The sequence below is a fragment of the Somniosus microcephalus genome, chromosome 8, assembly GCF_052327205.1.
Source record: "Somniosus microcephalus isolate GS21.2 chromosome 8, FLI_Smic_1.0, whole genome shotgun sequence".
In the NCBI taxonomy this organism is placed as follows: domain Eukaryota; kingdom Metazoa; phylum Chordata; class Chondrichthyes; order Squaliformes; family Somniosidae; genus Somniosus; species Somniosus microcephalus.
The window spans coordinates 35,348,342-35,420,430 of NC_140994.1; the positions used below are offsets into that span (position 1 = coordinate 35,348,342).

At 42.7% G+C, this 72,089-nt stretch overlaps 1 protein-coding gene across 10 annotated transcripts; it reads right to left on the bottom strand.

Moving 5' to 3' along the window:
• Window positions 1–2,947: 2,947 nt before the first annotated feature.
• Window positions 2,948–39,109, bottom strand: tial1 (TIA1 cytotoxic granule-associated RNA binding protein-like 1). Of its 10 annotated transcripts, none has more exons than XM_085994530.1 (14): window positions 38,966–39,109; window positions 37,248–37,344; window positions 31,417–31,536; window positions 31,015–31,164; window positions 29,057–29,111; window positions 27,929–28,006; window positions 25,168–25,255; window positions 17,868–17,943; window positions 11,150–11,258; window positions 7,593–7,688; window positions 7,398–7,482; window positions 5,260–5,383; window positions 5,026–5,168; window positions 2,948–4,697 (listed from the first exon to the last, which is right to left on the bottom strand). In XM_085994530.1, exons 1-14 carry the CDS (start codon window positions 38,992–38,994, stop codon window positions 4,577–4,579), a joined length of 1,371 nt encoding a protein of 456 aa, XP_085850656.1. In that variant the 5' UTR covers window positions 38,995–39,109; the 3' UTR covers window positions 2,948–4,576. The 10 variants fall into 10 exon arrangements, with proteins under 10 accessions (XP_085850656.1, XP_085850655.1, XP_085850660.1 ...); XM_085994529.1 differs by lacking the exon at window positions 38,966–39,109 and adding an exon at window positions 38,746–38,764; XM_085994534.1 differs by lacking the exon at window positions 31,417–31,536.
• Between the last annotated feature and the right edge of the window lie 32,980 nt (window positions 39,110–72,089).

Below are 72,089 nucleotides of genomic sequence, written 5' to 3' on the forward strand. Positions count from 1 at the left end.
TGTTGATGTACAAAGGGACCTGGGTGTCCTTGTACACCAGTCACTGAAAGCAAACATGCAGGTGCAGCAGTTAGGAAGGGAAATGGATGTTGGCCTTCATTGCAAGAGGATTTGAGTACAGGAGCAAGGATGTCTTACTAGTTATACAGGGCCTTGGTGAGACCACACCTGGAATACTGTGTGCAGTTTTGATCTCCTTACCTAAGAAAGGATATACTTGCCATAGAGGGAGTGCAGCGAAGGTTCACCAGACTGATTCCTGGGATGGCAGGACTGTTGTATGAGATTGGGTCGACTAGGCCTGTATTCACTAGTTTAGAAGAATGAGAGGGGATCTCATTGAAACGTATAAAATTCTGACAGGGCTAGACTGACTGGATGCAGGGAGGATGTTTCCCCTGGCTGGGGGGGTCTAGAACGAGGGGCCACAATCTCAGGATACAGGTAGGTCATTTAGGACTGAGATGAGGAGAAATTTCTTCACTCAGAGGGTGGTGAACCTGTGGCATTCTCTACCACAGAAGGCCAAGTCACTGAATATATTTAAGGATAGATTTCTAGACGCAAAAGGCATCAAGGGGTATGGGGAAGAGAGTGGGAATATGGTATTGAGGTAGAGGATCAGCTATGATTATATTGAGTGGTGGGGCAGGCTCGAATGGCCTACTCCTGCTCCTATTTTTGTTTCTATTTCCAGTATTTTGTTTTTGTGTTGCCCCAGGTTTTGCTTGTCCTTTTACTGGCTGCTCCTCACTCGGCACCGCTCCTACTCACTATGTTGCCCCTTCTCCCTGCTGTCGGAAATGCTGAGCCCCACACCCACTCCATTCACCAGTCTCCCTCCTTTCCCCCCAACCCAACCTCAAGCTCCCATCCCTCTCTTCCCCCATGCACAAGCCCAGAGAGGGGATCCAAGCCCAGGCTGCAACAGTTCATTGTATTTTTGGGGAGCCAGGAGGAGCATTCCTGCTCTGTCTGGTTCCATAGAAATGTAACTTTAAAAAAAGTTTTCTGGCCATTTCTTGAACGGCCTCCAGGAGTCTCTAAGGATAGTTGGTTAGGTCATTCAAGGCCTGGCACTAAGTGGAGGCACAAGCTTTGCAAATTTCAATTGTGGTCATACCGTTATTTTTTTAAATTCATTCGTGGGATGTGGGTGTTGCTCACAAGCTCAGTATTTATTGCTCATTTCTAATTGCCCTTACATATACAAAAGCACCAAACACCCATTTGAGGCTGGTGCTGGGACACCAAAAAGAGTCACTAGCTTCCAAATTGGCAGCTGGCATTTGTCCAGGGGTATCAAGCATTAGAAATTGGAATCCAAGATTTGGTCCCATGTTTTAGACCCCAAAAAAAAATGGGCAAACCAATTCTGAATTTCTCCAGTCTTTCAACTTCATTAGTAGCAGTTTGACCTTTATGAAACATGCATATCACCAGTTTTGCTCTTCCTTTACAATTGTTATGTGCAATACTTTAATTGTTCCGATTACTTCCATGTTTTGTCCAATGCATTCTGCATTTCTGGGCAGTCTCCTCCGAATCCACTGCCCTGTCTAGTTTATCACTAGACGGTTTTGCATTGGAATTTCTGAATTTACATTAATGTAAATTAGAAATCAGTAGGCTTGGCCACTGACATTTATTTATGTATTTGCCGTATGAGTGGAACAAATTTATCTGCCTGCAAATGGGCAAGGAAAATACTGATCAGTTTGTGGAAAATTCAAACTTTTGCTTTACTGGCTCGAGGGAGATCGCTTGCATTTTTCTAAATTCTATGGGTAGATATGCACCTCACTTTCACACCCAGGCACTACTGCATAGCATAACCTCAACACACCCTAAGCAATGCTATAAAAGATTTGCCAATATACTGGCCTTGAAGGGTACAGTGAAGATTCAATAGAATGATACCTGGGGTTAAATTATGAGGACATGTTGAATAAACTTGGCTTGCATTCCTTGAGTTTAGACGGTTGAATGGCGATTTAATCAAATTGTTTAAAATGATAAAGGGGTTCGACAGGGTACAGAGGAACTATTTCCTCCAGTGGGGGAAATGTTGAAGGGGGGTACAATCTTAAATTAGAGCTACGCCATTCAGAAGTGAAATCAAGAAGCACTTTTTCCACAAATGGTAGAAGAAATCTGGAACTCCCTCCCAAAAGGCTGTGAACATTGGATCAACTAATTTTCTAAGACTGAGATAGATAAATCTTTGTTGCGCAAGGGTATCAAAAGGATATGGCTCAACAGGGGAACGGAGGTACAGATCAACCATGATCTAATTGAATGGCGGAACAGGCTCGCAAGGCTGAATGGCCTACCTCTGTTCCTATAACTTTTTTTGCATGTTTAATTTTATAACCAATATGGATTGCTTCATGCAACAAACTTAACAATGGCAAATACAAAAAGATATCATGGAGTAAGTTCTGTAGTCCATATTAAGATACCATTCCCTGATGTCTTTTACCTTCATGAGCACCAAAATGTTAAAACATTTCACAATGCACAAGATACTGGCTAGCACAACTAAAATACAACAGCATCAAGTACTCCCAGGTCAGCAATTACATGAATCAGGTGCAGCGCAAGGTTGCCTCTGCTCGAAGTATGCTGTAACCCCAGAACAGCAGCACCTGCAAGAGGAACAATTGTTTCCCACTCTTGACACCACATAGCCCTGTGTCCTCTAAAATGAAAGAATTTAGTGCCAATGGGTTGCATTTTTTTTTTAATATAAATGGTGAGATTTGTTCCAAGGTAATACTTTGAATTGCAAGCTGAAAAAAACTGAAAACCCTTACAATACCTGTAGTTTCCAATGACTAACAAGTTCTTATTCTACATTGATTAAAGCAGGTTAGTTTTCAATCAGTAAAACAGCTCAATTTAGAGCTTTTAATAGGCAATACAAATCTAACAAACTGAAACCATATAAAGTTTGTTTTTAAAATCATTTTATTTTTTTTAGATACAGAACAAAGAAATAATCCAGACACGACTAATGTCAATTTGCTTTCGGCATGTCTTCATAATCCACCCATTCCACACCCAACACTCAAATGAGCTAGCATTTAATTTTTTTTTTTTTACAAATGTGAATCGCACTAACATGCAAACCACTCAAAAATATCTTTAAAATGAAGTATCATAAATGGTACAGATTTTTGCACTGCACCTTCAATTAACAAATGGCACATATTACTGTTAAAATTAAACAGTTGGTTCTGACATGATTGTTGTATTTTACATTTTTAATTTTAGACTTAAACACTCCATTTGTAGATGGCCTGAAGAAATTATGCAACTATTCAACCTTGCATTAATTTTATATGGTTCAATAAACCTGCATGGTATTAACTAAGCACAGCAACAGAATAGATAGAAAAGCAAAAAATAGAGCACTGAAACTATTCTTAATGACACTACACCCAAAGCAGCTTGAAGAAATAAAATTTAAGGCTTCAGTTTGAAATTTACTTTGTATAATTTTACATACCACGTAACTGCAGTAGGAAAGATATATTAACATACTCTTGTGAAACACAGCCATACATTGCACATTCTGGGCAACCTGCTACTTCAGTACTGTACAATTGAATAGCTTTTTTTATTCTTTCAACAACTTCTAACTGACACAAAGTAGTAAGTGTGATACCTTTACACTAGAGCATGCTTTAAAAATCATATTGGTGTATTAAATGTTATCTATAGATATTTACACTTGTAACCTTCACCCTAATCCCCTTTGTCCAGGTGTATGCATGTATGTAGAGCACACCTCTAATATAGCCAAAACAGTGCAAGGGACTCCAGCAGTCCAAATATAGCCAGTGTTCCCTCTCATAGTTTCCTGATTTTAGAGTGTAGTGCAACCTACTTTTAATTTTAAAAACCTGTTGCCTTCCTCGGGCTTCTTGTTCAATGCGTAGGATGGTGAAGCAAAGAAACAATTTAAAACCGATGTACAGTGTTAAATTTGATGCATCTCAATCTGTGCCAGTGCGCTGGCATTTCAAGATGGCCACGAATTAGAACTTCCCTGAAAACAGCAGCCAGTTGGTCCGTAGCAATGTGAAATTCAGTTGTCTGATGTTTATTGAACATTTAGCCTGGCTTTATGATACAAGGCTTTAAAAATCCCTTTACAACAGAGTATCTATGAAATTAATATCGTGGAATGCTCAACTAAAAAAAAAAGATTGTCAAAAGTCTGGTTGACATTTTCCCACTAACACTGCATTTATTTTTAAATTCAGACACAATAGCACTTCATTTTCAAAATAAATTCATCATTCTCGATTACTTTGCTCTTCAAAAACAAATTAACAGATTATATGCTTCCCCCCTCCCCAACCCCATCCCAGACCAAAAAAAAAAGAGCAGAACTGGGAAACATTTCACATCCTCCACCATGAGCTCAGCTGTGATAGAATTTTTAAAATATTCAGCTTTAAAATAAATAGTCTATATTTTGTTCATGGTGTCAGTGAACATTTTGATGTTTTGTCATTAGAAAAATCTGGGCTCCTCTTATTTGTAGGTAAACAGAATGAGTCCCTGCTCATTGCGTCTGGTAACCTGCCATCCCAAAGCCAGCTTGGTTAGGTATAACAGCTGTACCCTGCCCTTGGGCTGGCTGAGCACCAAATCCACCTACCCAGGCAGCTGCAGACTGAGGTTGACTGCAAAGAAATCAAAACAAGAATATCACAATAATGATTTTAACTTCAAACTTATTACCGATTATTGCACATTAAATAGATAACATGACTTTAAAGTTACAAAACATACATTTCCCAATAATCATTCAACAAGTACACAAATTACAGATTGATTTAATATTACAGCTAGAATAGTTCAGAGATGATTGGGACAGGTGCAAGGGGCACATTTACCAAACCCCATTCTCCAGTCTAGTCATAGGGGAGTACATTTTTGCAGGTCCAGTTTCTCCACAGAAAGTTGACATTTTACTTGAGTTCAAACTGCTTTATCCAGTAAATTACTTACTCTACTCCAAATCCTTGCTGATTCCACGCTTGGCCATACATTCCATAAGAGGGCACCTGCCAGCCATTGGCTACATACTGACCATACTGTTGAGCATTGCCATACCACTGGCCCCACTGACCCCAGGGCTGAGCAAATTCCATCTGAATAAAGAGGAATTAATAAAATTACTACAAATTTGCTGCTCCTGATGTTCAGTGGTAAAACCAAGAGTTATTCAGTACATCAAGTTACCTGCTGATACTTGTTGGTGGAATCAGTAGTTTCTTTACCCCAATAGCACTTCACAATATGGCCTTCAATGGTGGTTCCATTGACCGACACTATAGCATGAGCAGCACTATCATGTGTTGCAAACCTACAAAAATTACAAGAATGTTAGCTACTGTAATTTAACATTATTGTACAAGTAAATGTAATGCTCACCACATGTGGTCCTGGGGCTCTGGCAATCCAGAAGCCCAGACAAGTCTGTCCCATTTATGCTTAAGTTTCTTATTTGCTGGCATGAAGAGTGAACGTTAGAAAAAGGCCATTTTAGCACAGTTGCCTGAATGGTGAATAAATTCTAATGATGAACAAGCCAAGATATTAATACCAGCAAGTTGAATTGAGGTGTAAATAAAATCTGAATATTCATCTAAACTTTAGACGTGGCTGCCTCAAGGTCCCATGGCACACAAGGACAAAAAGCTTGCACACCGACTATACACCAAACAATGTACACATAAGCACAAGGCTGTTCTTGCCATCTAAATGTTCTCTCTTCTCTAGAAGGTGCTGGATTGTGCTGCAGTAACAGCACTCCAATATCTCAAGCAAGTAGGCATTCTTCATGCGTGAGCCTAAAGAGCATTGTGACAGGAATTTCAACAGTGATTACATCATTCTCAATTGATATGCACAACCCTAGTGACTCCTGCTGGAAGGTATGCAGTCTGGAATAGTTAGTGACCCCTGCTCTAAAGTATCTAGTCTGGAACAGGAATCCTGGTCATTTCTTTTTAGCCCAGGGATACAAGTTAACTGTAGTTTTCTTTAGTGCAGCCCTATCTATGATCAGAACAGAGAGCAAAGAAATGAAACTGTGACCTTCGCCCCCTCTTCTAGATTTCCACAGCACCAAGCATCAATCCTGGGAAAGTAAACATGTAGGTGACCAGCTCAAAATCCTCCATGGCTATAAAATCAGCCAATAGGACCATTAATATATTGGCAACTCACCATAATAATCACAACTGAGATCATCATATGGACAACAGAAGGTACAAGTTCACCATTTCCAACTGACTGGGATATTTACTTTCTAATGATACACCGTGCTTTATAGAGGTCCAACATACTGTGCCCATATCATCCATTGTAAAGAATGTTTCAGCAAGTAGCTCAAGACCTAAACAAAATGGAACAACTTGCATACTGCCACTAATCCAATTCTAAGCTATTCAAACCGAAATGGTAATTGTTAGTCAGATCAGCACAAACTATGTTAAAATGAATTGACAGTATCTACAGTAAGGTGAATATTTATACTGGAGGCACGGTTGGGACTAGTAGACAAAGATTACAAAAGTAATCAGTAAAAATGTTAACTGGAGGGGTCATAAGAACATAAGAAATAGGAGCAGGAGTAGGCCAATTGGCCCCTCGAGCCTGCTCCGCCATTCAATAAGATCATGGCTGATCTGATCCTAACCGCCAATCCACTATGACAGGACTATCTCCTGAATCTAACAGCATTAGACACACGAAAACAGGAGCAGGATCAGGCTACACGGCCCCTGGGCCCGCTCCGCTACCCACAGGGCCATGACCTATCCGAACCTAGACTCATGTCCAAATTCCTGCCCGCCCCCCGTAACCCTTAATTCCCTTTTCTACTAGGAAACTGTCTATTTCTGTTTTAAATTTATGTAATGATGTAGCTTCGACAGCTTTTTGGGGCAGCATATTCCATGGACCTACCACCCTCTGAGTGAAGTAGTTCCTCCTCATCTCAGTTTTGAAAGAGCAGCCCCTTATTCTAAGACTATGCCCCCTAGTTCTAGTGTCACCCATCATCGGGAACATCTTCCCTGCATCCACCCGATCCAACCCCTTCATAATCTTATATGTTTCAATAAGATTGCCTCTCATTCTTCTGAACTCCAATGAGTAGAGTCCCAATCTACTCAACCTCTCCTCACATGTCCATCCCCTCAGGTCAGCTTTTTATAGTGTAAGACCATGATTCATAGTATTGCAGCTTACATGCAAAAACCAATGAAGTCACAGATTAACCTTAGAGTTTAACTTCAAATATTAAGAATGGCTTTACATTTCAAATAGCTATATTTCAGGTAAAACAAAAAAAAAGGTAGTGTTACAAGTACCTGACAAAGGAGTACCCCTTTTCTGGGAAAACTCTGATTTCCATGATTTGCCCAAATGGTGAGAAAGTCTGACGCATAAGCTGTTCTATAAGAGTTGAAGGATTATAAATGTGCAGGAATGTTACAATATACAAATATTTTGTTTATATAAATGTTGATCCATTTGTCACACATTTAAATCAATGTTGCCCATACCTGTTAGCCCAGATGCTATACCGCCACAGTAGACAGTACAATTTGTGGAACTAGACTGATTGACTACTTCTTCAAATCTTAGATGTTTAGAACTGCCTATATAAAGAAAAAAAGTCAGTCAGTCTCTTCAACCCTGTAAACAGATGCATACACATTGTGACTGGCTATTTCAAGAGTTTGTCAGAAAGAGCTGGGAGAAGAGATTCCATCACCCTAGTTGTATGTAAGTTACTAATGGTGCTGTATAGCACTATTACCATAGGAATAATTTAATCTATATATAAAGGAATCGATCTGTCTGTGTCCTTGGGTGTGCGTCTGTCTGGCTATGCGCTCGAAAGTTATATGGCGTACCTACGCGCGCTTTACCTCCGAAGAAAGCTTACGCTTCCGGGACGCTCGTAAGCGTATTTACTTTTCGGTCGGACGAAAATTGTTCGCGCCTTATGCAAAAAACCTTCAAAATTAAACTCATTATCTGCTACTTAGCATTGATTGACTGAAGTCAAGGTTCGACCAATCCTGTGCCGTCACGATTGACCAATCCTACAGTACGGTCCCCTGATGGTTGGCCAAATCGGTGTGTGTGTGTGCGGGACTAATAGTTTTCATCTCAGGGATCTGGCAGTCATTGTTTCACTGCCATTACTTCAGCTTCCAGCTCAAACTACTTTGATCATCCAGCTTTGAAAAAGTTAGTATCTCTTAAAAATAACATAAGATTTACCAAAAACGTTTTATAAGTACTTGCACCTTTCAAGGTATTAAAAAAGGTAGAAATGTTGCCCGGCAGCAGATTCACACAGGGAGAGAGAGAGAGAGAGAGACAGGGCCTGAAAGCCCTTTGATCATCCAGCTTTGAAAAAGTTAGTTGCTCTTTTAAAAATAACATAAGATTTACCAAAAACCTTTTATAAGTACGTTCACTTTCACCTTTCAAGGTATTAAAAAAGGTAGAAATGTTGCCCAGCAGCAGATTCACAAAGGGACACAGACAGGGCCCTAAAGCCTGGGACTCGATTTAAAATGTTGCCCGGCAGCAGATTCACAGAGGGACAGAGACAGGGCCTGAAAGCCTGGTACTCGATTTAAACCGCCCGGCCCAAAACAGCCCTGGCAAAGCCGGGCTCCCCCCAGCTAGTATCAAATAAATGAGTAATAGTCAAAGTGGCTCGTGCATGATATTTTGCATCTTCCAAATTGATGAGATGTAATGAGAATCCTACACAGTTTGCAAGAACACTGAAAATAAATGCAATAACTATTAGCCCTGAGCAATACTAACTCAGTACAGCAGAGTAAAAGAAAGTTTCAGGTAATAGAATTTACATAAGATTTGGCCCAACCAGTCCATGTTGAGGTTTATCGGCTACATAAGCAGCAGTTCTACTCACATATGCCCACTCTGTGCCATATCCCCTTTCCTACAACCACATATCTAACCTATTCTTTGACTACAGCCGCACAACCCGTGTAAAAAACATTTCTCCTGCTCTCCATCTTAAATCCCTTACATTTAATCTTTTATCCATGTTGCCTTTCATTGGAAAGTTTGTTTCTATCTACTCCATCCTTCATTATTTTAAAACACCAATCAAATCCACCCCTCAATTCCCTCTGTTCGAATGAACACAGCCCCAAATCCCTCCCCCCCCCCACCAAATCTTTCTTTGCATTTCCTGATAACAGACAGCATCCTGGTGAATCAGTGCTGTACCCGCTTACAAAAAAAAAATATACGGATGCTTAAAATCAGAAATAAACACAGAAAATGCTGGGAATATGCAGGTCAGGCAGCATCCGTGGAGACAGAGTTAATTGCTTCAGGTCGTTGACCTTTCGGCAGAACTGGGGAAACTGACAAAAGGTCATCGACCTGAAACATTAGCTCGACGTCTCTCTCCACAGATGCTGCCTGACCTGCTGAGCAATTCCAGCATTTTCTGTTCCCTTTCTTGTTACCTCAACATCCTTCCTTAATGTGCAGCCAAAATTGCTAACAGTACTCCAACTGTAGTCTCAAGGTTTGATATAGATTCGCCATTACATCGACTTTATATTTTATCCCTCTTGCCATAAAACCCAATATTCCATTAGCTTTTTAGTAATGGATTTACCAACCTGCAGGAGAACAGAAAGCTACATTTAATGCCTGGTGAACTGTAACCCCAAATCCCTGCTTTTCTAGTGTCCCCCACCCCCAAGTATTTTTTTTAATATTTTTTTTAAAAACTAAAAATGTACCATCTCAGAATTCCACCTGCCAATTTCTTTTGCTCATGCCACCATTTTATCAATATGCTTTGGTTCTTAGTCTTCAAATTTGGACACCACTTCCTCTAGCCCTATATCCAAATCATTGATGTACACTGAACAGAAACAATTCCAGAACTGAACCCTGTGGGGCAGCACTACCCACTTCCAGCCACCCCAAGAAATTGCCTATAAAGCCTAGTTTTTAAATCCAATTTGGTAACCCCCCCCCCCCCCCCCCCAAATTCTCTTGTGTGGTACCATGTCAAAGGCTTTCCACATATACCACCTCCTCAAAAGAATGCAATCATGTTTGTCAAGCAAGATCGGAAATCTGCATAGGCCATTGCTAATTATTTTCTCTTCTAGATATTTAGTCATTTCACCTTTAAAGATTTAAAAATGCTCCTTAGCACTAACTGGGCTGTAATGACCGAGCTTAACCGTATCGCTATGAAAATGGGTATTAAATTAGCCATTCTCCAGTCTTCTGGCACACATTCACTCTACAGAACTCAAATATAATTTCTGGGGCATTTGCTATTTCAAAGAATATGATCCACTTACAGAAACGGAGGTCATTTTTGTGAGAAAAGTGTTGCAAATTGTTAATAAACCCCTTTCATTAATGTTGAGTACCTCTGCAAAAAAATTAAATGGCCACGAATTTATTTCAAAAAGGTTAAATTTTTTTGCGCTATTTGTTTGTCTTTCAAAGTCATTAATCCAAGTTAGTAAAACTACAGGCTCCAGTTCTTCAGTACCTAGTTCTTAATCACATTACGGGTAAACACAAATTCTCATCAATTCAGTAATTATAGAAACCCAGAAGCTGTTTAATGTCAAAGACAGTAAATCGGGCACCTTCTAGCTTAAAAACTATATACAGGAAACTCTTTGGTATCGGGCACAGACGGGACCGGGATGGTGCTGGATGACGGAGAGGGTTATCTACCGAGGCTATTTTTAAACAGAGTCAGACTCCTGTTATTGAGGTGTTCGGACTTCCGACAGCACCAAGAAGCCGAGTAGTGGCAGTTTGGAGAACTACCCCCACTAACTAACTCAGCCACCGCGAGAGACTCGGACTCTGCAACATTTCCGGTTATTGAGGTGTTGTTTTCGGAGTATGAATTTTGCCGGTTAGAGAATTCCGGATATTTAGGTGCCGTTTAAACGAGAGTTTCCTGTATAGTCATAACGGCACAGGAGGCCGCCATACGGCCCATCGAGTCAGTGCCGGCTCTGTAGAGCAATCCAGTCAGTGCCATTCCCCAGCTATAAAAATAGATTGTGAAACTTACTCTCTGGTGCACTCTTCGGAGCTGGTGGTTTACGCGTTGCCCAGTTTGTTCGAATTTGCCGGCCTCCCAGCCACTGTCCACCCATGTGCACAATTGCATTTTCTGCATCCTATGGACAGCAGATAAATAATGTAGAAGTGATGCAAATTCTGCCTCAAACAATAATCATTATTCAATTCAAGGGCCACTGTGCTTCAGACTGAGACAGTATTGACAGTGCAGAGATGCGAATATGAAAACATGCATTCACTTAAATCCCTTATAGTTGAAGGGTGGACATAGATGAACATACAAAAATGATGCAGTACACTGCTTCTGGGTTATCAGCTGCTAAACCACACAATTCTATTGTTGTAGCAATGCGACACTTTGTATGTCAATATTTATATTTTAGTAACTGACTATTGCAGAATTTAAAACATTTAAACAGTGGATTGAGAAATACATCTACAATGACAAGTATTTATTTTTTAGTCCACAGGTCAACACAATCTCCACTGACATAAATGAATCAGACAAACATTTCTCAAAGCCAATCATAAAGTTGATAAAGAATTGAAATAATGAGATCATAACCAGATCAGCAGAAATTTGTGGATACAGAATTGCTGCAGATTACCTGGAATCCTATATACTTATACATTTGCCTAACAGTAAAAACTTGGTTTTGTAGAATTCAAGTCCAAGCAATTTGCATTGAAAATTAAACAGAACAGAAATGCAATTTAATATTTAGGTAATTGATCAAATATTCACAATTTCCACAATATCCAATTATTCATAAGCCAAAAGGCATCAATCACATTGCTTTTAACTTAACCAAATGGCCACTTTAGACGGCTTCTAATGCAATGGTCAAAATAGTTCATTTTTAGTGAGGTTATAGCATTGATGTAGTGTGAGCAGAAATGGTTCCAGAACAGAACCCTGTGGGACTGCACTACTCACTACCAATCTGAAGCCAGATTTTAAAATTCTGCCCCTCTTTAACTAGTCCCTGGCCAAGAGGATGTGCAGAAAACACACCCGAGAATCAGTCAATATTGTTCTGTAACCTGCCACTACAAGTTGGACAATAATCCTTCAAATGAGTTTGCTTTAATGTTTCCTCCCTCCATTCCCGTCAGGAGGCAGCCAACCTACCTATCCATCCAACCCTCCCTCAGCTGAGATCTGGAACAGAGTGACGCAGCTGCAAACACAAATCTGATCATCTTGCATGTTTAACAGTCGATTTATAATGCTCAAATGAAGACAGTAAAAAATACATAATTCACAAAATGGCAGTCAGCATCGTCTAAACCAGCAAATCACCACCAAAATTTAGCAGGTGCATTTCCTGAATAGGCCCTCTGTTAAAGTTAACCAATTGCACCGAATGACCGTTCATACAATTCAGAGTTGTTGCTGATTTAGTTCAACACGTTTATGGCATTGCATCACTTGAGAAAGCACTACACAAAACTGACCGTCAGATTTGATCCTGCAGAAAATCCAGGTCTTACTATTTACCCGAAATTGGCATAAACCCAAATTATAAATTCACTAGTCAAAGTCAGGCACAGAAGGAGGCCATTCGGCCCATCGAGTCCGTGCTGGCTCTCTGTAGAGCAATCCAGTCAGTCCCATTTCCCCGCTCTATCCCCACAAGTTTATTTCCCTCAAGAGCCTATCCAGTCTCCCCTTGAAAACATTGAGTGTCTCCACTTCCGTCGGCAGCGATTTCCAGGTACTCACCACTCGCTGCGTAAAAAAAGTTCTTTCACATCCCCCCTGTATCTCTTGCCCAAAACCTTAAACCTGTGTCCCCGAGTCCTTGTACCATCAACTAGTGGGAACAGCCTTTCCCAGTTTAGCCTATCCAAACCGATCATGATCTTGTCCACCTCTATCAAATCTCCCCTCAACCTCCTTTGCTCTAATGAAAACAAATCCAGCTTCTCCAAACTGTCCTGGTAGCCAAAATCCCCCATCCCCAGAACCATTCTGGTAAATCTCCTCTGCACCCTCTCAAGGGCCTTCACATCCTTCCTAAAGTGTGGTGACCAGAATTGGACGCAATACTCCAGTTGTGGCCTAACCAACGCTTTATAAAGGTTCAGCATAACTTCTCTACTTTGGTACTCACTACTTCTAGTTATGAAGCCCAAGATCCCACATGCTTTGCTAACCACTCTCTCAATATGTCATGCCACCTTCAGGGACCTATGCACATTAACTCCCAGGTCCCTCTGTCCCTACACACTCTTTAAAACTGTGCCATTAAGTGTATATTGTCTCTCTCTGTTCTTTCTACCAAAATGCATCACCTCACACTTCTCTATTAAATTCCATCTGCCACTTGTCTGCCCATTCTGCTAGCCTTTCTATGTCCTGTTGCAGTCGATTGGTATCATCACCGTTTGCCACACCGCCAATTTAGTGTCATCGGCAAATTTAGAAATTCTTCTGTATTCCAATATCCAGGTCATTTATATATTTCACCAAAAAGCAGTGGCCCCAGGCCTGACCCTTGGGGAACACCACGGTCTACCATTCTCCAGTCTGAAAAACCGCAATTTATCACAACTCGCTGTTTTCTTTCCTTAAGCAAGTTTCTTATCCAAGTTGCCACTGACCCACCTATTCCATGAGCCTCAATTTTATTAACCAGCCTTCTATGTGGTACTTTGTCAAGCACCTTCCGAAAATCCACGTAGACAACATTCATTGCATTCCCTTCATCAAAAAATTCAATTAGATTACTCAAACACGATCTGCCTTTTACAAATCAGTGTTGCTCTGCTTAATTAGCTTAAACCTCTCCAAGTGCCCGTTAATTTTTTCCTTGATTATTGTTCCTAAAACTTTACCCAACACTGATGTTAAACTGACCGACCTGTAGTTACCAAGATTGTCCTTACACCCTTTTGAAAAATGGTGTCACATTTGCCACTTTCCAATCCTCGGCACCTCCCCGCATCTAGGGAAGATTGGAAAATTATGGCAAGCTCTTCTGCTATTTCCTCCCCCAATTTCCTTAGCAACCTGGGATGCAAGCCACCTGGACCAGGCGACTTATCCACTCCAAGCATACCCAGCCTTTCCAGTAAATCCTGTCCATCAATCTTCACCCCTTCCATTGCTTCTACCTTTTCCACTTCTACCGATATTTTGTCAGCATCCACCTCGTGGTAAACACCGATACAAAGTATTCATTGAGTATTCTAGCCTTGCCCCGCACCTCTAAGCATATATCACCTTCTTTGTCGCCAATAGGCCCCACCCCGCTTTTTACTACCCGCTTACATGCCGGTAGAAGATTTTTGGGTTCCCTTTTATGTTAACTGCCATTCTACTCTCATATTCTCTCTTTGCCAATCTTATTTTCATCTTCACTTCCCCTCTCAACTTATTGTATTTGGTCTAGTTCTCCCTTGAAGAATTCACCTGACATGCATCATACACTTTTTTTGTTTCATCATCTTCTCTATCTCCCTCATCATCCAAGGAGCCCTTGCTTTGGTTCCCTAGCCTGTACTTGGAACATCTCAAAGATACCCATTGTTCCGTTACAGTTTTTCCCGTCAGTCTTTGGTTCCATTTTACCCTGGCTAGATCTTTTCGCATCCCATTGAAGTTAGCCCTATTCCAGTTTAGAAGTTCCACTCCAGATTGTTCCTTGCTCCTCTCCATTGCTAATCTAAATCTTATGATACGATGATCACTCATACCAAAGTGTTCTCCCACAGACACTTGGACCTGGCCCACCTCATTCCCCAGCAATGCCTTCTCCCTAGTTGGGCCAAGAACATACTGGTTCAAGGAAATTCTCCTGAACACATTTCAGAAATTCCTCCCCCTCCTTTCCCTTTACCCTAGCATTATCCCCAATCGATATTTGGGTAAAGTTCCCCAATATCACCACTATAGCTCTTGCATATCTCTGCAATTTCCCTTCAGATTTGCTCCTCTACCTCCCTCTCACTATTTGGAGGCCTATAGAATACCCCCAATAGCGTGATCCTACCCTTTTTGCTCAACGCTAACCAAATGGATTCTGTCCTCGTCCCCTCAAGAACATTCTCCCTTTCTAACACTACAATGTCTTCCTTAATCAGCACTGCCATCCCACCTCCCTTTTTTCTTTCCCTATCTTTTCTGAACACCTTGTACCCTTGAATATTAAGTGCCCAGTCCTCACTGTTTTTAAGCCACGTTGCCGTTATTGCCATATCGTATTGCTACATTGTGGCTAATTGTGCTTGTAGCTCACCAACCTTATTCACCACACTGTGCTTTTACATACATACACTAAATCCATTTTTGAATTTTTCATAGTCTTTTAGTCTGCTCCTATCTAATATGGTACTACAGGAAACTGTGTGCTATCCGGCACCGACGGGACCGAGCTGTTGCCGTTCCCTCAAAACTGCCGGACACTCCAGCGCTAATGTTGAAAGATACGGAAGCTTCTGAGCTCCTATCTGTCAACAAACCAACAGCTTCTAAACAGTCCCAGCGTCTGTAGCTTAGCAACAGCTTCAGCAGAGCTTGACTGTTGAGGAAAAAAGCAACAAGAAAAAAAAAACCTAACGAAAATGGAACCTGATTTTTGCCGGCGGCTCGAGCATTCCGGACAGTTAGCCTCCAGATAACACAAAGTTTCCTGTACTTCCTTCTCAATACTATCCAACACTCACTCTTTTATGCACCTTATTCCTCTTTTCTACTCTTATATGCTGGTGCCCATCCCCCTGCCAAGCTAGTTTAAACCCTCCCCAACAGTACTAGCAAACCTCCCCGCGAGAATATTGGTCCCGGCTCTGTTGAGGTGCAACCTGTCCGGCTTGTACAGGTCCCACCTTCCCCAGAAACGGTCCCAATGCCTCAGGGATCTAAAGCCCTCCTGCCTGCACCATCTCTCCAGCCACGCATTCATCGGTTCTATCCCCCCATTCCTGTATGCACTAGCACGTGGCACCGGGAGTAATCCGGAGATTACTACCATTGGAGGTCCTGCTTTTTAATCTCTCTCCTAGCTCCCTAAACTCTGCCTGCAGGACCTCATCCCTCTTTCTGCCTATGCTGTTGGTACAGAGATGGATAATGACCTCTGGCTGTTCACCCTCCCCCCTCAATGTCCTGCAGCCACTCTGACATCCTTGACCCTGGCACCAGGGGGGCAACATACCATCCTGGAGTCATGTCTGTGGCCGCAGAAACGCCTGCCTGTTCCCCTAACCATTGAATCCCCACCACTATTGCTCTTCCACTCTTTTTTTCTCCCCCCCCACCCCCATGTAGCTGAGCCACCCGTGGTGCTGTGGACTTGGCTCTGGCTGCACTCCCTAGAGGAACCATCGTCCTCACCAGTACTCAGAACAGAATGCTGGTCAGAGAGCAAGATGCACACCGGCCACTATTTTAGTAATTAAATACACCACAAATATTACTTGGAGGGGGGTGGTTTCCGAATCAAATTCTACACCTCAATGCACTGGCTCATCCATCAACATTTTTAGTAGTTAACCAGGGCTAGATCTCTCCACAGTTCCAAATGTGCACTACTATTATCTACAACTTGCTTTCACTTATTCCTACAGGAGAGAGATAGCCCACCCAAAGAATGTGCATGTTTTTGTATTCATTATATCGAAATTGCTAAAATCTTAATTTCTGTATGTTTTGAGAATTTTTCAGATTTCCCAAATGGATAAATGCATGAGCTGGTATGGTGCAGAGCTTTACAGACAAAAATATACAAATCTTGGTCAGGCCGTACTTAAAATACAGTGTTCAGTTCAGAGCATTTTAGGAAACAGGGAGAAGATGCAGAAAAGATTAATTAGGTTGATTTTAAGGATTAGAGGTTTTAGGTATCACTAGAGAACAAAAACAGAATTTAATTTAGGCAAGTGCAAAGTCAAATACTTGGGGGCTACAGAACAAGCAGAGGGATTACAGGATTAATGGGAAATACTAAGCAAACCAAATCAGGAACGAGATCTAAATGTCATACTAAATAGAGCACTCAAAACAATGTCTGGCTGTCATCAAGAAAGCTAAAAAGGATATTAGGTTGTGCAAGAGGGATTCAGTGGTTTTTTTAAAATAATGTTGAAGGGCTTTGATAGAGTGAATAAGGAAAGACTATTTCTTCTGAATTCAGTGATGAGATCATGAATTTTAATCTGTCACTAAGTGAGGAGAGGGGGAAAAATTCTTCACAAGTTGTTGGAGCATGGAATGTTTGACTCCTTCAATGCTATAAGCTTCTATGTTTCTTTGAGAGGAGAACACTGATGTCGATGTTTTCAAATTAGGAAGGCCCATGGAAACAATGAATTAGGGCCAACTCAGTTGTTACGGAACAACCTAACAAAGAAATATAAACGGAGAAGAGGTACATTCAGGAAGGATACAAGGAAACAGGAGAAGGTGGCCAATTTTTGGAACAGCTTACCAAGGGAGCTGGTAGGGGCAAACACCATAGATATGACATAAAATTGGACAAGTATCTAGGACAAATACACTAATGGATACAATGGCTAGGATGGAAGAAATGGATCTGTGGCTTATAGTCTCAAGATTTTTTTAGGACTTGGAAACACAAACATGGTGATTCAGACATTCAACTGAAGTGTACATGTGTTTGAAATATTGGTGGAATGTCAAAATTTAGCAGTTTTAATAGTTAAACTGTTAAGCAACTATATTATATTCCAGAAGAACTTACCAGTTTACTGTAGAAAGACACAAATCCATAGCCTTTAGATTTCCCAGTTGCCAAGTCTTTTACAACACGAGCATCCCTGTGTGAACAGAAACAACTAATGAGTAAAAATGTAAAACACCCTTGAACAAAATAAAAAGGAACCACACACACTGTATTGTCAGCACAAGTCAACTTTGAAAAAAAAATGGGATATTTATAATCCCACCATAATATAACTAATTGTTCTATCCTTTGTTACAGCTTAACCTTTAGTGTAGCGGTAAATAGCAAACATGCAAAGTGTAGTATCCTGAACTCGGTTTAATTATATTGAACTGGAAACCATGAACTCTTCAATAGATTTTAAAGACTAGCCCTCACTAGCACTAAACTGTGAAATAGTCTGTAGTACAAAATACAATTCCGATTCCAATTTTCCTTAACCATGCAATTCTATATAGAGCCTTTAATAATGTGTGTTCTACCTAGCCACACAAATACTTGAAATATAAAAATTCAGAAAAGAGAAAAAAAATAGGAATTAAAAAAGGCATACATCGCCTGTTAACTGAATTCTTTATTTTTCTTGGTATGGTCAATTCTCTACCCTCTTTTTGGACTGTGGGCAGCTGTAAATTTTGAAAAATTGAGACTTTCAGAAATTTAGAAAATGAATATGAAACTAAAACAATACTAAGCACACCAGTACGAACAACAATTACATAGGATTTGTAAGCACGTCAATAGGATTGGGAATACGAAATTCGCACTATATAGAGCACATTAAAATGTTAACAATCAAGTCTAATAAATTTATAAAAAAGAGAATAAATAGAAATGAGAAAAAAAACTACAACTGAGTTAATGAACTTCCAGTGTGCACAGTTCCTTGCAGTTAGCCATGGGGATCCTGTCCATTCTTAACAGCAATTCTGTAAAATAACCAGAATGCTATTACTTTTAATGATGACTTGAACTACAAAAAGCTGCACATTTCTCCATTATTTTCTGTAGCCTGTGTACAAGCAATCTTACAAGTGCTCTTCTGTTGAAATTTACACTCGCTTATTTAGATAACTGAAGTAGATGAGAAGAACGAAAGAAGCAATACATACCAGACCAATGTCATTACAACACAGGTAATCAACAGTATAAAGGATACTCAAAAGTGTAGGTTTAAGTGCAAGCAAGCAAGCAGAGAATTTTAAAGAGGTGTTAATTTATGTATTTGAATACATCTTGTAGTGTAGCATGTAATGAACCTTTCATTTTTAATTAAGAGGTGCCAAGAAACAGCAAGCGCCAAGGTGGATGCGGTGGCCCTAGCATGCATTTTGAATACTAAAAAATATATTTCCAAAGTCTGCCAGCAACATCTACTGGTAGAAAACTGGTACTACATATTAATCTATACTGTCCAGTTGAGTAAATGGCCCATAATTTGATGGAAAAAAATGGAGTTCACGAAGCATGCTATTATTAGTGCGTGAAAAAATCCAGCAATTTGTGGCGAGGAAGAGCTACACCGTCAGTTACGAATCGCCACAAATTGCTGGACGATTTGCAACGCTCCACTGTTAACCTTACAAAAACGGGATTCGCGGTCAACCTCCTCATGAGAGTCAAGAAATTGCTGGATTTGTACCGTAAATATGAATTAAACTCACCGCAGAAAGTTAGGGCTGCTATTTCACGGCGCAAGGATCCTGTTAATGGGGTGATTAATGACCCCGACATGCTACCCAACCTTAGAGGCACAGAAAGGGAACAATTGAAACTGAAGTCTCACTCCTGCAAGTGGCTCTTTAATTTTTTTTACTTTCCCTGTCTCTTTCCCTCTCCAATCTTTTCCCCCCTTTATTGCTTTCTGTATTGAATTTGACTCTTCATTCACCCTATTCCTTCTCAGTTATTCATTAACTTTATTCCTTCTCATCTTCTTAACCAATTAAATTTAAGGATAAAGACTATGGGTCCCATCGTTCACCTAGGTCCCAGATGCCTCATCAGCTTGCACTCCAGCTATTTACAGTGCAAAAATATGGAGCTGAAGGGGTGGAATAAAAAAAAAAAATCCACTCACAGTGCTCGCCGCAGGATGCCCTACAAGCAAATTCTGAACCATTATGTTATTGTCACAGGAAATAATTAAGGCTCCAGCATTCACTTAAAGTTTATTTACATGGCAGACTACCCCAATAATGGAAATCGAATAGCTTAAATATGTAGAAACACATCATATTGGTATTGTAATTTAAACTACCCAAGCATGGAAGCCATATTAACAATCTGACAGGCCTGCATCACACCATCTAAACAAATACCCCATTTATCATGGTACAGGTATCTAGACTTCAAAGCACAAGAGTTTTGCTACACAACCCAATTTGATTTCTAGTAAGGATACTAGAAGATTGGCCATCAGAGCAGGCCACCTACCAAAGCAGGTCTTGCTAGTATCCAGACCAGCAAATCAATGTGGAAAAACTGAATACACAAACTGCTGGCAGGTTCCTCTGATTTGATCACAAGTCTTTTTGCACGCACAGTGATGTCTACTGAATTGCATTGGCCAAGTTTCATCCTCAGCCAGATCTTCTCCACCCTCACCCCCACCAATTACATTCAGAGCCCCGCAATCCCTAGCACCATAAACGGCCTGGCTTCAAATCCATCCTCAAGCGTAGCATAACGTAAGAAATAGGCGCAGGAGTAGGCCATTCAATAAGATCATGGCTGATCTTCTTCCTCAACTCCACTTTCTTGCAATATCCCCATATCCCTCGATTCCCTTAATACCCAAAAATTTATCAATCTCCGTCTTGAATATACTCAACAACTGAACCTCCACAGCCCTCTGGGGTAGAGAATTCCAAAGATTCGCCGCCCTCTGAGTGAAGACATTTCTCCTCATCTCAGTCCTAAATGGCCGACCCCTTACTCTGAGACTGTGACTCCTGGTTCTAGACTCCCCAGCCAGGGGAAACATCCTCCCTGCATCTATCCTGTCAAGCCCTGTAAGAATTTTGTATGTTTCAATGAGATCACCTCTCATCCTTCTAAACTCCAGAGAATATAAGCCTCGTCTACTCAATCTCTCCTCATAGGACAATCCCCCTATCCCAAGAACCAGTCTGGTGAACCTTCGTTGCACTCCCTCTATGGCAAGTATAGCCTGCCTTAGGTAAGGAGTCCAAAACTGTACCCAATACTTCAGGTGTGATCTCACCAGGGCCCTATATAATTGCAGCAAGACGTCTTTACTCTTATACTCAAATCCTCTTACAATAAAGACCAACATACCATTTGCTTTCCTAATTGCTTGCTGTACCTGTATGTTAACTTTCAGTGATTCGTGTACAAGGACACCCAGGTCCCTCTGAACATCAACATTTCCCAATCTCTCGCCATTTAAAAAACTCTGCTTTTCTATTTTTCCTACCAAAGTGGAGAACTTCACATTTGCCATGTTCTTGCCCACTCACTTAGCCTGTCTATATCCCCTTGAAACCTCTGCATCCTCCTCACAACTTGCATTCCCACCCAGCTTTGTATCAGCAGCAAACTTGGATAAATTAAATTTGGTCCCCTCATCCAAATCATTGATATAGATGATAGCACTTAAAATGCAACCAACCATATCCTGTTCAACTAGATATTTAATTATACAACATGTTTCAGTACAATGCCCTGCTCTTAAAATCAAACTGAAAGCAATATAAAATTTAAAGCAACTTAATTCCCAGTTTATGATTCAGCTTCATAAAAACACATCGATGTGCACTGGATGATGAATTGAAGACTCTCAATTTTAAATGTAAATAGGCACAAGTTGTGCAAATCAAGTCAACCTGGGAAATAACCAAGATTGTCCTCAATCACCCAGATTTTTCACAATACAAATGGTCAACAAATGAAACAAAACCCATAAAATGCTTGTAACACACACGACCCACCCCTGGTGATTTCCCTTTCTCTTCTGTCATTATTTACAGTGACCTACTTGCTAAGCATCTAACTGCCTGTAAATTCATTCCATTTCAGATCAAAATTTAAATGACAAAGTAATAAGCAGTTATGTCACAGAATAGGTACAAGGTAAAATAGCTGAATAATAAAACAACGAGAGACATAAAATGCAAACAGTCCACTTAAAATGACCAGTTAATAGAGAATCAGTGAAGAATTCTAGCAGCTATGGAGCTTACTAACAAATCAATTCTTAAAACATTAGTCTAATTTGTTGGTAATCTACTTGGCCCTGAATATTTTGAGTTGTTTCAATTTTAGGCACCAAGTGGGACTATATCTGGAGCATATTTGATAAGAGGCATGAATGGTAGCCACAGTTGTTACTAGCTGCTCACACTGCTATTGACCAGGAGAAAGCTAAAGTGCTGTGTAACCTAAACTCTGCTTACTAACATCAAACCATTGAAAGATCTATTAAAACAGCCAACATCACAATCATTACAAATGAACAGTGACTGCAACCAGCCAATGGCGTTTTTAATTTTAAGTTCTGCAGTTTAAATACCGACTGAGTATCAGCTGCAGTTACATTACAATCCCAGCTGAATAGCTGTACCAAAGATCACACCATCTTTACTCAACCTGTAAGTAGATGCGGTACTTACAAAACAAGAGCTTCTACATCTATCATATATAAGCGGTCGATCTGTCTGTCCTTGGGTGTGCGTCTGTCCGGCTATGCGCTCGAAAGTTATACCGCGTACCTACACGCGCGTTACCTCCGAAGAAAGCTTACGCTTCCGGGACGCTGGTAAGCGTATTTACTTTTCGGTTGGACGAAAATTGTTCGCGCCTTATGCAAAAAACCTTCAAAATTAAACTCATTATCTGCTAGCATTGATTGACTGACGTCAAAGTTCGACCAATCCTGTGCCGTCACGATTGACCAATCCTACAGTACGGTCCCCTGATGGTTGACCAATCGGTGTGTGTGTGTGTGGGGGCGGGACTAATCGTTTTCATCTCGGGGATCTGGCAGCCATTGTTTCAGTGCCATGCCTTCAGCTTCCAGCTCAAACTACTTTAAAAGTTAGTATCTCTTTTAAAAATAACAAGATTTACCAAAAACGTTTTATAAGTACTTTCACTTTCAAGGTATTGAAAAAGGTAGAAATCTTGCCCGGCAGCAGATTCACAAAGCGACACAGACAGGGCCCCAAAGCCTGGCACTCGATTTAAACCGCCCGCCCCAAAACAGCCCTGGCAAAGCCGGGCTCCCCCAGCTAGTTAATAATAAAGCTCCAAATGGAAACTATTTTTAAAAGCACAGATACACAAACACTTCACACTAAACTATTCCCCTATGTAAGCATTAATGTGGCAGATTTTTAACTGGATAAGAGTACACACTGAAAAAATATGCACATTTTCCAAATAAGCTCTAAATATGAACAACCAGATCACAGAAATTAATAAATCAAGCGGTAATCCTAAATTTTAATTCAAAATAAGCCACTGTTCAAGCACCCACAGCCTGTGATTAAAAATCTGCATGTTCTACTACCGTTGACATTTTTGATTAGTCAACAAAATTCTTCAACCCAAAATTTGTGCAAATGCAAAAACGTGCACTTTGGGAAGCCATAGAACAGGATGACAAGCTTCTCATATTCATTTACTAAATCAGAAAATGAAAAAATTTTATAATAGTAACTAAACCACAGTATTTGCATATATTGACTTTATAGTGCACACACTATTTCAAATCCTTGGCAGTTATAGACAAACTCACTATCTGCCATGATTTGGACAATGGCATGGACTTACAGTATGTATGGTATTTTATATAGGGCATGGTTTCACATAAATTGAGGCATAGTTCTATCTGACTTCCGTATACCAGATTTATCAAAAGCTTTAGAATAGGTTAACTTCTTCCTATATAAAATTGAAAAAGGCAACACAAATGGGTAATTTTTTTTCCTTGGGACAGTTTGTCTTGCAGCTGCTCTGGATAAAACAACTCCAGCTCAAAACAATATATCTTTCACAGGTTTCCCAAAATAACCCTTCGAACCACTGAATCCAGGACAAGCAACAGAAACTGCATTACTACAGTGTATTTTTGAACTACAATTGAAAAAAGGCTGTCTTTTATTATAGCAGAGAGAAACGAAGATACTGTACAGATACAATGCAGGAGATGTGCATTTTGGTACCAGCAACACAGGGATCGCAGAGACAGGTCTAAAGTAAAGCGAACTACATCCGGACATAGGATTCCAATTCAAACACGATGTACTTCAAACAGACTTTTAAAGAATTAGCACTACACCTATTCCAGCAAATACAACAAAGTCACCAACACTAGAACCGCTACCAGTCTTCCTCTAATGTGGTTTGCAAGGTCATGAAAATCAGCATTATTTATTTGTCCAAATATTGGGCAGAAACTAAACGCAAAATTTAGCCACACGTCAAAACCTTGCTTCACTCGGTAATTATATTTATGGACATACATCACTTGAGAGAGAGAGAAAGAAAAAGAGATAGCTTAGCCCGCCGACTTCCATCTCTAGCATCCATCGCCTGCTTTTCTTACCTCCAGACTCAACTACTCCAATGCTCTCACGTAGGCCTCCCATCTTCCACCCACCATAAACTTGAGCTGGTCCAAAACTGTGCAGCCTGTATTCCAACTCGCACCAAGTCCCATTCTTGTCAACCTACATGTCCTGTCCAGCAACATCTCAAATTTAAAATTCTCACGTGTTCAGATCCCTCCATGGCTTTGCCCCTCCCTATTTCTGTAACCTCAGAATTCTGTCCTCCGGTGCATCCCAGATCTCTTTCACCCCACCAACGGCAGCCATGACCTCAGCTATCTAGTCCTGCAGGGAGAGGGGGATCTTTTTATCTTAATATAATTACCTAATATGGTTTAATGTGCGGCCAAATTTTGTTGTTAATTCCTTTAACCGATAACTGAAAATTGACATCTCAAAAACGATATCCCTTCTCCTTTAAACAGTTGAAGTTTTGTGTTATGCAGGTGACAAGCTACTGACTAGTCCATAGCCGATCCTACAAGACATATCGCCTGCCTAGAGATCTTATTTTAATCAGCTGCTTTTGAGTAAAAAGGCTTCACCAAATAACTGGAAGAGCTATTGCATTTTCCTTACGCAAAAAGGTTTAAATCCTCTTCAACTGTCAAGTGACAGAACTCAAGTGGGAGTATCCAGTTTCAGTGCTGAATTGATTGGGTTTTCTTTTATAAAGAGAGCTTGGATAAATGAAAATGCTCAATTTACAATGTTTGAATTTTAAAGAACTGGAAAATACTTACGATATTCTACCAAAGGGGGCGAATGCAGATTTTAGATCCTCTGTGGTTATCTCAGGACTTAAGTCACCCACAAACACGTGAAAATGATCTGAGAAGACAATATCAAACAATGAATGCAATCCTACATATTTTTTCCTGTAAACTTTGAAAATATATCGATTTGAATTTGTATATCACTGTAATGGTTTAATGATCTAAGTATTCATTATTACCTGCCTCTATCAGAGGCTTGGCTTTATAGAAAAAAGCTAAACGCATTTTCTGACAGCAAACCGTGCAGCTTGATACTAAAAGGACATGTAACATGTTATAAACAAAATTTGACAGTGATGCACTGCTTAAAGATTACAGAAGTCAAATGAAGTCTCAGCAAAAATTTAAAACAGACTGTCACTTCATTACTCTATTGCAATTCTAGGAGGATAAATAACCGGGTGTGATACCTCACCTAGATTTTCAAAAGTCATCTGATGAAGTTTTACATACAAAATATTTAAATAAATTTAATGTCAAATTAGCTAGGAATTAAAATATGACTTTGCAACAGGAAGCAAGTATTATTAATTGAAAAAAAACTGCTCGGGGGGGTGTAGAGTTCTCTCTCTCTCAAGCCCCTTGCCATTAACACCTTTGATTATTGGCTACAACTTCTTGCAATGTATTTGTCAAATTTTGTTTGATCACGCGCCTTGGGATGTTTTACTTCTTTAAAGACACTATATAAATAGAAGTTGTCAATATTTGCTTGATAACCAGTGGTGTGCCCATGTGAAAAATGTCAGTATTAAAGTCGATTTGATATATGGAACAAATAGGCAGAGAAGCAAGTAATGGCACATAGACTTTCATATGAATATTAAAATTAACAGAAGGGAACAGGAATTATGTATATAAGAAAGTTGTATTATTTTGAAAAATCCATCAAAAAGGTAGTAAAAAAGTGGGATAATTATCATGTTGGGAACAAGAATATATATAGGTTATAATATAGGGATAGTCAAATACTCCACAGGAGACAAGTGTTCCTGTACTGCTGGAGTTAGGGTTGGATAGGAATTTTGTTTGTGATGAGCAGCAGGCCAGGGTTGATTAATGGAGATAGATGAATATTTCAGTCTTGCTGGATTACTTTTGAGATTTAAAGCGGCAGAAATTCCGATCCCTACGGGCGTACACGCACAAGGCCTGCTTTTACTAGGATAAGAGTTGAATAAAGCTTTTTTTTTTTTTTTTTTATAAATTCTCCCACTGATTTATCATTTAAAAAAAATACTAAAGAAAGTCAAGTTTATTTTTAGCCCCATTAAAAACAATTTTTTCCAAAAATTTAAATTTGTTTAATAGTTAATTTATGTAATTTCAAGTCATTTTAAAAATGTGTTCTTTTAATTTATTTGAAGTTTTATTATGTTTTTGGCGGTGATCTCCATTCATATACATGAAACTTTGGTTTATCCGGAGGTTAACTGTCCGGAATGCTCGAGCCACTGGCAAAAATCAGGAGCCGTTTAGTTAGTTTTTTTTCCCCTTTCTGTTGCTTTCTCCCCCCCCCCCCACTAGTCAGGCTCTGCAAGGTACGGCCAACTGTTTAGAAGCTAAGCAACAGGGTTTGTTGCCAGATACGGAGCTCAAAATCTCCGTATGTTTCAACATTAGCGCTGGTTTGTCCAGCAGTTTTGATGGGACGGCAACAGCTCGGTCTCGTCGGTGCCGGATAGCACAAAGTTTCCTGTATTTGACAGGTCTTCCTGTCAAATGTATGAAGGGAGATTCCCTTCTGATTGGCTCCCCATGGCCCATGTGATCCCAGGGACGCTGCGAACCGCCTGTGCCTCTGGGATACCTGGGCCCTGTGCACCGGCAGTTTGGAGAGGCCTAGTAGCGGAACTCTGCGCCTCCCGGGAGCCCTCAGGTAAGGGCGCAGATTTTTCCAGATCGCAGCCCTCTGCCCGCGATTGGAAAATCTGGGCCACGGTGTATTTATACACAAGGTTCCTCAAGAGATTGTATAAGAGGGGCAGGTTGGACAGTGTGGAAAGAACAGCCTTGGTCAGCCAAATGGCCTTCCCTCATTCCATGTTTTATGTCCTAAATCACATGACAAAATGTAATTTCATAAATTGCTTTATCCAACTGTGCACAATATATTTACATTAATTAATACCAATGCAATACTAATTTCATGAAGTTTTCTTTAACTATTAGGTGCAAAATAAAACCTTGGGTGGCACTACAGGGCAACATTCTTTTACTTTGGGGATTGGAGTTCGAATTTAGCCCAGATTAACAGATTGAAGTATTTTCTGACCACGAGTTACAACTGTCCTACACAAAATGAGTTCAGGCACTCAACCCAATTCCTGGCGTGCATGGATCCACAACACAAAATTGGCAGTCTCACTCTCGGGGGGTGGGAGGTCACAAAATGGAAAATATAATGAATGCTGCAGATGGTCTTCTAAAACTGGGATTGAGCCACACTGCTAGAGCAGAGAATGAGTTGTTTACTCTGAATCTATACCTGATGCTAACATGGATGCCTTAAAAGTGGAAAGCATCTTCCAATATGGTACCTCTCTCAATTTGAACAGAGTTACAAAATGTTTACTTTGGAAAAAATAATGAAAACTTTATACGCTTGAGTGCCTTTTATCAGAGCAAGTAAATAACGCAGGCATGAGCTTTAGGACAATTGTGAAAACAGCTGAATTCTGTGGGTTACAACATTGAAATGTTATTCCAGTAAAGGATTTGAAGTTACCTAACGGAAAGGTGTTTTGAGGCACAAAGTCATTCACATCTGCATAGTTGGACCAATAAATGGGCCTCTTGTCTACTTCTAGAAAACATTTAAAAGGCCTTCAATTTAAAAAAAATATGGAAAAGAGCTTTCCTCTGCTGCAGATGAAACTACAGTTTACATCTTTCATACAATGTCTTGAAACCATTCACATTCTCCCATACAGAACATTCAGTAAATTTACATGGACAGATAAATAGGCCAGCCTCTCCAATGAAGCACCACAGAAATACTCGCACTCTATAAACATCAAGAAGTTTAAAAAAGCCATCAACCTACTTCTATTTCTTGCTGGTTGGATTCCAGGACCAAATATTTGCATATTTCCATTATACATCTTGAATTAACCATATGTAGCTTAATTTGTAACTAAATATCAAGCTTTCAGGAAACAGCAAACACAAGTCCGAGAAAAGGAGTAATGAAACAGGAAGTCTTGCGTCAATTCAAATGTTACGCAATAAATACAGTTGCATCAATAACTTATCTAGCTTGTAAAGGAACAGCAGCTGTCTGAAACATTTATCTTCCTTTCTGATACCCCCAAAAGTGACAGGAAATAAAAGCTTTCAATTTGGTCAAACGAGTTTGACTCATTCATTTGGAAATGTAGAGTCCAAAATTTAGAAAAGTCAAGTCAGAAGGAAAAATGTTTCCATATCAAGTGAACGTACAAAAGATGTGGCTGACTTGTAATGCATTACTGGGTCGAACATCTACCCAACTCAAAGCCCAGAATTGGAAGGCTCAGCTCTTGTACTGACAATTACAATGAGTGTTTCTCTCTTCCTCTTCAAGACCTTTCAGTACTACACCATTCTTCAGTAGAGGCGCTTAGTTTAAGTAAAGGCTTGGATGCAAAATTAAAAAAAAGATACATCAGAGTGCTCCAAAGCAACTGGATTACCCAATTTACTTCAAGTGGGGCAGAGAGTTAAAAATCACTTTCAAATGTGCACGTGCACTAGAGCATTACAGCATTGCTATACATGTGTAACATTCTATTTATTGATAAGGGATTAACCGATTAAACTCAGCGTCAACATGTTGAATTTTTTTTTTTTTTTTTTTTAAAAACATAGCACTTACTCGTTGTATCTTTCTTCTGGCTACTTGGTGTTGTTGCCCAGTTTACTTTGACTTCCTACAAAGTAATTTAAAAAGTGAAGCACTTCATTAAAATCATCAATTACAATTAGCTTCTCACATTGAACAAGCATTTGAAAGCTTGAAAAGTACAGCGAGTTATAAATAAAAAGATATATAGTTTTATTCCTGCATAATAAAAGATGGAACCATGTAAAAATGTTTATATTCTATACGGAGTTCACATTAGCTGTATAAATAGATTAATAGGTGTGTTATGGCACATTTACTGTATTTACATAGAAGCTATAGTACAGAGACAGGCCAGTCAGCCTAACTGGTCTATGCTGGTATTTATATGCCATACAAGACTCCTCTACCTAATTACCTCTTCCGACCCTGCCCTCCCTCCCCCCTCATGTATGTGTCAAGCCTCCCTTCAATGTGTTAATGTTGTCTAGTTCAACTACTCCATGGCAGCAAGTTTCACATTCTTGCCACTTTAAAGAAATTCTTATTTCTTCATTTGATCTGATAAAGTCTACGTTTTATTTATGGCCTCTTGATCTGGACTCGCCCACAAATGGAAAATGTTTCTCCACATCCACCCTTATTAAACCCCTTCATAATTTTAAAGACCTTTATCAGGTCTTCCATTCTTCTCTTTTCCAGAGAAAAAGAGCTCGCACCTGTTCAACCTTTGCTGATAGTTGTATCCTTTAAATTCTGATAATATCCTCGTAAATCTTTTCTGCACTTTCTTCGCGCTTCAATATCCTTTTTGTAGTATGGAGACCAGAACTGCGCACAGGTAAGTGAGGTCTAACCAAGGTTCTATATAAATTTAACATTACCTCCCAGCTTGTATTCTATTTAGAACTTTGTTTGCACCCTTTATGACCTTATTAAACTTGTTTATTTGGAATAATAGTTTTGTTAGTAAATGTGTTTTGGTTACTGAATGTGCAAATTAATTTTGGCCCCACACAGGAAACTTTCGATTTACCGGCACCTAAAATAACCAGAAATCTCGGTTAACCGGCAAAATTCAGGAGTAGGTTCAGGTAAGTTTTATTACTTGCCTTCCTCGATCTGTTGCTGTGCAAGGGTGTGGCTGCAGCTGTTGCTGAGCTACAGAGACACTTGGAACTTGTGGCCATTGTTCTGAACCTGTTGCTAAGCAACAGGGTTTGTTGCTTTATACGGAGCTCTCAGCTCTCCCTATCTTTTACTATAGCTGTCAGTTATCCGGAATTTTTGATGAACCGGCACCACGTCGGTCCCGGATAAAAAAAAGTTTTGTACTTACAGTCCAGATAAACTATGGGATTCCTTTAGTTTGTATTGACTGAATACTGAAAAGTTCCTGCCCCACAATAAAAGCAATGTGTAGTCAATATACTAGTTTGTGTAGCCCGTAGGTTAAGAATAGTTGAAAAGTCAAGAATCAAGAGCTATGTTGTAGAATAATTTAAGAAAAACAGCTCTACAATTCAGACCATTTCTGAGGCCCTTTCTAACATTTCCCAATGTTCTATTAAGTAGTCTGTAAAGAGCTCTTTAGCATTTTACTCACTCAAGTATGGTTATTAGAGTTTATTATAAAATTTGGGACTTCTTCACACCGTCCTCATTTTACAGTCAGCTGGGAAACATTACCTTACGATCTAATGGATTATTCTTCAAGTTAAAAAAGTCTGATTTATCAAATGGTACATTACATATCACTGAGAACATTTCATTTTCTATGGGGGGGGGGGGGGGGGGGGCTAAAGTGGTGGTTAAAATTTACAGCCAAATAGGCCTTCTAAAAATCTGCAAAACCAAACCAATTTCTTTTACTCCTCTACTAACCAAGGAATTGGACACACAGGCACTTCAAGTAGAACAGCATTATTATTTCTTTTTATTTTGCCAGCTTAAATGCTCTCCTCACTCACCCTTTAGATACGATAGCTTACCTTACCCATTATTTTACGGCCATTCATTGCAGCCAATGCAGCTGCTGCATCCCTATGCTCATAGAATTCCACAAAGCAATATGGATCATTGCTTGAATGCTGCAAAACAGAAAATCCAACAGAAGAGTTCACCCTTCTGCTTGCGGTTTGCTGAGAAGAAAAATTCATGAAAACTTAGTACAATGAAAACAAATGAAATACTTACAGATCTACATTATAGCCTTTAACTTTTATAGCCAATCTGTCCACAAACAGAAACAATTCAAAAAAAGGAAATTACTGAACATTTAACATTTCTGAACATTTTTAATGTAATACAGGGCTTCCCCTGGCTTTTAAAATATAAAGAAAAATCAGTATTTTACGAGTTGAACCCTAAAATCATTAGTAAAAATTGCTAACCTGTTGGCTAACTTCCACAGCCAATGTTTTGTGCGGCAAAGAATAGCAAATATTGTGAGGGTTTAACTTTTGCAGAGATCTGCTGCAATTGCTGTGACACTGATCTTGCCCGTCTGCAATCTGTAATCAGGAATGGAGCTGAAAGTATGTCTCGAGTGAAGGGGGTTATTTTTATCTGGGAAGAAGGTATGTATGACTACTGCCACATGAACATCATCAGTTTTGTTTTTAAAAGAGTAAAATCCAATTTACAGGTAAATATTAAATAGAATATCAAACAGGCAGGTGAAGCAGCTTAAGAGTTCACTAAATGTCTCTATGCAAGATGGTACTTGCTCACAAATTTGAATTCATAATAGAAATTAATTCTACTAGATCATTAAGGTGACTATGTATGATTAACCCAGAGCTCTGCCTCAAAAATGTGTCTACTTCTTCCCCTATGTATATAAAAATTACAAAATAGATGAAAAGTAGGAAACTAAAACACTTCTCACACGCAGTATTTGAAAACTCAGATGTTACATGTTGCATTTTGATTCAAAAATGCTACTGTAATCTTCAGAGGGTTAAAATGAACAATGTGATTGGATACATTACCCATCATAACACCAAGTATTCTGTTAGTTGCTAGAAGTCAACATGCTCCCAAGTTGAAATGCATACACAAACTCAGGTCTCCAAAATAATGAAACCCCCAACAGTTAAAGCCAAGTAGTCAGCAAATAGGGCAGAAGCATAAATTACATTGCGTCTCCTCCAATGTTTGAAGAATTGGGCAACCATCATTCTAGGTTTTGCACCCATTTTTTGTAAGCTTCTGCATTATGATTTGGTTTTCGAAGTGAACTGAACATCTGAATAACATTTCAAGCCCTATAATAAAGCTTGCAGCAAATTTAGTTTCAACCTCAACACAAATGGGCCACATGGTCAGTGCAGCAATGCTGTGTTGAAATAATGTCAATTCAGCACTGGTATACTGATATAAAGTCACTGAAGGGGATTCAAAGGTCCTTGGTTTACTGAGTTTCACAACATCTCTCTTCACCGTTTAAAATCAGTGACATAAATGAGAGTTAAATGAAGTCACTGAAAATCCACATGGGAAATTACATTAATAAATGAAGAAAAGTTAGCAAAATCAAACCTGAATACAATTTTCTATTGTATAAAGTATAAACTAATGGAGTTACAGTAGAATTCTCACATCATATTCCTTGAAAAAAAAAACTCATGGGTGGTTGTACAAATGTACCATAAACAAAAAGTTTCGTTGAAGATTTAGACCAATATTTAAATGATAGAAATGACTAATAAATGTATGGCTCCATACAAATTGTAGAAAATAGTCTGGAATACTCTATGCAACTACACTTTGGGTAGGTGTGGGGGCAGAAGAGAAACAGAAATTTTCATAAAAACAGCAACTTACTCTAATGCTCAATATACTTCCTCTGCATTATATCAGGCCCATGCAAGTGTGAGTACTAGATTTAGCATAACTTAGATAAGTAAATGAATTTGCTCAAATTTCTACACTTTGTGCAGTGTGAACTGGGGGCAGGCTGCCGCAATTAAGCAGTGAAAATATCTGCTCCTGACTTGCCATGCCAAATCACTTATTCTAATTATAGGTTTAATCTGGAGACATCTTTATTTTACTGTGCAGTAACTTGGACAATATGGTTCAGATGAGGTTAGTATCTTCATAAACAGTGCAACATTAATCTATAGTTGCTTTTAATAGCATTTAAAATTAGATGCTGACAAGCAAAGGATATTAATCATAAAATTAGTATGGCAATTGCGATAAAATACTATGCTCTCTGCTTCAACTGCTCCACCTGACAAAGCAATTTGTGCACTAACAGTTGTGTGTAAAGAAATGTCTTCGAACTACCACCCCACCCGCGGAGGATTTTTAATTGATGGTCCCGCATCACCGTTTCCTGGCCAGACGTCCTTCCCCATCAAAATATGAAAACTTCTATTCAATCTCAAATATTCTGCTTTAGTGGAAATAGTCCCATTATCTCAAATCTCTCCTCATCCACCCCCCCCAAGGTCTTCCTGAAAACAAACTACATAATAGAAATCAGTGCCACTCAGGAAATAATTAGCGCAAGACATATCTTCAGCTCCTCTTTATTGTCTTTTTTAAATAATAAATGCACCGCACAATACTTCATAACAGTTCAGATAACTGACCCTGCTTAATAAAGCACCTTTTAGAAAATGTATTAAATAGTATTAATGCTGCAAAGCATGCATGAACAAATGACCCCAAACTAACAAATTAGCAGAAATTCTACAACCCATAAATCCATAAACCAATGTCAGCCTTGGCTCAGTGGTAATATCCTCATCCTCTGAGTCAGTCAGTTGTGGGTTCAATCCCCACTCCAGAGACTTGAGCATCTAATCTAGGCTGGCACTCCAGTGCAGTACTGAGGGAGTGCTGCACTGTCAGAGATGCCACCATTCGGATGAGGCAGTAAACCAAGACCTCATCTGCCCTCTCGGGTGGACGTAAAAGATCCCACAGCACCATTGGAAGAGCAGGAAAAGTTCTCCCTGGCGTCCTGGCCATCATTTATCCCTCAAGTAACACCTAAAATAAATTATCTGGACATTTCTCTCAGTCGTTTGAGAGACTTTGCTCTGCACAAACTGGCTGCTGTGTTTCCCTACATTACAACACTTCTAAAGTACTTCAGTGGCTGTAAAGGGCTTTGGGATGTCTCGAGGTTGTGAAAGGCACTACACAAATGCAGTCGTTCTTTCTTCGGTGCATGAAAAAGTGGGCAATAGGTACAAGTTTTGAAGACTAATATCCAATGAAATTACCTGCAAAGCTGCACCAGATAATTAACCACAAACAAGTGGGTTAAAAAAATTTCTAAAGTAATTTCAAATATTAAAATCATAAGTCACAAAATTTGTTGAAAAAATCTGCATTACTGAGGTAACAAATTAGTGCTGATGGACAGGTAGAACTATTAAAGGATGCCAGTTTTTGAATAGTATTCACACTTCAAGTAGCCCATCCATAAACTGAACACTTACATCCCACAGGCTTCGTATTTGTTTAGTTATTGCTAGAAATTTTGTTACACAATTTTCCCCAAGAAAGGTGGCCTGGTAGAGAAGGTGAGAGAGAGCCATCGCAATGTACAAAGTAAGCAGGCTCTTGGAAATGTAGTAACAAGTATGAGTGTTGCATAGGAAAAGACAGAAATCTCTGTTGGCCCATCGGGTTTGTCCTAGACTGGCACAGCATACCTTCTGCATGCACTCACCCCCCCCACACCACCCCCCACGCACCCGCACCCCCCCACACCACCTGCACCCCCCGCACCACCCCCACAACCAGGCAACCTTCTGGAGAGAAGCAAAAAAAAAAACCAAGATTTTCAGTCTTATTCTAAAGGCCTAATATAATCATCTCATTTCAAAGTTAAGATGCTATGCTGAAAATGTCCTGTCCGTGTTATGTTCTCTTAGCTAGGCTTGTTCAAGTATTTCTTATTTTTCAAGAACAGATAAACCACAAATAACCGAATTGGAAACTGCTTTAAACCGATTGGGTGAGGTGACTGAATGGATTCAAACATGACTTCTATTCATTCAATACTATACAGTAAATTGGCATACCGTGTAACAATCCAACACCAAAAATGGGGTTCAATATGTAGCCAAGATCATGAACATGGAGTTCAACAATTTCAGATCATAACCTCTGCCCACATTTTTTTGGACAGCAGATGTTGCCGATGATTCGGATATTCCCATTTACACCACCAAAAGACCCATCTTTTGTTTCTTTACTTGTTCCATTACCATCTCCTTGCGCTTTGCACCATCATCCCTTTTGCCATTTTATCTCTCCTGCCTTCCACAGACCTTCCCTTCTGTTCTTTCCTTCCCTCCCCACTTGCTTAAACCCGGTTACATCTCTAACTCTTTCCAGTTCTGACGAAAGGGCATCGACTTGAAACGTTAACAGTTTTTCTCTCCACTGATGCTGCCTGACCGAGTATTTCCAGCATTTTCTGTCTTTATTTCGGATTTCTAGCATCCACAGTACTTTGCTTTTGTATTAGCCATGATCTGAGTTCAGCAGGCTAATAATAAGTATTTTAAATTTAATGTACCAAAGGTACTAATTAAGGGTCCCATCCAAAACATCAAGCCTTCCTTCAAACGGACATGATATGCAACATATTGTATGTTCATATAACAAGCAATTTTTAAAAATACTTTTGCACTTATCAAATTATTCTTGTACTTGCTGGATTATACACCCATTGGTCTTCATTAATGAAGAGACAGTATCCCAAAAATCTATCTCTAAGGGAATCAAGCAATATGGGAAGAGCGTGGGAAGGTGCAGTTAAGGTACATCAGTCATGATCTTATTGAATGGCAGAGCTGGCTTGAGGGGCTGAATGGCCGACTCCTGCTCCTATTTCTTACGTTCTAAGAGACATTTCAATGCATTCACCCCGATGGCATGAATATAAAAGTGAGATGTAAATGGGTTCTTCATTGCTTTTTGGTTCGGGGGGGGGGTACAGCTCAACTTTTATCCATATAGCCACCGTCAATTTATCTATGGTCAACCATGATTCTGTATTTGAGAAGTCAGTCAGCTTACGTTGAGTAGCTAATTACCTTGAAATAAACAAAGATTTCTCTCCCTGCAGTTTACCAGGAAGTGGCACCAGTTTTATGATGGACTAATGTATCCAAACTGTCATTTATGTAGTCAATAGAATATTTTTACTAACACATTTAGTTGACAACCTTATAAGTCATTTAGCAGTGAAAAATCAACATGTTTCTGGACCAATGAAGCAACAATTTATTGTCCATAAGCAGACAAAAGCAAATGAACATGAATATCAACTGTGGGTGTGTGGTGGTGGGGAGGCAGAATTTAATTTAGTACATGTGATAGTAGAAAGTGCAGTAATGGTGATGATTGAGCACCAAAGGAATGATGAATGTGTCATCTACCATGGCGTGAAGATGCTGACCTAAACTGTGCTGCTCCAGTGAGCAGCTAAAATTAGCAAAAGGCACTGTGCATGGGGAGTGGAGGGAGAAGAGAAGTTGCCCCTTGGCTGCTGTGAAAAGCTTTCTACCAGCCAGCTCAGAGTAGCACTGCAGGCTCATCCTCTCGCAGGGGGTATGTGGCCCTCCAGCAAAAATTGGCGTTTGTTATGTGGCCCAGGGAGAGGATAAGGATTTCTTACCGTCACCAAAAAAATGATTGCATAGCATCGGCTTTTCTCCCCCCAGTGAACACATCTGCAATGTTCATACTACAAAATGTCCCTATTTATTTTAGGGTCATGCAATTGAATCTGAAACAGTTAAACTTTAGAAACCAGCTGTGTAAACTAGAATTATTTCCACAACAAAGAATCAGTTCAAAGTTCAACTCCTCCCAGAAGAGTTCACTGTAAATGTACACTGCTTTAGCGGTATATGCAACTGGTATTTCTAGTGGTGCATAATTCAAAATAGTGAACCATCATGGTTGTATAGGTTTTTCCAAGAAACAGTATTGTACTTGAAGCCATTCTTCAAGACATGAAAAACTATATTGTGAACATTTTGAGATCATCTGGTCTTGTACAAACAAAATCAATGCAGAACTTGGTCCCATTTGTAATAGTGATATACTTTGGGCAACTAATACGTGCAGCAGAACCATTTCAGGGATGAAAACAAGCTTTCACAGCAGAACAGAACTCAATAATCACTGACAATAAGATTATATGGTTCTTGGGAGTATATGTGTAACAATGTTGTGTTCTTACCTCTGTGATCATTTTACAACTTTTGCATGGACCAATCTGACTAAAAAGTTGAAGTATAAGGGCTTCCGTCACATCTCTAGAGAGGTTACCTACGTAGCTGAAAAACAATTACACATCTGAATGTCAGTTACTATTGTTAGCAATTTTCACATTAGATTATTTCTGTACCTTAAGTGATTTAACTGATAAGAATCGATTAGGCAGGTTGTGATTGTTCCTAGCCAAAGGCAAGATCATGTGGCGCATGCACTTCAATCCATTTCAGTTGGTTTACTTTTGCTCTTAACAAGTGGTACAACAGCATTACTGTTAGGATTCAGATCATGACATCAAACAGTGCCATCTCCCTGTGCATAGGCAACAAGGTCTAGTAAAATGCTGTAAAACAATTTCTCTTCCAAAGTTTTCCTGTAGTTGCTAATTTGGGAAGGACTTGAATGGCCCCTGGAAAGAAATCTAAAACTAGTAAACCATGCTGAAATTGCCAAAAGGCGGTACTATTAAAACATACAAGTACCAAAAAGTATACATGCGTGCACACACAAATAAAACGAGTTGCTTGTTGTCAATGACCTGGCACTTCAACTGTTTAAATCTATTAATTCTTTATCAACATTTGGCAAAAGATTCATCAAATGTATTTCCACACTGTTTACACTATAGACCCAAAGACACCAGTTTGAATCAAGATGATCAAAACTGAATATATCCGCCATAGTTTTATACAGGTACTGAAGTTAGTAATGCATTCACAAGTTCTTCCCAGCAGAAAAATCTGATTCATATCACAATTATCAGCAGCAGTTCCAGTCATAACTCGGATCCAACAAGGCAATTTTCCCTGATCCTTAAGAACAGTAAATCTTATACACAACTAGATCGCGTCCACTAATAACTTTGCAAAGCTAACACAAACGATTTTGGAAAAATCTTGTTGGGGGGGGGGGGGGGGGGAGGGAGGATAAATAAATATTTACACTCCTTGGCCACTTGTTTACCAGGCTAAATGGACAAGTGCACCGTTCTACATAAAACCCAAAATAGACCAAACAATATGAAAAACATCAAGCAGTTAAAAATGTAACTTGATCAACAGGAGCAAATGCCTTTGTAAACCATAACTTGAAGCTCACGCAAATTACGACCATCTGCGCCCTCCCCCCCCCTTCTTAAAAAAAGGTACAACACTTTTTTTTTTAATTAGTTTTTATTCCTCCCCTGGGAGACGATCGCCGACATCATCTCTCCGCCTCCCCCGCCGCCACCGGTGGTACGGGCGAGCGGCAGCTGCGTGTTTTATTTGTTGGCTCATTACAAAATGGACTCACTCCTGTCCCCTTAAAGAGGAGCCAAAATCACATTTTAGTTTTTTTCCCCTCCCCTCCTCTCTCTCTCTCTCCCTTCCTTCCGATCGACGGGACGAAGCCACCAACCAGCCTCCCTCGGCCCACCCGCCGGCAAACAGGCTAGGCTAGGCCTGGCCTAGGCCCGGACTAACCCTGCGTCGTGTGGCACTCGGCTCCGGCCTCTACCGGTGAGGGAAACCCGACTCCTCCAGCCGCCAACCATTAACCACCCCCCCTTCCTCCTCCTCCTCATCCATTTTCTTTCACACGCACACGCAAAAAAAAAACAAAGCCCTCAAGTTTTTATAGACAGAGAGAGCGCCAAGACTTCGGTCGATAGCGGGTGTTTTATTTTTTTCTTCCTTCACTCACAGGGTTCGCGGGTAGGAATCGTCGTCCATCTCTGCGAGCCGCCGGCCGCTTGCTCCGCGCCGAGTCGAATCTCCGAAGCCGAAAAGGAGCTGGAAATGGCGGAGCCCGGTGAGTCAGCCCAGCCGCCGCGCCTGCGCACCACCGCCTCAGCCGCTCGGCCTGCGCTGACATTTTACCCAGCGTCCAAACTTTTTATTCCATCGAAAACATCTCGAATTCATCGTTGTTTTCCTCACCAATCCCCACCCACCATGCGAATTATTCCATCTAAGCGACTGTTTAACCTGCTTCATAATCATTTTTTTAAAATTCCTCCAAACCCAGGAACCGAGCTCTGCGGGCACTCTGGGAGGTGTAGTTTTATGGGTTGATTTCGTTGTTTTTTTATTATCTCTCTATATATATTTTAAACTACAACTCTCAAACCACGTTCCTTGAGATTTAAACCGAACCAGAAAAAGCAAAGTACTGCGGATGCTGGAAATCTGAAATAAAAGCAGAGCATGCTGGAAATAATCAGCGTCTGTGGAGAGAGAAACAGGGTTAACCTTTCAGATAGATGACCTTCCGTCAGTTCAGGGATTCATCAGGTCCATGTCTGATGAAAGTTAATCGGCCTGAAAGGTTCACTCGGTTTCTCCCTCCACATGTGCTGCCTGGTCTGCTGACTGTTTCCAGCATTTTCTCATTTTTAATCAAATAAAAAGGAGATATCTGTGATTAGGTAGAGAGCAGGCAGATGATTAAAAGAGAGAAATGATGATGGCGCAAAGTAAAAGGAGGTGATCAGTCCGTTTTCGGCCCAACGAGGAAGGAGGCATTGCTGGATCTGGTTCTGGGGAATGAGGTGTGTCAGGTGGATCAAGTTTCAGTAGAGGAACAGTGATCATAGTATCATAAGGAATAACAACAGAAAATGCTGGAAAAACTCAGCAGGCCAGGCAACATCCGTGGAGAGAAAATAGAGTCAACGTTTCGGGTGAAAACCCTTTGTCAAGCCTAAAGAAGCAGAGGAAATGAAATAGATTAAAAGGCCAGGCTGGGAGAGAACAAAAGAGAAGAGACATTAAGAGGTATTCAAAACGAGACGAGATGGTGATAGGACTAGTGGAGACAAAAGACGGCTCTAGATTAGGTGTGAAATGCGCTGGCAGAATGGGAGACAGCTGCTATGTGGGAGAGAGAAAAAAAGAGAAAGGGGGAGGGGGAAAGGCCAAAACAAAGGCGTGGATAAAAAATATAAGTAAAAATGTAATAGGGGCCGAGGTTATGATCTGAAATAGTTGAACTCGATATTGAGTCCGGAAGGCTGTAAAGTGCCTAATCGGAAGATGAGGTGCTGTTCCTCGAGTTTACGGTGAGCTTCCGTGGAACAATGCAAGAGGCCGAGGACGGTGAGGTCCGAGTGGGAATGGGGCAGTGAATTAAAATGACAGGCGACCGGAAGCTCGGGGTCACCCTTACGGACTGAACAGAGGTGTTCCGCAAAGCAGTCACCCAATCTGCGTTTGGTCTCCCCAATGCCAGCGCATTTCACACCTAATCTAGAGCCGTCTTTTGTCTCCACTAGTCCTATCACCATCTTGTCTCGTTTTGAATACCTCTTAATGTCTCTTTTGTTCTCTCCCAGCCTGGCCTCTTAATCTATTTCATTTCCTGTGCTTCTTTAGGCTTGACAAAGGGTTTTCACCCGAAATGTTGACTCCATTTTCTCTCCACAGATGTTGCCTGGCCTGCTGAGTTTTTCCAGCATTTTCTGTTGTTATTTTGGATTTCCAGCATCTGCACTATTTTGCTATAGTATAAGGTTTAGGTTATCTATGTTAAGGACAAAGAGCAATCTAGAGTCAAAATACGTAATTGGAGGAGGGCCAATTTCAGTGGGTTGAGAACGGACCTGGCTCGGGTAAATTGGAATCAAAGATTGGCAGGCAAAACTGTATTCGAACAATGGGCTGACTTTAAAGAGGAGATGGTTCGGGTACAGTCGAGGTACATTCCCACGAGGGCAAAAAGTAGGGCAACAAAGCCAGGGCTCCCTGGATGACGAAAGAGATAGAGAGTAAGATAAAGCAAAAAAAAGGGGCGTACGACATGTCAGGTTGAGAATACAAGTGAGAACCAGACCGAATACAGAAAGTTCAGAGGGGAAGTGAAAAAGGAAATAAGAGGGGGAAAGAGGGAGTGTGAGAATAGAATGGCAGCTAACATAAAAAACAATCAAAAAGTCTTCAATAGGCATATAAATAGTAAATGGGTAGTAAGAGGAGGGCTGGAGCCAATTAGGGACCAAAAGGAGACCTATGCATGGAGGCAGAGGTACTAAATGAGTACTTTGCATCTGTATTTACCAAGGAAGAAGATGCCCAAGTACTAGTGAAGGAGGATGTAGTTGAGATATTAGATGGGATAAAATTGATAAAGAGGAGGTACTAGAAAGGCTGTCTGTACTTAAAGTTGATAAGTCACCAGGACCGGATGGGATGCATCTGAGGATGCTGAGGGAAATAAAGGTAGAAATTGCGACGGTACTGGTCATGATCTTCCAATACTCCTTGGATACGGGGGTGGTGCCAGAGGACTGGAAAATTGCAAATGTTACACTCTTGTTCAAAAAAGGTGTAAGGATAAACACAGCAGCTACAGGTCAGTCAGCTTAACTTAAGTGGTGGGGAAGCTTTTAGAAACGATAATCTGGGACAAAATTAACAGTCACTTGGACAAGTGTGGATTAATTAAGGAAAGTCAGCACGGATTTGTTAAAGGCAAATCGTGTTTAACTTACTTGATCAAGTTTTTTGATGAGGTAACAGAGAGGGTTGATGAGGGCAATGCGGTTGAAGTGGTGTATATGGACTTCCAAAAGGCGTTTGATAAAGTGCCACTTAATAGGCTTGCCAGCAAAGTTGAAGCCCATGGAATAAAAGGGACAGCGGCAGCATGGATACGAAATTGGGAGTAGCAGCGAAAGTGGACCAACCTGTGAGGGAACAGGCGAAGGAGGAGTGAGGAAATAAAGCCTGATGCTCGAGGCCCAGACCGAGCTATTGGGAGCAGCAGCGAGAGTGGACCGACCTGTGAGGGAACAGGCGAAGGAGGAGCGAGGAAATAAAGCCCGAGGCTCGAGGCCCAGACCAAACTATTGGGAGCAGCAGCGAGAGCGGTCCGACCTGTGAGGGAACAAGCGAAGGAGGAGCGAGGAAATAAAGCCTGAGGCTCGAGGCCCAGACCGAGCTATTGGGAGCAGCAGCGAAAGCGGACCTCAACAGGCAACATTCGAAAGTGACGTCAAAGATTAAAAGTGACGTCGGCACAAGGGAAGCAGCTGATTGGTAAGTAGGACCTGGTGAGTATTTCTACAGTCCAGTCATTAAAGTAAAAGTAAGGTCTCTAGTTTAGAGTAAGTAGTGTTTAAAGTGAAGTAAGGTCCCTAGTGTATTTAATATTCTTTAATTTAAAGGGAGTAAATTAAGGGTAGGACATGGCAGGACAGCTCGGCAGCGTGGAGTGCTCCTCCTGTGCTATATGGGAAGTCAGGGACACTTTCGGTGTCCAGGGCGAACACGTGTGCAGGAAGTGTCTCCAGCTGCAGCTACTCGAAATCCATGTTTCGGAGCTGGAGCTGCGGTTGGAGTCACTGTGGAGCATCCGCGAGGCTGAGATCTTCGTGGATAGCATGTTTAACGAGATGGTCACACCACAGGTAAAGAGTGCACAGGCAGACAGGGAATTGGTGAGCGCCAGACAGAGTAAAAGAACTAGGAAGGTAGTGCAGGAGTCCCCTGGATCCATCTCCTTTTCCAACAGATTTTCTGTTTTGGATACTGCTGGGGGAGATGGTTTCTCAGGGGAATGCAGCAAGAGCCAAGTCTGTGGCACTACGAGTGGCTCAGCTGCACAGGAGGGGAGGAAAAAGAGTGGGAGAGCAATAGTGATAGGGGATTCTATCGTAAGGGGAACAGATAGACGTTTCTGTGGCTGCAGACATGACTCCAGGATGGTATGTTGCCTCCCTGGTGCCAGGGTCAAGGATGTCACCGAGCGGCTGCAGGACATTCTGAAGGGGGAGGGGGAACAGCCAGAGGTCGTGGTCCACATCGGTACCAATGACATAGGTAGAAAGAGGGACGTGGTCCTGCAAGCAGAATATAGGGAGCTAGGAAATAAATTAAAAAGCAGGACCTCCAAGGTAGTAATCTCAGGATTACTCCCAGTGCCATGTGCTAGCGAGAGCAGAAATAGGAGACTAGACCAGATGAATGCGTGGCTGGAGAGATGGTGTAGGAGGGAGGGATTTAAATTCCTGAGGCATTGGGACCGATTCTGGGGAAGGTGGGACCTGTACAAGCTGGACGGATTACACCTCGGCAGAAATGAGACCAACATCCTCGCAGGGGGGTTTGCTAGTGCTGTTGGGAAGGATTTAAACTAGTTTGTCAGGGGGCTGGGAACCTAAGTGGGCCCAGAACGGAGAGAAACAAAGCTGGAAGTGCAAGTTAGAAAAGTAGTCAGCAAAACTAGTAGGAAGCAGAAACAAAGGCCAACAGTAAAGAGGGTCAAAGTGCAGAAAAATATTAAACAGGCAAAGTTGAAGGCACTTTATCTAAATGCACGTAGCATTCGCAACAAGTTGGATGAATTAATGGCGCTAATAGAAGTAAATGGGTATGATGTAATTGCCATTACAGAGACATGGTTGCAGGGTAATCAAAGCTGGGAACTGAATGTTCCAGGGTACTCAACATTTAGGAAGGACAGACAAAAAGGAAAAGGAGGTGGCGTAGCGCTGTTAATAAGGGATGAGACCGGCACGGTAGAGATAAAAGATCTTGGCTTAGCAGATCGTGATGTATAACTGGAATCAGTTTGGGTGGAGCTAAGAAACAGAAAAGGGCGGAAAACATTGGTGGGAGTTATGTATAAGCCACCAAACAGTAATGGTAATGTAGGGCACAGTATCAATCAAGAGATTAGAAGTGCATGTAACAAGGGCAATACGGTAATTTAATCTACATATTGACTGGGCAACTCAAATTACCACTAATGGTGTGGAGGACGAATTCTTGGAATGCATGCAAGATGATTTCCTGGATCAGTATGTGGAGGAACTGTTAGCACCAACGCAGGCCCCAAGAAGGATTTTTGGTATCAGACTTTTTGAATGACTGTTACTGCCTGTTTGGAGAAGTTGGGAGGGGCCCAAGTGTTCGTGGACAGGAGATTCCAGCCAAGCCTACAAACTAATTATGGGAGAATGTCTGGGCAGACAGAATTCTCTGGGAAGACAATGGGTCTGGGGAGATGACTCATACAGTGATGAGCACCTAGATGAGATAGCCCCGAAAGGCGGGAACCGGACAAAAGAGGGCCATTGTAAATTAATGGGAAGCCACTTAACCCAGGATCAGGTGAGAAGTGCGGCCCATCATCTGTCATTAACAACAGCATCTAGATGGGATAGCCCCGAAAGGCGGGAAATCAGACAAAGAAGACAAAGAAAGGTGATTAAAAAGACTTTTAAGATAAAAGAAGGCAGCTTGGCCATTTCTCTCTCTCTCTCTCTCTCGCTTGCTCTAAACCATCACGAGCAACAAGAGCTTCGCCTTGCTCTTCAACTGTAGGAACGAACCTTGAAACTGGGACTTGGATACTGCATCGGCGATATGGAACCAGGAGACACTTTCTACACAGGAGAGCAGCGAGCAAGAAAACGGACAATTGGAGTGTGCATTGTCCAAGCCCATGCATCCTTAAGACCACCGGCACTGTGTGAGGGGGTGTTGTGTGTCCCAACCAATCCAGATGGGTTTAGTGGGGAGGTTCTGTGTGTATTTTATACTCTCTATGAAACACAGTGTGATTTTAGGCGTCTTAATACAAGACAGGGGCCTGTTCGACGGGCCAAGTTGTATTGTTGTACTGTTTGTTTTACGCCACCAGGCATTTTACGTACTGGAGGCGGGTGTGTGTGTTAACCTTATTAAACACCGTACGGTTGAATCTGAAAAGCTTGTCTGTGTCCCAATCCTGTTCACCATAATTCCTGTTGTATAGAACTAAATAGGAGAGGTGATTCGAACCACCAAAGCAAACCACCTGCAGAACCAACCAGGCAACAGGCTATTCTGGATCTGGTACTGTGTAATGAGAAAGGGCTAATCAATAATCTTGTGGTAAAGGGGCCTTTAGGGACAAGTGACCATAATATGATTGAATTTTACATTAAGTTTGAGAATGATGTAGTCCAATCTGAAACTAAGGTCTTCAATCTAAACAGAGGAAACTACAAGGGTATGAGGGACAAGTTGGCCATGGTAGATTGGGAGACTACACTAAAAGGTATGAAGGTGGACATACAATGGCTAACATTCAAGGAAATAATGCATAATTTGCAACAAACATATATTCCTCTAGGGCATAAAAACCCAAAAGGAAAAGTGATCCAACCATGGCTAACAAAAGAAATTAAAGCTAGTATTAAGTCAAAGGAGGAAGCTTATAAAGTTGCCAGAAAAAGCAGTCAACCTGAGGATTGGGATCTTTTTAAAAATCAGCAAAGGGGGACCAAGAAATTGATAAAGAAAGGGAAAATGGAATATGAGCACAAACTAGCAAAAAATATAAAAACGGATTGTAAAAGCTTCTATAGGTATGTGAAAAGGAAAAGACTGGTGAAGGTAAATGTAGGTCCTTCACAGTCAGAGACGGGAGAATTTATAATGGGGAATGAGGAAATGGCAGAGAAATTAAATAAATACTTTGTTTCTGTCTTCACGGAGGAAGACACAAAAAACCTCCCAGAAATATGAGAAAACCAAGGGTGTGACGAGAATGAGGAACTTAAAGAAATTATTATTAGTAAAAAAACAGTACTAGCAAAATTAATGGGACTAAAAGTCGATAAATCCCAAGGACCGGATGACCTACATCCTCGGGTTTTGAAAGAGGTGGCCACTAGAATATTGGTTGTCATCTTCCAAAATTCTATAGATTCTGGAATGATTCCTGCAGATTGGAGGATAGCAAATGTAACCCTGCTATTTAAGAAAGGAGGGAGAGAGAAAATGGGGAACTACAGACCTGTTAGCCTCACATCAGTAGTTGGGAAAATGCTGGAATCTATTATAAAGGATGCAATAACTGGGCACTTAGAAACTAATAGTAAGATTGGGCAGAGTCAACATGGATTTATGAAAGGGAAATCCTGTTTGACAAACCTATTGGAGTTCTTTGAGAATGTAACTAGTGGAGTACACAAAGGGGAACCAGTAGATGTGTATGGATTTTCAGAAGGCTTTCGATAAGGTCCCACACAAGAGGTTGGTGAACAAAATTAGGGCACATGGAATTGGGGGTAATATACTAGCATGGATTAAGAATTGGTTAACAGACAGAAAACAAAGAGTAGGGATAAACTGGTCTTTTTCAGGGTGGCAGGCTGTGACTAGTGGGGTACCGCAAGGATCGGTGCTTGGGCCCCAGCTACTCACAATCTATATCAATGATTTGGATGAGGGGACTAAATGTAACATTTCCAAATTTGCTGATGATACAAAGCTAGGTGGCAGTGTCAGTTGCGAAGAGGATGTGAAGAGCCTTCAAGGGGATCACGACAGGCTCAGTGAGTGGGCGAGAACATGGCTGATGGAATATAATCTGGATAAATGTGAAGTTATCCACTTTGGTAGAAAAAACAGAAAGGCAGAGTATTTCCTAAATGGTGAAAGATTGGGGAATGCAGATGTTCAAAGGGACCTGGGTGTCCTTGTACATGAGTCACTGAAAGTGAATGTGCAGGTGCAGCAAGCCATTAGGAAGGCAAATGGTATGCTGGCCTTTATTACAAGAGGATTTGAGTACAGGATTAAAGAAGTCTTACACCACTTATATAGGACCTTGGTGAGACCATACCTGGAGTACTGTGTACAATTTTGGTCTCCTTACCTAAGGAAGGATATACTTGCCACAGAGGGAGTGCAATGAAGGTTCACGAGATTGATTCCTGGGATGGTGGGACTGTCGTATGAGAAGAGATTGAGTAAACTAGGCCTGTATTCTCTTGAATTCAGAAGAATGAAAGGGGATTTCATTGAAGCATACAAAATTATTGCAGGGCTTGATAGGATGGATGCTGGGAGAATGTTTCCCTTGGCTGGGGAGTCTAGAACCAGGGGCCACAGCCTCAAGATAAAGGGTAGGCCATTCAAGACTGAGATGAGAAGAAATTTCTTGACACAGAAGGTGGTGAATCTTTGGAATTCTCTACCCAGAGGGCTGTGGAGCCTCAGTCATTGGGTATATTCAAAACAGAAGTCGATAGATTTCTGACTAGTAAGGGCATCAAGGGATATGGCGATAGGGCCGGTGAATGCAGTTGAGGCAGAGGATCAGCCATGATCTCATTGAATGGCGGAGCAGGCTCGAAGGGCCGAATGGCCTACTCCTGCTCCTATTTCTTATGTTCTTATGAAATTGACTAAGTGACAGGAAACAGAGAGTGGTGGTGAATGGTTGTTTTTTGGACTATGGATGGTGTACAGTGGTGTTCCCCAGGGGTCGGTACTAGGACCACTGCTTTTCTTGATATATATTAATGACTTTCACTTGGGAATACAGGGCACAATTTCAAAATTTGCGGATTTCAAGATGTCATAGACAGGCTGGTGGAATGGGCAGACACGTGGCAGATGAAGTTTAACACAAAAAGCCATAGAGTACAAAAGCAAGGAAGTTATAATGAACCTTATAAAATACTGGTTCGGTCACAACTGGAGTATTGTGTCCAATTCTGGGCACCGCACTTTAGGAAGGATGTGAAGGCTTTAGAGAGGGTGCAGAAAAGATTTACAAGAATGGTTCCAGGGTGTAATGTATATACCTTTAAGGGGGGAACTATCTTTTACAGCTCATGTATACTGCAGTACCGGCAGTGACCACACCTGTATATAGCACTGAGTAGTAATCTGTACAGATCAGTTCCCGTGTGAGCCACGTTGAGTAAACACCTGTTATACCGTTCTCCTGCAGTCTGTGTCTTATTATACACAGACACAACATTGGCGACGAGGCAAGTTCGAACCTACCTGCAACTTTGCATTACCTCCCGGGGATTCGTTCCTGGAGATCGGTGGATTGGAGGCCAAGGCCAGAGACTCGGGCGTCGACCACGGGCAACCGCCCAGTCATCCAGCAGAGACTCGAGAATTGCGGGGGAGGCTGTCGAGAGCCAGGCTTGGCTTTCCAGTCGAGGTGATCCAGCGAAAAGGGCTGGCAACAGGTAGTGCGCAGACCCTTCCCGGACAGCGGCGGGTTAGAGCCCGACCGAGCGGCACAGCAAAGGGCCGAGCAGCGTCGATGGGGGAGAGAGAGAGAGAGGGCAGAGCGCACAGGGCGCAGCCGGTGTTCAGGGGCCGAGCAGCGTCAAAGAGAGGGAGAGACGCGCAGAAACCCGCGAGGCGCCACCATTGCCACGAGGACCGCCGAGAGCGGCGTTGGCAGCAGCGCAGGAGAAGCGCGCGAAACCTACAGGGCGCCGCCATTGCCACGAGAACCGCCGGGAGCGGCGTTGGCAGCAGCGGGGGAGGAAGGAAAGCGCGGGAGACGCCATTTTGGCACGGTGGCATAGTGGTTAGCACTGTTGCCTCACAGCGCCAGGGACCTGGGTTCGAATCCGGCCTCGGGCGACTGTCTGTGTGGAGTTTGCACATTCTCCCTGTGTTTGCGTGGGTTTCCTCCGGGTGCTCCGGTTTCCTCCCACAGTCCAAAGATGTGCGAGTTAGGTTGATTGGCTATGATAAATTGACCCTTAGTGTTAGGGGGATTAAATACGTGGGGTTACGGGGATAGGGTGGGATATGTGTTGGTGTAGGGGTTACGGGGATCGGGTGGGATATGTGTCGGTGCAGGTTCGATGGGCCGAAATGGCCTCTATCTGCACTGTGGGGTTTCTGTGATTCTGTGATTTTAAGACATTGGGGGACGCCATTTTAAACCACACCCAAAATGCCGAAGAGTGGCAGTATCACCGCGTTTGACAATGAAGTCGAAGATTGGACTACATATGTCGAACGAATAGAGGTATACTGCAAGGCAAATGAGGTGTCAGATGACAAGAAAGCGTTGGTATTGTTAAATTTAATGGGTGCAAAGACGTATGGTTTATTACGAAATCTAGTAACCCCAACGAAGCCAATGGAAAAGAGTTTTGAAGACATAGTAACGATACTACAGGAACATTTAAACCCCACACCGCTGCTGAAAGCAGAAAGATTCAAGTTTCACAAACGGAACCAGCATAAGGATGAAAGCAATGCTGATTATTTAACAGAACTGCGCAAACTATCGAAACAGTGCCAGATTGGAGCGGGACTGGCAGATACCTTAAGGGACAAGTTTGTGTGTGGGCTTCAAAGTGAAGGAACCCAGAAACGGCTTTTATCTGAAAAGGACCTTAAGCTGGAAAAGGCTTTCAGCATTGCGGTATCATATGAAGCAGCAGCACGGGGCGCTGCAGAGATACAACAGAGACCGCAAGAATATGGCACAAACGAAATGTCATATAGAACAGAGAAGTGCTATCGCTGCGGCAGAACAACACATGACCAGAATGATTGCTGGTTCAAAGACAAAGTGTGCAGACAGTGTGGAAAAGTAGGACACATAGCACGAGTCTGCAGGTCGGGAAAGAAAACCAGCAATAAGAAACCTACCAAAGGAAAGTACAAGAAGGTACATAAGATGACGGAGAATAGTTTAGACGAACAAAAGAGTGATAACGACTCCGAAAGCAGGGAACTGAGTTGTCTGAAACTACATAATGTGATCACAACGGAGGATCACCGAACCATTTGGGTCACTCTCAAGATAGCAGGAGTCCAGGTAAAGATGGAATTGGACACAGGATCAGCCCTAACAGTCATAAACCGACGGGACTACGAGCGGCTATTCTCACACATACCCTTGAGAGACAGAAAAATTATTTTGAAGACGCACACGGGGCAAAAAGTCTACCCCAAAGGAAAAATAAGGGTAACCGTTATATATAACGGTAAAGAAACACCAAAACTAGACCTGTATGTATTGCAAGATGGAGGACCACCATTACTGGGACGTGAATGGATCCGGAAAATACAACTGGATTGGCATTCCATACAGGCACTGACTGTGGCTGACAAAAAGGATGACGACGTCACACCTGGGCGACTGTCAAAGATCCTAACTGACGCGAAAGAAGTGTTCCAGCAAGGACTCAGAACACTAAAAGGCATGACAGCGATGATTAAAATTGAAGAAAACGCAAGCCCAACATTTTTTAAGGCCAGACCGGTACCTTATGCGATCCGCCCAGCCGTCGAAGCAGAGCTGGAGAGTCTGGAACGTTCAGGTGTACTGTCCAAGGTAGACTGGAGCGAGTGGACTACACCCATCGTCCCTGTGATGAAAAAGTCGTTGAGCAGCACGCCTGGGGAACCAAGGAAGGTTCGCATCTGTGGGGACTTTAAAGTAACAGTGAACCCGGTCCTTCACACCGTACAATATCCACTTCCGCGGATTGAAGATATTTTCGCCTCGCTATCTGGAGGGAAACGCTTCACTAAGATTGATCTGGCCCAGGCGTATCTGCAAATGGAGGTAGAAGAAGCATCAAAAAAATACCTCACAATCAACACCCATAAAGGTCTCTACCAATACAACCGGCTGGTATTCGGGGTAGCATCAGCTCCGGCTATTTGGCAGAGGGCAATGGAACAAGTCCTGCAAGGGATCCCAGGGACCCAGTGTTATTTGGACGACATCCTGGTCACGGGCAAAAATGACAGTGATCACCTCGCCAACCTGGAGCAGGTGCTCACTAGATTGCAGGAATATGGGCTCCGAGCTAACCGCCCCAAATGTGAGTTTTTTAGAAAACAGATCTCGTATTGTGGCCAAGTTATCGATAAAGAGGGGTTACATAAGTCCCCAGGGAAGATTGAGGCAGTAGTCAAGGCTCCAGCACCGGAAAATGTGTCACAACTGAGGTCGTTCCTCGGGCTGGTAAAGTACTACCATAAGTTCTTGCCAAATTTGTCTGCAATACTACACCCACTGAACATCCTACTGCAATCTGGGGTGCCATGGAAGTGGAGTGACGAATGTAGACGAGCTTTCCAGAAGAGCAAAACACTAATCACATCGAAAGAGGTATTGGCCCATTACAACCCGGCATTACCAATTCGGTTGGCATGTGATGCGTCACCCTACGGCATTGGAGCGGTGCCGTCGCACAAATTCTCGGACGGCTCAGAGAGGCCAATAGCCTTTGCGTCACGATCACTATCCTCAGCCGAGCGTAACTACGCCCAGATTGACAGGGAGGCCCTCAGCCTAGTGTGGGGAGTGAAAAAGTTCAATCACTATCTGCACGGGCAGAAATTCACCTTGCTGACTGATCACCAGCTTCTTGTCTCCATTTTTAATCCGAAGAAGGGCGTTCCGGTGATGACTGCGCAACGACTACAAAGATGGTCACTTTTTCTAGGGGCGCACCACTATGAGATTGAATATAAGGGCACGAAACAGCATGGAAATGCTGATGGGCTATCACGCCTGCCACTGCCTACTGCGGAGGAAGCACCAGCAGTGGATCCTGTCGAAATATTCCATTCGACTATAGTTGAATACCTACCGGTAACTAACGCTTGTATCGAAAAGGAAACCCGAAATGACCCGACACTGTCTCGGGTATATGATTTGACGGTGAAGGGATGGCCAGCACATGGCAACTCACTGTTGCCAGCATTCTCGACAAGGAGAGAACAGCTGTCAGTGTGCCGGGGGACCTTGATGTGTGGATCCCGAGTGGTAATTCCACCCAAGTTAAGGGATAGAGTGCTCAATGAGCTTCATGATGGTCATCTGGGAGGGGTAAAAATGAAAAGCCTAGTCAGGGCTTATGTGTGGTGGCCGGGAATCGATAAACAAATCGAGGACCTGACCAAGAGCTGCTCAGGATGCCAGAAAGTCCAAAATGCACCACCACAGGCCCCTCTACACCCATGGGAGTGGCCCTCATCTCCATGGCAACGGGTGCATATTGATTTTGCTGGTCCATTCATGGACTCAATGTTTTTAATAGCCGTGGATGCGCACTCGAAATGGCCTGAGGTCATCAAAATGTCCTCCACCACCACGGAGAAAACTATTGCAGTCCTACGGACCATTTTTGCCAGGAATGGCTTGTCAGAACAGATTTGCTCCGACAACAGACCACAGTTTGTGTCCGAAGAGTTCCGGAGGTTCTTGAAAAAGAATGGGGTAAGGCATTACACATCCGCCCCGTATCATCCAGCCACAAATGGATTGTCTGAGAGGTTCGTACAAACCTTTAAGAAGGCAATAAAGGCTATGTACAATGACAACATTCCACTGCAGCACAAGGTGGACAATTTCCTGTTCGCCTACCGGAATGCGACACATGCAGTCACCAACCAGGCCCCAGCCATGATGTTCTTTAACCGAAGGTTAAGATCTCGCCTGGATTTGCTCAGACCAAATGTATGAAGAGATGTTGAGAGTAAGCAATTCCAGCACATCCATGAGAAGCCAACAAGGAGCTTCAATGTAGGGCAACCAGTCTTGGCCCGCGACTACCGAACAGAAAAATGGCAGCCAGGAACGATATGCACACGGCAGGGCCCACTAATGTACACAGTGGACGTTGGGGAGAGCATCGTGAGACGCCATGCTGACCAGATCCTAGAGTCACAGGAACAAGTCAACCCCATGCCTCGCCCATACGTACCTGGTGATGAACCCGACGTACAGGTCGCATCTACCCCAGAAACAGTAGCATCGGAAGCTGATGAACCAACCGACGACAGGGGGCCAGAATCGCCTCCGCACCAAGAGCAAGACACTCGGGAAAGGCGTTATCCAGAAAGGGTCAGGAAGCCTCCCCAAAGACTGAATATATAAATAGACTATTTTCAGCTAATGTTGCATGTTAAAAGTGTTAATTGTAATTAGTTTGATATTTAATTGTTAAATGAGTGTTATGGTACTGTTAATCTAAAAGGGGAGGAATTGTAATGTATATACCGTTAAGGGGGGAACTATCTTTTACAGTTCATGTATACTGCAGTACCGGCAGTGACCACACCTGTATATAGCACTGAGTAGTAATCTGTACAGATCCGTTCCCGTGTGAGCCACGTTGAGTAAACACCTGTTATACCATTCTCCTGCAGTCTGTGTCTTATTATACACAGACACAACACAGGGATGAGGGACTTCAGTTATGAGGATAGACTGGAGAAGCTGGGGTTGTTCTCCTTAGAGCAGAGAAGATTGAGAGGAAATTTGATAGAGGTGTTCAAAATCATGAGGGGTCTAGACAGAGTAGATAGAAATAAACTGTTCCCATTGGTGGAAGTGTCAAGAACCAGAGGACACAGATTTAAGGTGATTGGCAGAAGATCCAAAGGCGACATGAGGAAAAACTTTTTTACGCAGCGAGTGGTTATGATCTGGAATGCACTACCTGAAAGGGTGGTGGAGGCCGATTCAATCATGGCTTTCAAAAGGGAATTAGACAAGTACCTGAAGGAAAAAAAATTGCAAGGCTACGAGGAAAGGGTGGGGGATTGGGACTAGCTGAAGTGCTCTTGCAGAAAGCTGGCACGGGCTCGACGGGCCGAATGGCCTCCTACTGTGCTGTCACGATTCTATGATTCTATAATGATAGAAATCAGAAAAACAAAAGATGTGTCATGAGCAGGTGTTAATGGTTACAGCAGAATAGCAGAGAGAATGTAAAATCTAGTAAATTTAGCAAACTTTCAAGGCCCAGGAATGTGGCGGAAGAAAGACAGAAGTGGACCATCCCACCGGCTGTGTACCAATAGGCTCCTCCATCCCAAAGACCAGCCCACACCTTACTCATTCGCAGTAGCTCTTCTGCACCCATCCTACATTACCAGCAGCTGCTGTTTGAGAGAAAATGGGAGTGGTGGTTAAGATGTAATGAAGTTGTTAAAGTCAATGTTAAGGCCAGAAGGCTGTAAGGTGCCTAGTAGAAAGATGATATGCTGTTCCTCGAGCCTGCATTGAGCTTCATTGGAACAGTGTAGGAGGCCAAGGACAGAGGGGTCAGAGTGGGAGTGGGACGGAGAATTAAAGTGGCAAACGAGAAGGAAGCTCAGGGTCCCACTTGTGACAGAACGGAGGTGTTCCGCAAAGCAAACAATCTGCATTTGGTTTCCCGCATCGTGAGCAACGAATACAGTATACTAGGTTGGAAGAAGTACAAGTAAATCATTGTTTCACTCGGAAGGAGTGTTTGGGGCCCGGCACGGTGGCAACGGAGGAGGTGAAAGAGCAGGTGTTGCATCTCCTGCTCTTGCAAAGGAAGGTGCCAATGGCGGCAATGGCAGAGGATGATTCATCGAATGCAGAGGCTTTGTGGGATGGAAGTTGAGGACAAGGGGGACCCCATCATGGTTCTAGGAGGGGGGAGAAGGGGTGAGGGCGGAAATGTGGGAAATTGGACGGACGCAGTTGAGGGCCCTGTCAACCAGCTGAGGAAAAGGAGGACATTTTGGAAGTTCTGGTATGGAAGGTGACATCGTCTGAGCAGATGTGACAGAGATGGAGAAACTAGAAGAAGGGAATGGAGTCCTTGCAGGAAGCAGCTTGGGAAGAGGTACAGGAAACTCTTTTTTATCCGGCTCCAACGGGACCGGCGTGGTGCCGGTTGATCAAAAAGTCCGGATTACAGAGAGGTATACTTACTAAGGTACGAGAGCCCCGTACATGGCCACAGATCCAGACGTCCCTGTTGATCCAGACGTCCCTGTTGCATGGCAACAGGTGCAGGAACCCCAGTTACACGGGCACAGATCCAGGAACCCCAGTTACACGGCCACTAATATGAAGTAAAACTTCCCTGAACCTACTCCTAAATTTTGCCGGTTAAAAGAGATTTCTGGTTATTTAGGTGCTGGTAAAAAAAGAGTTTCCTGTATAATCAAGGTAGCTGTGGGAGTCAGTGGGCTTATAGTAGATATCAGTGGACAGCCTATCTCCAGAGAGGAGGAAAAGAAGTTGAGGAATGGGAAGAGTCAGAGATGTACCATGTGAGGGTAAGGGATGGGACGAAGTTACCCCTACCCGTCATAAATTACTACAAGAGATAGAAAGTAAGATGAAGCAGAAAAAGGGCACGTATGACAGATGTCAGGTTGAGAATACAAGTGAGAATCAGGCTGAATATAGAAAGTTCAGAAAGAGAATAAGAGGGGCAAAGAGAGAGTATGAGAATAGATTGGCAGCTAACATAAAAGGGAATGTAAAAGTCTTCTATAGGCATATAAATAATAAACAGGTAGTAAGGGGAGGGGTGGGGCCGATTAGGGACCAAAAAGGAGACCTACGCATGGAGGTAGAGGGCCTGGCTGAGCTACTAAATGAATACTTTGCATCTGTAATCACCAAGGAAGAAGATGCTGCCAAAATCATAGTGAAAGAGGAGGTAGTGGAGATACTGGATGAAGTACAAATTGATAAAGAGGAGGTACTAGAAAGGCTGTCTGAACTTAAAGTTGATAAGTCACCAGCACCAGATGGGATGCATCCTAGGATGCTGAGGGAGGTTAAGGAGGAAATCACGGAGGTACTCACCATAATCTTCCAATCGTCCTTAGATACAGGGATGGTGCCAGAGGACTGGAGATTTGCTAATGTTACACCCTTGTTCAAAAAAGGGTGTAAGAATAAACCCAGCAACTACAGGCCAGTCAGTTTAACCTCGGTAGTGGGGGAACTTTTGGAAACAATAATCAGGGACAAAGTTAACAGTCACTTGGACAAGTGTGGATTAATTAAGAAAAGCCAGCACGGATTTGTTAAAGGCAAATCGTATTTAACTTACTTGATCGAGTTTTATGATGAGGTAACAGAGAGGGTTGAAGAGGGCAATGCAGTTGACGTGGTGTATATGGACTTTCAAAAGGCATTTGATAAAGTGCCACATAATAGGCTTGCCAGCAAAGTTGAAGCCCATGGAATAAAAGGGACAATGGCAGCAGGGATATGAAATTGGCTAAGTGACAGGAAACAGAGAGTAGTGGTGAACGGTTGTTTTTCGGACTGGAGGAAGGTATACAGTGGTGTTCCCCAGGGGTCGGTACTAGGACCATTGCTTTTCTTGATATATATTAATGATTTGGACTTGGGAATACAGGGCACAATTTCAAAATTTGCAGATGACACAAAACTTGGAAGTATAGTGAACATTGAGGAAGATATTGATAGACTTCAAGATGCCATAGACAGGCTGGTGGAATGGGCGGAAACGTGTCAGATTAAATTTAACGCAGAAAAGTGCGAAGTGATACATTTTGGTAGGAAGAACGAAGAGAGGCAATATAAACTAAAGGGTACAATTCCAAAGAGGGTGCATGAACAGAAAGACCTGGGGGTATGTGTGCACAAATCGTTGAAGGTGGCAGGGCAGGTTGAGAAAGTGGTTAAAAAAGCATACGAGATACTGGGCTTTATAAATAGAGGAATAGAGTACAAAAGCAAAGAAGTTATGATGAACCTTTATAAAACACTGGCTCGGCTTCAACTGGAGTATTGTGTCCAATTCTGGGCACCGCAGTTTAGGAAGAATGTAAAGGCCTTAGAGAGGGTGCAGAAAAGATTCACGAGAATGATTCCAGGGATGAGGGACTTCAGTTATGTGCATAGACTAGAGAAGCTGGGGTTGTTCTCCTTAGAGCAGAGAAGGTTGAGAGGAGATTTGAGAGAGGTATTCAAATCATGAGGAGTCTACACAGAGTAGATAGAAAGAAACTATTCCCATTGGCGGAAGGGTCGAAAACCAGAGGACACAGATTCAAGGTGATTGGCAGAAGAACCAAAGGCGACATGAGGAAAACTTTTTTACGCAGCGAGTGGTTTGGATCTGGAATGCACTGCCTGAAAGGGTGATGGAGGCAGATTCAATCGTGGCTTTCAAAAGGGAATTGGATAAGTACAAGAAGGAAAAAAAATTGCAGGGCTACGGGGAAAGGGCAGGGGAGTGGGACTAACTGAAGTGCTCTTGCAGAGAGCTGGCACGGGCTTGATGGGCCGAATGGCCTCCTTCTGTGCTGTAACCATTCTATGATTAAACTCCCGCCCCCCCCCCACCAATATTCTTCAAACTGACACGAGGTGGGCCCAGTTGGGCAGCGGGAGGTGGTTTCTCTGTGGTGATGGGCCATGTGGACATTCCTTGCCTCTCTGTTAGAACATAAGAACATAAGAACATAAGAAGTAGGAGCAGGAGTAGGCCATACGGCCCCTCGGGCCTGCTCCGCCATTCAATAGGATCATGGCTGATCCGAATCTAGACTCACGTCCACTTCCCTGCCCTCTCCCCGTAACCCCTAATTCCCTTATCTGCTAGGAAACTGTCTATCTCCATTTAAAATGTATTTAATGTTGCAGCTTCCACAGCTCTCTGGGGCAACAAATTCCATAGATTTACTACCCTCTGAGTGAAGAAGTTTCTCCTCATCTCAGTTTTGAAACGGCAGCCCCTTATTCTAAGATTATGCCCCCTAGTTCTAGTCTCACCCATCAGTGGAAACATCCTCCCCGTATCCACCCGATCAAGCCCCCTCACAATCTTATATGTTTCGATAAGATCGCCTCTCATTCTTCTGAACTCCAATGAGTAGAGTCCCAACCTACTCAACCTTTCCTCATACGTCAACCCCCTCATCTCCGGAATCAACCGAGTGAACCTTCTCTGAACCGCCTCGAGAGCAAGTATATCTTTTCTTAAATATGGAAACCAAAACTGCACACAGTATTCCAGGTGTGACCTCACCAATACCCTGTATAACTGCAGCAAAACTTCTCTGTTTTTATACTCCATCCCCCTTGCAATAAAAGCCAAGATTCCATTGGCCTTCCTGATCACCTGCTGCACCTGCATACTAACTTTTTGTGTTTCATGCACCAGGACCCCCAGATCCCTTTGTACTGTAGCACTTTGCAGTTTCTCTCCATTTAGATAATAACTTGCTCTTTGATTTTTTCTGCCAAAGTGCATCACACTTTCCAACATTATATTGCATCTGCCAAATCTCTGCCCACCCACTTAGCCTGTCTATGTCCTTTTGCAGGTTTTTTATGTCCTCCTCACTCATTGCTTTCCCTCCCATCTTTGTATCGTTGGCAAACTTGGATATATTGCACTCGGTCCCTTCCTCCAAATCGTTAATATAGATTGTAAAGAGTTGGGCTCCCAGCACTGACCCCTGCGGAACACCACTAGTTACTGATTGCCGAGAATGGGGTACAGAGTGGAGCTATAGTAGGGGGTGATTTACAGCCAAATACAGAGGAAAAAACAAGTCAGCTGGGAAGGCAGAGCAAATATGTGAAGGCAAAAGGGAATATGGCAGGGCTGGAAGGCATATATTTTAATGCAAGGAGTCTTACAAATAAGGTGGATGAACTGAAGTTGTTGTTGAACACATGGGAGTACGATATTGTTGCTATCACGGAGACATGGTTGAGGGAGGGTCAGGACTGGCAGCTCAATATTCCGGGGTATAGAATCTTCAGGCGAGACAGAGGGGGGTGTAAAAGGGGAGGGGGTGTTGCAATATTAATTAAGGAGTCAATTACTGCTGTAAGGAGGGACGATATATTAGCGGGTTCCTCTAATGAGGCCATATGGGTAGAACTTAAAAACAAAAAGGGGGCAAGCACGTTGCTGGGAGTGTACTATAGGCCCCTAAACAGTCAGGGGGAGATAGAGGAACAGATATGTAGGCAAATCTCAGAGAAGTGCGAAAATAATAGGGTAATAATAGTGGGGGATTTCAACTTCCCCAATATAAATTGGGATAGTCAGAGTGTGAAAGGCTTAGAGGGTGCAGAATTCTTAAAGTGCATCCAGGAGAGCTTTTTGAGCCAACATGTAGAAAGTCCTACAAGAGAGGGGGCGGTACTGGACCTAATTCTGGGGAATGTAGCCGGGCAAGTGGTGGAAGTATCAGTAGGAGAGCATTTTGGCGACAGTGACCATAATTCGGTGAGATTTAAGGTGGTCATGGAAAAAGACAAAGACGGCCCGGAAATAAGGGTTCTAAATTGGGGGAAGGCCGATTTTAATATGATAAGGCAGGATCTGGCCAAAGTGGACTGGGAGCAGCTACTTATAGGAAAATCCACATCAAAACAGTGGGAGACTTTCAGCAGGGAAATAGAGAGAGTACAACGCCAACATGTTCCTGTAAAGGTCAAGGGTGGGACCAACAAGCAAAGGGAACCTTGGATGACAAGGGATATACAAAAATGCATTAGAAATAAAAGGGGGGCTTTTGGCAGTTACAAAAGACTAAAGACGGAAGAAGCCCTAGAGGAGTATAAAAAGTGCAGGGGCATACTTAAAAAAGAAATTAGGAGGGCGAGGAGGGGCCATGAAATAACACTGGCGAGCAAAATAAAGGAAAATCCTAAGATGTTTTATAAGTATATTAAGGGCAAGAGGATAACCAGGGAAAGGGTAGGGCCCATTAGGGACCAAAGTGGCAATCTGTGTGTAGAGCCAGATAATGTAGGCGGGGTTTTAAATGAATTTTTTGCATCTGTGTTCGCTATGGAGAAAGACGATGCAGACATAGAAATCGGGCAAGGGGACTGTGACATACTTGAACATATTAGCATCGAGAGGGAGGAGGTGCTAGCGGTTTTAGCAGGCCAAAAAGTGGATAAATCCCCAGGCCCGGACGAGATGTATCCCAGGCTGCTGTGGGAGGCAAAGGAGGAGATTGCAGGGGCTCTGACACAAATTTTCAGAACCTCTCTGGCCACAGGGGATGTACCAGAGGACTGGAGAACAGCTAATGTAGTACCATTATACAAGAAGGGTAGCAGGGATAAATCAGGGAATTACAGGCCAGTGAACCTAACATCTGTGGTAGGGAAATTATTGGAAAAAATTCTGAGGGACAAAATTAGTCTCCACTTGGAGAGGCAAGGATTAATCGGGGATAGTCAGCATGGCTTTGTCAAGGGTAAATCATGTCTGACAAATCTGATTGAATTTTTCGAGGGGGTGACTAGGGGGGTGGATGAGGGAAATGCTGTGGATGTGGTTTACATGGACTTCAGTAAAGCTTTTGACAAAGTCCCGCATAGGAGACTGGTCAAGAAGGTAAGAGCCCATGGGATCCAGGGTGCCTTGGCGCGTTGGATCCTAAACTGGCTGAGTGGCAGGAGGCAGAGGGTGATGGTCGAAGGTTGCTTTTGTGACTGGAAGCCTGTGTCCAGTGGGGTACCTCAGGGATCGGTGCTGGGTCCCTTGTTGTTTGTGATCTACATAAATGATTTGGATGAGAATGTGAAAGGTATGATCAGTAAGTTCGCAGATGACACGAAAATTGGTGGGGTGGTAAATTGCGAGGAGGAAAGCCTCAGGCTACAGGACGATATAAACGGGTTGGTCAGATGGGCGGAAAAGTGGCAAATGGAATTTAACCCTGAAAAGTGCGAGGTGATGCATTTTGGATGGACAAATAAGGCAAGGGAATACACAATGAGTGGTAGGACCCTAGGAAGTACAGAGGGTCAGAGGGACCTTGGTGTACATGTGCATAGATCCCTGAAGGCAGCGGAACAGGTAGATAAGGTGGTTAAAAAGGCATATGGGATACTTGCCTTCATTAGCCGAGGCATAGAATATAAGAGCAGGGAGGTTATGATGGAGCTGGACAAAACGCTGGTGAGGCTACAGCTGGAGTACTGTGTGCAGTTCTGGTCGCCTCACTATAGGAAGGATGTGATTGCCTTGGAGAGGGTGCAGAGAAGATTCACCAGGATGTTACCTGGGATGGAGCGCCTCAGCTATGAAGAAAGACTAAACGGGCTGGGGTTGTTTTCCTTGGAGCAAAGAAGGCTGAGGGGGGACCTGATTGAGGTGTACAAAATGATGAGGGGCATAGATAGGGTAGACAAAGAGGAACTTTTCCCCTTAGTAGGGGGGTCAATAACAAGGGGGCATAGATTCAGGGTAAGGGGCAGGAGATTTAGAGGGGATTTGAGGAGGAACTTTTTCACCCAGAGGGTGGTTGGAATGTGGAACTCAATGCCTAAAAGGGTGGCAGAGGCAGGAACCCTCACAACATTCAAGAAGCATTTGGATGAGCACTTGAAATGCCATCGCATACAAGGCTATGGACCAAATGCTGGAAAATGGGATTAGACTGGACAGGGATGGATGGGCGGCGCAGACACGATGGGCCGAAAGGCCTCTTTCTGTGCTGTAAAACTCTATGACTCTATGACTCTATGAACCATTTATCCCAACTCTTTGGTTTCTGTTAGATAGCCAATCTTCCACCCATGCCAGTATATTACCCCCAATCCCGTGATTTCTTATCTTGATCAGTAATCTTTTGTGTGGTACCTTGTCAAATGCCTTTTGGAAGTCCAAATACACTACATCCACTGGTTCCCCTTTATCCACCCTGTATGTTACATCCTCAAAGAATTCGAGCAAATTTGTCAAACATGACTTCCCCTTCATAAAACCATGCTGACTCTGTCCTATTAAATTATGTTTATCCAAATGCTCTGTTACTGTTTCCTTAATAATGGACTCCAACATTTTGCGAACCACAGATGTTAGGCTAACTGGCCTATAGTTTCCAGCTTTTTGTCTACTTCCCTTCTTAAATAAGGGTGTTACATTAGCAGTTTTCCAATCTGCCGGGACCTTTCCTGAGTCCAGGGAATTCTGGAAAATAATCACCAATGCATCCACAATCCCTACTGTCACTTCTCTCAAGACCCTAGGATGTAGGCCATCAGGTCCGGGGGATTTATCCGCCTTAAGTCCCATTATTTTACTGAGTACCATCTCCTTAGTGATTTTAATTGTCTTTAGCTCCTCCACCCCCCCCCCCATTGCCCCCTGTTTGTCCAGTGTTGGGATATTTTTAGTGTCCTCTACTGTAAAGACTGATACAAAATATTTGTTCAGCGTCTTTGCCATCTCCATGTTCCCCACCACTAGTTTCCCGGTCCGAACCTCTAAGGGACCAACGTTCACTTTAGCCACCCTTTTTCTTTTTATATAGCTGTAGAAACTCTTGCTATCTGTTTTTATATTTTTTGCTAGTTTACTTTCATAATCTATCTTCCCTTTCTTAATTAATCTTTTAGTTATTGTTTGCTGGCTTTTAAATGCTTCCCAATCTTCTATCCTCCCACTAGATTTGGCTACTTTATATGCCCTTGTTTTCAGTCGGATACTATCCTTTATTACTTTACTAAGCCACGGGTGGCTGTCTTTTCTTTTACTCCCCTTTTTCCTCAGTGGAATATATTTATCTTGAAAGATGTGAAATATCTCCTTGAATGTAGACCACTGCTCTTGTACCGTCTTACACTTTAATCTGTTTTCCCAGTCCACTTTAGTCAATTCTACTCTCATACCTTCATAGTCTCCTTTATTTAAGCTCAGTATGCTGATTTGAGATCCAACTCTCTCACCCTCAAACTGAATTTGGAATTCAACCATATTATGGTCACTCATTCCAAGGGGAGCCTTTACTAGGACATTTTTTATTAATCCTGTTTCATTACACAGGACCAGATCTAAGATTGCCTGCCCCCTGGTTGGTTCAGTTACATACTGCTCAAGGAACCCGTCCCTAATACACTCTATGAACTCTTCCTCAAGGCTGCCATGCCCAATTTGATTCGTCCAGTCAATATGAAAGTTAAAATCCCCCATGATTATAGCTGTTCCCTTATTACAAGCCCCAACTATTTCCTGATTTATACTCCGACCAACAGAGTTGCCACTGTTAGGAGGCCTATAGACTATGCCCACTATTGACTTTTTCCCCTTCTTATTCCTTATCTCCACCCAAACTATTTCACTATCCTGACCCTTTGACCCAATATCATTTCTGACTATTGCAGTGATTCCATCCTTGATTAACATAGCAACCCCACCTCCCTTTCCTTCCTGTCTGTCCTTCCTAATTGTCAAATACCCTTGTATGTTTAATTCCCAGTCATGATTATCTTGCAGCCATGTTTCCGTAATGGCCACCAGATCATACCCATGTGTAGTTATTTGTACCGTCAACTCGTCAATTTTGTTACGAATGCTGCGTGCATTCAGATAAAGAACTTTCAAATATGTTTTCTGACAATTTATTTCTGCTTTTACCCCTTTTACTACTTTACCTTTATCATTATACATTCTGTCCCTTCCTGATAATTGATAATTTGTAATCAATAAATACTGGTGGCTCCAATCATTTAGTGACTTAGACTATACAGTTTCGAATTTGGGCAAGAAATCGTCGTTGGTTAAAATGACTCAGAACAAGTTTCATTGCAGCGGTGGGAAATTTAAAGGGCCCCCTATCACTGGGTGTGCGGGTCACAGTAGAGGAGATGTTCTACTTTTATCCTGGGTTCCTAGCGGAAGTGTCCAGGAGAGTCATCTTCCAATTTGGGAGACTCCCGGACAGTTACTGTTATACTGATTAACCCTATAAACAACCTGGATTAATATCCTAGGAGCAGGATTGAGTGTTAGAAGGATAAGTCTAGTTTAAGATTAATGTTGTTTAAATGTTATGGTTCCTAAAATGTTGAGACTACAGAATTATATGCTGACAATGCTTGAAGCAGTACCTCCCAGAGGGTGTGGTAATTACGATTGGGCCACGGTTGATGGGGTGCCAAAAGAAATGTTTCCAAAAGTGAGGAGCAAACCCATCTTCACCCTGCTCCTGATACCAAGAAACCTTTTCATTTGCAGCCAGGTGCAAGGAGCAAGGGTTACTGCATGGACTTGGCTACCAAACACCCTTTATGCAGCTTGTACCTGTGCATTAACTGGAGGATGACCTCCAGCCATAAATAGGACCACCCTAATGTTGTCCACATTCTACAGTTGTACCTCCAGCTTTCAATATCAAAGAGAGCATTGTTGACCAGATGTCTCCGCTATGCCACTGTGAATAATGAATCCATTTTTCTATCACCATCACAACTTCCTCTTTAAAGGTGAACTGCTGTCTTGCCTGATATTTTCACTCCCAACCAAGTGTGCGACAGGCCAAGCTCTCTGGGCAAGCTTTTCATGTGCCAGTCACTTACTCAAATTAGGAAGGGACAACCATCACAAAAATCAATGCTACCTATGGGCCAGCTCAATATGTCTTCAGAATGAAGAATACTTCAAGTCCTCTCCTGGTCGGGCCAACTGGCCTCTCTTTCTCTCCTGGCTCTCTTTGACTCTGCTTGCCACAGTGTTAAAAGCCATAGATTGCAGACACAGACAGCATCAGCAAACAGGCAGGGAATGCGCTTTGGGCAGCAAAGCCAGATAGACCAGACAGGTTTAAATGGCATGTTGTGACATCAGGCCATACGTGACTGTGGGAAGCACACTGACTTCAAACGGTGACTGCCAATCCATAATGTTTTTGCAAGAGGCTCAGGTTGCTCGTGATTCACAGAGGAATGCGGTCTGTGTGGGAGAGATGCATCATGGAATTGTTGTTTTTACCCTGTTTCTTGCTAAGCTGATCCTTGCTATCACCTGTGGCTTGCTGCACTCCTTGTGTGGTCTTTTCTCATTCCCTGCTCATCAGCTACTGTGTCTCTTTTTGGATTTTTTTCCTCTCCTGCTGCAGTTTTTCTTTCCAGCTTTGCACCTTCTTGCTTCCCCCAATTTCTTCACTTCAGCCCCGGTTTTTTGTTTCCTCAACCTACTTACTCGCTCCCACCCTGGTTCAGTAGCACTACAGATGTGTTGGTTTGATTGGAGCTTTTTAGCTATGGTTCAACACAAGTAATTGGAGCAAGTTGCAACGTAAGTCAAATTCAGAATTCTGGATAAAGTAGACCCTATTAGAAATATTCACGGAAAGGGAGATTACAGTTATCAGGACTTTATGCAATTCTATACAGCGATCATCAAATGTTTACATTGTTTATTATGACATTATAAAATACCCAGCAGATTAAAGACAAGCAGAATTTGAAGTGTGGCTCAATACGAGGGAGCTTCAGCACATCGCCGTATGGCGTAGTAGGATATGGGTTCGCGGCTGTGATTTCCTAACATGGTGAGTACATGATCTCGGTCTGCTGATTTCCAGGTGCTGCTATTAGAAAGAAAGAAAGTCTTGCATTTATACGGCGCCTTTCACAACTTCAGGACATCCCAAAGCGCTTTACAGCCAATGAAGTACTTTTGAAGTGTAGTCACTGTTGTAATGTAGGAAACGCAGCAGCCGATTGGCAAGCTCCCACAAACAGCAATGTGATAATGACCAGATCATCTGTTTTAGTGATGTCGGTTGAGGGACTCCCCCGCTCGTCTTCAAAAGGTGCCATGGGACTTTTTACATCCATCTGAGAGGGCAGACGGGCTCTCAGTTTAACGGCTCATCCGAAAGACGGGAGATAGAGAAATTCTGTCTGTGTGGGAGCGATGCATCAGGGAATTGTTGTTTTTACTCTGTTCCTGTGGAATGCAATCTTTGGATATACTGTAACAGCCAGGCACAAGCGGTACAAAAAGTCATCAAAAAGAAAAAGAATCCACGGCAACGATAGCTCCGGGAGGAACCACAAACCCACTGTGGGAAGTACAACAACAACAAAATATTTTATAATGGAACAAGAGGTTTGGAGGAGGGAAGAAAATAAAGAAAGTTACTTGCATCTTAACTAATTTTTGTAAACTGATAGGTAATTAGTATTACAAATATAACTGTGATGATTTTATCTTTCAGTATCAGTAAGGTATAAAATTACATTGTGTCAGGCATGTTACATATTACTTCAGTAAATTTGCTGTATATCAGCAAATGGGCAAAACTACTGTCATGTTTAAATTGCAGTGGGACCCACAATAAACATCATAAACTGTGCTCCAGGCCCATGAGCAACATTACCGGAGATGGACTGGTGCTGATAAATTATGCTTATGATCCTAAAATGATTTGCAAGCGCTAGCAATTTCATTTTTTTATTTTTCTGATTTTTGTTTTTATCTTTAACGTGATGTTTTATTAAAAATATTCTATAAAAAGACACAATAAGAACTTTCTTTTTGTGTGGGATTGATATCACCCCCTGGTGGCCTGGCTTTGCATAAACAATAGTCCTAATACTGAAAAGGAGATTTTACATTCGCCAAAACCACAGCGTTGACCCCATCTAATTTTGTTCTGATGATACTAATTTTACATGCAATGCAAGTTCCCAGCCCAGCTTTGGCCTATCAGCAGGAGCTCACCACAGTGGGTAAGGGGTTATTGAATCATGCTGTTATCAGTTCTTAGAAGGCTGCAGGGCATAATTAAAGGCATGTGGCCACACAAGAAAGAAGAAAGAATTTGCATTTATATAGTGCCTTTCACCAACTCAGGACATCCCAAAGCACTTCACAGCAAATTAACTCCTTCTGAAGTGTAATCGCTGCTGTAATGGAGGAAACGCAGCAGCCAATTTGCACACAGCAAGGTTCCACAAACAGCAATGTGTTGTTAAAATAAAATAATGATCGGATAATCTGTTTTATTCATGTTGGCTGAGGGATAAATATTGGCCAGGACACCAAGAAGAACTCCCCTGCTCTTTAAAATAGTGCCATGGGATTGTTTTACATCCACCTGAGAGGGCAGACGGGGTCTCAGTTTAACGGCCCGGATCTTGCGGTGGTAATGACGGCGAAACTGTCAGCTTTCGTCGTCATTACCCCTCTGAAACTGACAGCAACTTCAGGATTTAGCGCAGATAAACGCGGAAATCCTGAAGTTGCTGTCAGTCATTCCCTGCTCCGCCACAGGCTGCGTTGTGGAACTCCCCAGAGCCGGCAATCAATTCAAATCACTTGAACTGACGAAAACTTCCCCTTTTACGATGGAATATCGCTGTTAAGAACTCCCTAAAACGTTAAGCCATGTTGTGGATGCTGGAAATCTGAAATAACAACAGAAAATGCTGGAAACACTCAGCAGGCCAGGCAGCATCCGTGGAGGGAGAAACAGAGTTAACGTTTCAGGTCTGTGACCCTTCGTCAGAACTGGAAAAAGTTAGAGATGTAACAGGTTTTAAGCAGGTGCAGAGGCAGGGAAAGGAGGCGGTGGGGGTGGGGGGGGGCGAAGGAAGTAACTAAAGGGACAGTCTGCTAGGATTGAAGGCAGGAGCGATTAAGTGGGAAAAATTCGGTTGCTTTGCGCCTCCCGTTAGTGCCCTAAGGGCGCTAATGGGGTGCAAAGCAACTAGCGCCCGGGCGCTGTGATGTTTGCGCCGCTCGCAAAATTAACCAGAGTTTTTGCGGTGGCGCTAAACGCTACCGCCACGATCTCCTGCACCTGCAGATTGTGACGTCAGTCGAGCGTGCAACGCCCCGGTGGCGCCCCGGACCGGATATTGAGTGGCGCCCCCCTGCCTTTCCGCTTGCCGCAAGCAACGACAGGGAGAGTGGAACGTTTTGCAGTTGGGAAGGGGCTGGGGGAGCGCTATTTAAAGGCACCCTCTTCCTGCTTTTTCTGTGGGAGACATTTTTGCACTACTCATTCTGACAGAGAGATTCTGAGAGAGAGAGAGAGAGACTTCTGCAGAGAGTCAACACTGTGTGAAGTAGTTTTGTCCACTGAGCATCACTTTGCAGGTTCTTTTGGATTTGACCTTCACTGCTTCGATTGTCAAGAGACTATGGGAGCTGCACTGATTTGGGGCGTCGTCCGGCGCCTGCAGAATCGGAGGCATCAGAGATGCAGAGAGAGAGTGGCAATCATGGCCAGAGGGAGGAGGGCCAACAGACCTCTGCACAGGAGACCTTTCCCTCCCAGGCTATTCCGGGAACAATTCTCCTACATTCATTTGTCTGAGGAGCAGTGTTTGCGCAGGCTGCGGTTCAGCAAGGAGGTGGTCACTGAGCTCTGCCACCTGCTGCAACCAGATCTGCAGCCTCAACTGAGGACCAGGATGTCTCTGTCGGTGGCAGTGAAGGTCACAGTGGCTCTGAACTTTTATGCCTCCGGCTCCTTTCAAGCAGCTACTGGGGACATCGCCAATGTCTCCCAGTTTGCGGTCCATTGCTGTATCCAGGAGGTGACAAATGCCCTCTATAAAAAGAGACGCCAGTACATCTCTTTCCCGATGATCCGGGCCAAACAGCATGAACGCGCATTGGGCTTTGCGAGGATAGCGGGCTTCCCCCGGTGCAGGGCGCCATTGACTGCACGCATATGCCTCATGAGAATGCGGAGGTTTTCCGAAACCGCAAGGGGTTCCACTCCTTGAATGTGCAGTTGGTCTGTGACCACAGACAACTGATACTCGCCATCAATGCCTGCTATCCTGGCAGCAGCCATGATGCTTTCATCCTGTGCCACACTGGTGTGCCAGACCTTTTCCAGGCACCACATCAGCCAAGTGGTTGGCTGCTCGGGGACAAAGGTTATCCACTCTGCACCTGGCTGATGACACCGCTCCGTAACCCCAACACCCCTGCCAAGCTGCGGTACAATGAGAGCCATATCGCCACCAGGAACATAGTTCAGTGGACGATCGGCGTGCTCAAGCAACGGTTCCGCTGTCTGAACTACTCAGGAGGAGCCCTGCAGTACTCACCTGAGCAAGTCTCCCTCTTCATAGTTGTTTGCTGCATTCTTCATAACCTGGCAATGCTCAGGACCCAGCCAATGCCACCAGGCCTTGGAGCACCACCGGAGGAGGAGAAGGAGGAAGAGGAGGAGGATGATTAGCAGCAGCACCAAGGTGGGAGGGAAGCCCACAATGTTGAAATTGCAAGGGCCATCTGACAATGGCTGATAACAAGCTGCTTCTGGGCCCCTACTCAGAAGATGGCTTCTGGCATGGAGAACAACATCATGGAAAGCAACCCTCAACCCCTATAGCCGGCCAAGGCAACAATGATTCCAACGGCCAAACATGTAAATTTTGAACACAACTTTTTTATTTTACAAACTCTGTGTGTGTCATTTATTCATGACAAACTAATAGAAACAAACACAACAAATCATTAATTAACATAGCTGGTTCTCACAACCTGGAGATAATGGCCAAAACACTAAACAAAAGTTATCAGATGAACCTCGCCCTTTAATAAAGACATTCCCAACATTTTTTGAGACCTCCTACTTTTTGCCCTTCAAGGGTGATCTCCACCCCTTGCGCGCTTCCCCCCTTCCCACCCTACTGCTCCTCCGTAATGGGGCCCCAGTGGCTGCAGCAAGGCTGGTGGAAGGCTGCTGATTGTCAGAACTGTTATGTTCATTAATAAATTGACATTCTTATTATGAACACAGCTAGCTTTTGCTAGACACTTTTATTGAGCACATGTGGACTTGTACAGCATCTTGTAGAGGCTTCCATCTTGACTGCTGCCTTGTGGGTAGCCTAGCCTCATGGGTAATGTAGTCTTAATATAATATATAGCTGGGTAGTGTAGTCTTATACATACAGCTATATACAGCTCCACCTAGTGTCCACTATAGAATGACATGCTATTGATCACTACATCCCCCTTTCTTTGAGGTTTAACAAAATCAAGATCAATCAACTTTCAAGAAAACAATAAAGATAATATCAGTAACACTTTTGTTAGTGCTCTATAAACATAAACATTTTCAAAACAGTCAACACATTTTCAAAGCTTTACATTGTACTCAAAGATTAAGTCTATCAGGCTCTTTTACTTCACGTGTGGATCTTCTCAACACGGGTAAGTCTGATGTGTCTTCATGAGATTGTTCTGGCGGTGAATGACAAGATGCAGTTGCGGCATTGTCATCAATCTGGTCTTGAATAGTCTCTTGTGTTTTTAGGAGGGAACGGCGGTTCCTCCTGAGAATCTGTCCTTCCTCAGTTCTCAGTGTATGACCTTGGTCCTACTTCCTCAAGAACTGTAGCTTTCCTGTTCCATGCATTTGGATCCTCAATCCTGACAACATCATCCTTTGTCAATGGTTTTAGAGTTTTGGATGACTTGTCATAGTATGATTTCTGTTTCAGCTTTAACAGTTGAAGTCTCTGTCTCAGTTCCTCACTTTGCTGTTCTTTTGCACAGCAGGGTAGCGTGGTGCGCAACTTGCGACCCATTAGTAGTTCAGCAGGTGAAGAACCACAGTCTAAAGGTGAGGCTCGGTAGCTCAGCAGGGCGAGATAAGGATCAGACTTGCTTTCTGTCGCTTTCTTCAGTAGCTGCTTGAGAACTTGAACACCTTTCTCTGCCTTACCATTTGACTGAGCATACAAAGGACTGGATGTGATGTGCTGAAAGTCATAATGTGCTGCAAACTGTTGCCACTCCTTACAGTTGAAGCACGGACCATTGTCGTTAACGGCAATCCTGGGAATTCCATGTCTGGCGAAGATGGATTTCACATGCATTATGACACTGCTTGCTGTGGTGCTTGAGAGCAGCGCCATCTCAGGATAGTTAGAATAGTAGTCAATCACTATTAGATAGTCTTTACCATTTAAATGAAAAAGGTCCATACCAACCTTTTGCCATGCTACTGTTGGTATGTCAGCTACTATCATTGGTTCCTTTGCTTGTTTGTTTTGGTGTTTCTGACATGGTCTCACATTTGCCTATCATGTTCTCAATGTCCTTATTTATGCCAGGCCAATAAACAGTGTCTCTTGTCTCCTTTTGCATTTTTCAATTCCGAGGTGTCCCTCATGAATCCTTTTGAGCATGTCTTGACGTAGAGCCTGTGGAATGACTATTCTGTTCTGTTTTAGTAATAGTCCACTTGCGACACTCAATTCTGACCTTATGTGAAAATATTTTGGACAGGAACCTTTTGGCCAACCATGATGAATGTTCTCTATTACTGTTTGTAATACTGTATCTTTTACTGTTTCTTCTGCTATTTGCTTTGATTTTGTGTCTGACACGGGCAGCGCAGCAGTGACCATACTCACATGAACATCCACGTTGTAATGAAATGTGTTTGGCTTGCCTGTATTCGTTTTGCACTCATGTATATTACCCTCCCCCACACGGTGTATAGTTTCACTTCCTCTTCCCTGACTTCTCTGACTCATTCCTGTGAGCCAGTCAGTGTGTTGAGATGTTAGCTCTGATCTTAGTGATTAAAAGCCAACTTGTTTAAATCTATAACTTCTAGTTTTGTGATTATTGAAGGCACATCAATTTTAATCACTAAAGAATACTAGGATGGATCGACTCCTAAAACCAGAGCGTCTGGACTTGGATCCACATTCTGCTGGAGCATCAAATCAATTTGGACACTGGCTCAAATGTTTCGAACTCTTCGCGAGGGCCTCATCCGCTAGCGAGGTAGATAAACTGAGTCTACTGACTACTCGCGTTAATCATCGGATTTATTCATTCATCCGGGACGCCACCTCTTACACGGAGGCCATCACTATCCTGAAGGCCCAATACCAGAGGCCAGTAAACGAAGTGTACGCCAGACATCTGCTGGCAACACGCAGGCAGTGACCTGAGGAATCAATGGACGATTTCTTACAGGGCCTAAAGGACTTGGTCCGGGACTGTAACTGCAAGGCCGTGACGGCCAACATGTACTCTGACGAATTGGTCCGCGATTCCTTCATCACGGGCCTCAAATCGAATTATATCCGGCAGAGACTGCTGGAGAAGGAGGTCCTGGACTTAAAAAAGGCAGTGGCCACTGCGCGATCGCTGGACGTGGCCCAGAAAAACTCTGACTCTTATTCTTCCGGCCATGCGGCCCTCACCGCCTCGTGTGCGCCGAGCGGGCCGCCATCTTGGAATCAGCCATCTTCCCCATCCAGGTCTCAGACCAGCTCTACACTGCCGGAGTCCCCACACAGAAGTTCACCCAGGAGTCCTACTACAGCGGCAATGTCTCGAGGCCCGAAATGCTACTTCTGCGGCCAGGCCAAGCGCCCCAGACAATGATGCCCAGCGAAGGACGCTACATGCTTCAAATGTAAGAAAAAGGGGCATTTTAGCAAAGTCTGCAGGGGGAATCCGATTTCCAACTCCATCACCGCCTTGTGCGTGCCGTGCGGGCCGCCATCTTGGGATCCGCCATCTTTTCCCGACTCA

Bases quoted from the DNA above. Each gene is read 5' to 3' on its own strand.
- tial1 (XM_085994530.1), bottom strand. From the start codon at position 38,994: ATGGACGACGATTCCTACCCGCGAACCCT. The intron at 31,537-37,247 runs GTAAGAACACAA...TCCTGATTACAG, and splicing joins GTTGTAAAATGATCACAGAG to ATTGCAGACGGGCAAGATCA. The intron at 28,007-29,056 runs GTAAGTGCTATG...AATGTTTTCTAG, and splicing joins CCAGAAGAAAGATACAACGA to AAGTAGACAAGAGGCCCATT.